Below are 60,948 nucleotides of genomic sequence, written 5' to 3' on the forward strand. Positions count from 1 at the left end.
CCCAGAGAGATAAGAAGCTTCAAAGTTATGTGAACACCAATTAATATTATGTAGTATTGGGCATTCATTAAAAAGTGGAAGGAAGACATTTCTAAATATGGTGTTTATTACTTTAAGTCTTTTTGTTGACTGAATATTATTGTAGAAAATATATGCATGTGAACATATTTCACAATTTTAAATTTGAGATAAACAGAATGACAGATTATAAATAAAAATAAAGTCATAAACTATTAAAAAGATGATTTTAAATGGTCAATCAATTAGGCTTACTTAAGTTCAATTTTTATTCCTTTCTTGCTCAAAGTTAGAAAGAATACCAATTTTCAACATTCTAGGAAGAGGAACAAGCTTTTTTTTTTTTTTAATCAAAAGTCCTCAGACCTGGGAGTTGGGAGAGAGGGTCAAAGCTACAGACCAGCATGGAAGGGCTGCTTACAGTCCAGAGCAGTGAGCAGCAAGAAGCCTCTGGGAGAGGAAACCGGATGCTGCCTGTCCTTTGGAGCTCTCTCCGCCCCTCTTTCTGTGAACTTGCTAAGTACATAGGGATTTATTCCCTCAGATGGTAAAAGGATTTCCTGAGAGGTGCAAATAGGGATGGGGTAGGAAGGTGACAGGTCAAAGCTGCATTAAAAGTACAAGTAGGTATAAGACATTGAGCATTGATTGGTTACCCTTCTTTTTAAAAATGTGGAAAATGTAATTAGGGACTGATTATAATAGAATAAAACTCTACTAGATTTCATTGTATACCCTGCTGTGTAGAGATTTATTTACTTGGAAATTGTTGGCCTCTGGTTCAGGATCAGCTTCTTTCTCCCTTTGCTCTTTTATTCTGTTCTACACTCTGTTCCTTAGGGCCAGCAATGCAGATTGTAGTGCAGGTTGCACTGACCCTGTTCACTGGTGTTCAGTGAAAGTGCTGGTCTTCCATCCTTTGAGGCTCCTTTTCTCCCCTTGATGTGTGGCTGATGTTAATAGTTGTAACAAGAGAGGGGTTCTTAAACCAGGCATCCAAGGGTCCTGTCCATGAGCCTTGTCCTGCTGCAGCCCCGGTGCCCCTGCTCCTGACCCCCCCCCCGCCCCGCCCCCCCCCCCCCCCCGGGGCACGTGCCCTGGTGGCCCCAAGGGAAGCAGATTCGCGGGAGGCAACGCCGGGCCCTCAGGGAAACCCTAGGCCTACGGCTTCAGGTTTGGGTAGCAAATCCAGTTTCTTTACTTGACATTGAGTGATTATTCAGCTTTCCTTTCTCTGTGTGCGTGCGTCAATTTTTATGTTGCATCTTTCATGAGAACTGTCCATTTCATGTAAGTTGTCACCTTTGTCAGCCCGAAGTTATTTACAGTATTCTCTTATTCTTTTAATGTGTACACTCTGAGGTGGCAAATCCTACACATTAAACGTTCATTACCGATGCTGTTGATATACGTTCTTTCTCTTTAACTCATGAAAATCTTGACAGAGGATCATCAGTTTTGTTGATTTTCCTCAAACAACCAGATTTTTACTTAGTTAATTCTCTTTATTATCTGTCTCTTTTCTATATAATTAATTTCTGCTTATATTTTGTCATGCACAATGCACACCCATGTTTTTGGCTGATTAATTAAAATATGAAAATTAAAATACAACATTTTAATATTTGTAGAATTCAGCTAAAGGGCTGGTAAGTGGAAATTTTTATATGCATACATTAGGAGAGAAGAACTACAATTCCATCCAAGGAAACTAGAAAAGCAAGAACAAAAGTGGAAGAAAGTTGTTGTATTTTGTGGTGTATAATGTATACTTTTTTGCCAAAATTTTTGAAGGAAAAATAAGGATGCCCATGATGCATGAGTGGTATGAATTCTGTATCTATATAAATGTTTTTAATTCTTTTATCTCCATCCTGGGATAAAGAAAATGAAAGCACTAGCAGAAAGGAGGAGAAGTGTCCCATCTCCTACCCAGGATAAAGCCCTAGAAAAACAGCCTTGTACCAAGGAAAGACTTCTGCAAGCGTGGACATGTGTGCATTTCTGTCACATCTGTGTGCTCCAATAGGACTCTGCTACTTGATGGCCCTTAGAACTCAAAAGGGGTCTGCAGAGGCGGGTGTGGCATCATTTCCTGTTCAACTACCTGTTGGCTCTGGACAAAGTCAAATAAAACAATAACTTAAAGATGAAAAATAAAATAAGTGACATGTGGACAGCAAGCTGTGTGGGTGACGTGGGAGAAGGCAATACCGATGCCATGAGATCGTAAGACCTGGGCTGGCCCACCGTAAACCTTGCAGCCACTTTCAGTTCCCTAGAGCAGAAGGACAAATGGTTCTCCCTCCTTCAGGGTCACATCAGTCTAGAGAAAGAAAAGGACTAACCAAAGAACATTCCCCTCAAAATCTTCACCAAGGTCATTGGAAATTGTGCCTGTTCTAAAATTACAGCAGTAAGGAATTCGGATACAGTGAATGAAGTTATCAACATGTCGCTACCGATGCTAGGGATAACTGGCTCTGAGAGAGATTACCAGTTGTGGGCCAGTCCTGGCAAACAAGAGACACCGTGTCCACTTACTGGATGGGAATATTCCTACAGAATTAAAATGAGCTACCTTGGGGACACTGCACTCCTGACACAGGGACCAAAGGACTCCACCAAAGAGCCCTTCCTCATGGAACAGCTGCCCCAGCAGATGCAGTGCCAGTTCACTCCAAAGCACAGCCACCTGCCCGCAGCCCAGCAGCTGGGTGCCTCCAGTCAGAAGACATGTAAAAGATGATCTATCATTACGTGGGCCTTTTGGTGGGGTTCCAGCACTCCCCTGGATAACTTGCCCATGTCACCAACCTCTCCTATGCCAGGACAACTCTTTGCAAAATATCTCTGCCAAATATTTGTGAGATTGGTAATCTGCCCAAACCCCTGTCTTGGATATGCTTTATTTTTTTTTTAATCAGAAAAGATCCATCACAAAGGCATCTTTGGACAGTCGGCAGTGTGGAATCTTGCAGAAAGCTGAAAGAGAAACTGAATTCTGGATTGTGAATCTATTTCTGTGGTAGCATCCATTTTAAGGATTTTCTACAAAATACTACTGGAAGTATTTTGCTATCTGATGTCTTTCATCTCTGGGTCTGTGTAATGGATCTAGGAAATGATGAAGAGAAAATAAATACAACTCAAAGGCTGTTAGACCAGATCCAAGAGCCAATGATATTCTCCGTAGGTACCTTTTTAGGGCATTATACAACATAACAGCAACATTCCTCATCCAATCAGATGACTACATTAAATTAGTGGTGTGTGTCACTCCATGCTTTGGCCTCTTACTTCACTGAGCCCAGAACTAGAAAATGAATTTATTTAAAAGTTATTCTTCTTTTTCAATTGCTAATTGAAAATTTCTGTGGAATATTTAGAAAAGTGTTGGGAAACAACCTGTCTAGTTTCAAGAACTATAACCCTACCAACAGGTGAGAGGGCCCTAAGGCTGGAAATAATCAAGGAGACCTTGGGAAAACAGGCCACTAAGGAGACAACACCTGTTTCCCTGACAGGGGCACAGTCCCTGCATCCCTCACATCATCCTGCTTGGCTCTGTGATGGTCGTTGGTCAATGATGGGTAAGATTTCTTATGGGGAGAAACAATCTAAGACAGATATCAGCCAGTATGGGCAGTGGGAGAAGGATTTGGGGGACACAGAGAAAGCGCAAAAAGGCCCACACCCCCCAGCTCGGCTTGGACATAGCCAGAGTTCTTATTCTACCTGAAAAAAGTCTCCTTGTCTCCTTGGCAGCTCCCTCCTCACACCTGGCTCGGGCTCAAAACAATACTGGAGACAGTCCTAAACTGGATCTGGCAGTTCCCATGGGAAATCAGGACTAAATGTAAATTCTTTAAAGTATGCTTTGTGTCTCCCTCAAGAGCTATGATAACCAGCTCACGCTGGGAAGGAAATTTACATTATTCACAGACCCTAACCTTAAACCCTTTGGCGCTCTTATGTTTACTATGCTCTCATGTTTAATCATCCTCTTGTTTACTAGTCTCCTCTTGGAGTCATGTAAATCGATGTGTTCCTGCCATTTGTTTTCTTCAAAACATCATCTATTCTCTGTAAATATTAACATGCTGATGTAATGAGATCAGACAATACAATACAATACAATACAACACATACAAACATACAATACAGGGTGAGGCAACAGCTCATCTAGAGCTGTGTGAATGTGACATGGAGTTTAGTCTTGTATTATTGTTTATTAATTATTGTATTATTTTTCCATGCAAACAACTGTAAACCTACTTTTGCCCAGCCCTGCATTATTATGGATACATTTTTATAAGGTTGTTTATATTTTTTCTAATCTTACCATTTAAAGCAAGTCATGCTTTAGACGCAGTCTTCATGTTTTTAGGCATTACGTCTACACTGTGCTCCTAGAATCAGATGTAGTCCATATTCTCATATCAAGACACCCATCAAATCAGTTTAATAAATTGTGTGAGATTTCCTTATCTGAATTTGAGCCGTTCTGACCAAATTGACCCAGTTGACCCCAGACACACATCCAGACATCAGTACTTCTCAGGTCATATAAACTTAACAAATATGACTGGTTTCTCATGAGTGCTGCATCTCACTTCTCAGAGGTCGTTGAGTTTTGTTCTGTGTAAGGTTAACCACCATTTCAAAGAGATTCAAGGAAACCTACTGCCTTTGTACAGAGCACTCACTTGCTCTAACAGCTGAGGAGACCACAACTGTGCTGTCGGAGATGGCACTGACTAGATTCCGGCAGTGCACACGTACACTGATGTTAATTCTCCCTACGTTTTACAGAAATACAAAGATTACTGTTAAAGAAAGAGTGTTAATCTACTAAGATCATTGGATTCAAGAAATTTTCTCACGTTGTGATTTTCTACTTTTCATGATATGACCTTGAATTGAAAAAGTCTAATATTTCCTGGAACCAATGGTATATTTTGTTTGTTGAAAAGAAACTCAGAATGTTATGTACCTTAATCCAAATTAGGGTGGCAAGTCTTTTCCTGGCTGGTCATATTCTGATGATGTGAGTGGAAGCCACTGCAGACTGCTTACTTTGATACAAAGAAAAAAGTAAATAATAAAAGTTGGGGAAAATGGTTTTTTAAAAAAATGAGTATCTGACTTAAATTATCCAGATAGAACTAGATCAGATATCTAATAAACATAACAAAGTTATTAATGATAAGTGAACAAGGCATTCTGAATATCTGGTTTAAACAGCAAAGGGAAAAATTGAGAACCTCTAAGCATGCCTTAAATAGTTAAGAATTCTTTGGGGACTTGGCATCAAATCCACAAATACTTCACAGAGGCAATGGTTTTTAAGTATTTTTAATGTTTTATTTTGGAACAATTTATATTTACAGACATGTTACAAAGATAGCACAGGGAGTTTCCACATCTCACACCCGGTTTCCCCTACTGTTAACCATCTATTACCATGGGGCATTTGTCAAAACCAAGAAACCAGCATTCCTAAGTACTATTAACCTAAACTCCAGGCTATATTTCACCAGTTTTTCTATCAATGTCTTTTTTCTGTTCCAAGGTCCAATCCAAGGCACCACATTACACTTAGAAGATGCCAGGTTTTAAGCTCATCTTCATCCTCTAGAAAGCTAACTACAAAGAATAACTTATTTGCCCACTTTGTTAGATGCAATTTACAGCAGTTTCTACACGTTGCCAGAATTTCTGTTTGTAAAGAGATACATTCATTTTGCAGATGGTCCATGTCTGAGGTTCCCCAAATAATCCTTTTCTGCAGGTGAACTGATGATTTTGGTAGTGGGAAGACAGACTAAGTGTCAGGAAATTTTCTGAGACAGCTCAGTATACAGTAGTAATATGGATGTAGGGCTTCCTATCTCCCAGGTTAGACTATGCTTCTCACTCGCTGACATTCTTCCTAAATCAACACTACCATTGGTGCAGAGTAACATATTTTAAGCCTCGTGTCAGTAAAAAAAAAAAAAAGCTGTGACTATAATTTTTGATATTTCTATGGTTATTTGTTATGATGTTTCCTTAGCGGTGAATAATGTTTTAAACAATCTAATCAGTCATATCATTCTCAATTAGATTCAGATTCTCCAAAAAGTAGTCCTTAAAAACTTTCCACTATAGACTCCTGATGAGAGAGAGAGAATCAAACTCAGATCTTTGAAATTTGGGAGCTTGTCATAGGAGCCTGTCAAAAGCAAACAAACAAATAAAAAACCCTTTAAAGTCTTCAGCTTTAACTTTAAAAAATCATGTAAGTTTTGCATTGCTTTCTACTGCACAATATATTTGCATTTGTTTTCGTGTAAAAGTAGCATTTTACCTTATTTACTAACAAGTCACAACTGAGCCCTGTCTCTCTGGTGCCTTCATAAACTCTTTCACACTGATGGTGGGGGGCATGGAGACCCTGTTTGGGGAGCGGGGCCCATTCAAGGAAGAGACTTGCTAGTCGAGACTTTTTTTTTATTGTGACCCCAATTAATCTCTTAACCAAATCTTATTGCTACAAATATCAGGATTTCCCCATAAGCAAGGTTTTCATAGACTAGTAAAGTGCCTTTTAAGAACTTTGTACCACAGAACTCAGCTGAAAAGTTACCAAATCATATGGTACCTTAGTGCAAAGCATTACAAAGTATTTCAAAAGAGATTAAACGCTCTCAGGCTTTAGGCATTACCTGTAACCACATTCATCGTGAGTGCTGTTCACTGTCATGCAGGCCCAGGGGCTAGGCCCACGGTCATTAAGTGGGGGCACCACAGCCTCATCTGGGAACATGAGGATCCCAAGGCCCTCATCCCAGACTTACTGAATGAAGCCCTAGAGTTGGAGCCCAGAAATTGGTGTTTCATCAAGCGCTTCAAGTGATTTCCATGCATGCTAAAGTTTGAGAACTACTTGGCTAGTGTGAAAATGCGATGTGGGAGTGGTAATCAAGGAGGTTACATATCTGGGCCCATGGACAAAATAATCTCTAGTGTGAAAAGGTTGCATCAGCTATATTAGTCTGATTCCGTTAAATTTTTGATTCACCTAACACTCCTTCTTTAAGCAACTTTGTTTGTAATTTGGAGTAATGTGTAGTCATATCCAAAAGAAAACATGGACCTAAGATGTATCCCTTCTCTGTGATGGTAATTTTCCATGGTAAATTACGAAAGCATCTTTGATGATAATTTAGCTCCCCATATGCCTTCACTAAGAAGAGACAAAGTATTCCGTAGTATTCTCTGTTAAATTAAAAATGTACTTTTGTGTGTCCACCTAGACCCCACATAAGTATATCAGAGTCTTCATTCCTGGACATTGACTTGGGCAATAGCTGGGCCTTCAAAACAATACCTGGGGCCTAATTAGTTCCCATCAACCCACCCTAATGTTTACACTGTTCTCCCTCTGCCTCCATCTCAGCCTCCTTGCTTCTAATTTTATGTGTAAGAGAATGAGAGGACCCAAAGTTTTCTTTGTACATTATTGCCTATTTCCCTACCTAGGATTTTCTTCACTATGTATGTATTTACATTTCTAGTTATAAAGGTAATTAATCTAGAAAATATTTGAAACATATAAAGGAAATAAAAATAATCTTTAATCTGACAAGTCTGAGAGAAAATGCTTCTTTATAAAAGGTTATATTTCCCTAACTATCCTCTTCTATCTCTCCCCATCCTCCCAAGCTGAGACTACAGATAAGTCCCCATGCTATATTTTTTCATGGTATCATGTTCATTTTCATTCTAGAATTCACCACAATTCCAGTTTAATTTTTTTTGTGTGATTATTGGTTTAAATATCTGTATCTTGTATTAGATGGTAGGTCTAGTTACTAGGTAGGTATCTTGTCTATTTTGTTCATCATTTATATTATCTCCAAAACCTGGTATTTAGTAGCTGCACCATAAGTAACTGATAAGTAAATATATTTAGCTCATTAATTAGAATATGGTTTGAAGACTATGATGGAGCTGAAATAAATGTAATCCTTCCTAATAAAGTTAAGAAGAAAGGTAAGTTGCAAGAAATACCACATATGAAATTGTTCTCAAATCTGTCATTGTGTTTGCCTAACTTTAGTATTTATTACTGATGCTTCATTTAGTTATCCATCAAATATGGATTCACTATACTGCAAATCAAGCAGGAGAGAGAGACAAAGCAAACTAGGTGACAAGTATGGTTAAAGAAATGTTATGATAAAAGCAAGGGAAATAACAGGAACTGCCTAAAAGGATATTACTGCTTTTTGTCCAGCAGAAGATGAATGGCAATGTTTTTTGCAATTGTCTGGGGTTTACTAGGTGAAACACAAATAGTAAAATTAGGTTTTTAATGACCTTTTTCATGTTCTCAAATTTGCTCTTGTTCTAGTTTTCTAGACATATTTATTTGATCCACTAGAGGGCAGTATATGCTTAAAGACAATGTAACCAACCTATCTTTAAAAAATACAGCAATTCATTCTTGTACAATTAATTTAGACATTAATCCCCAAATATTTCTTTTTTTTTTTCAAGAGAGATAGATATATATTTCTTCTGTTGCATATTTCAGACTTCACACTGAGCTTCAGACACAATGCTGCTCCAGGTTCTTCTGAGAGCCCTGCCAGACTCTTCTTCCCAGGCTGCTCATGAGGCCTTGCCCCTCCAGGGCAGAAGCCCAGGCTCTGCTTGCAGTTCTGGGTTCCTGGGAGCCTCTGCATCGGTCTCAGTAGGCCCTGGTGCCCTGCCTTTCCCATCAAGGAGCAGGGCATGCTGGAAAGCCCAGGCGCCAGCCCCACCCCCTCTTCTATGGTCCCCTGGCTATAAGGGGAGAGGCTGTCCCACTAGAGTCCAGCTCTGCAGTGCTTCTGCACATCACCTGTTCCCTGGACCTCCGAGCCTGGCATGGCACTTACAGAGCCTCAGCCATGAGCACCACAGCCTGGGCTCCAGGACGAGGCCCCAGACTGTGAGGCAGGCCCCCACCTCCAGAGCAGCAGCAGATGGGCTCATCAGGCCCCTGCACTTCAGAGCCCTGGCCCACTTCCTGGGGCTGCCCTGAGCCCTTTTGCACATCTTTTGTTTCCAGCTCCTCCCCCAACCACCCATTTTCCTTTAAAAAAAATTAGAGCAGGCTTAGAAGAGCAAGGTGTGGAAGCTGGAGCCCTTCTCCTCACGTCCCTGCCATCCTCTGGTCCAGCAGAGCCATTAGCAGTAGTAAGTCCTGCACCCACCTTCCTTGCCGTCTCTGCAGGTTCTGGATGGCTGACATGGGTGTGTTGCCTGGGCCTCCGGTGCTTGCCTCTTGGTGGCAGGGACATCCCTCCTTTGTAAGTGCAATTCCCCGGGTGTTCCGTAGGTGCTGGCTGGGGTCCTGCTACCTGAGTTGCCCGTCTGCTTTGACTGGCCCCAGCTCTGATTAATCCCCAAATATTTCTGCTTGGCTGTTTTTCATTTTTTAGTAAGTTGTCTTCCCAATTAGACAGTGAACATTTAAGGACAGGAAATGTCTTATTTTTAAAATTTTTCCACATTTGGCACAGTGTCCTTGTCATCATGCCAGTTTAATCCTTTCCCTAAAGTTTCAATTTGGTAACAGTTTTGTGAAGAATATGATGGGATGAATGCCAGTGTAGTTTGGTACAATATAAAATTTTATTTTAGAGCCCTAAATAGGATTACCTTTGCTCACATGACCACAATTAAGAAAATAAATTGGAAATGAGGATAAAATGTAAATAATAATTAAAATTAAAAAGTACCACATATAAAACTACTCCATGCACCCCAATGTATATACACATATAATATTTTGTGATTTGGTAAAATGGTGTTTTATATTTAATGGTATATGGAAGAACTGACAAAAAAGGAAACCTGAAAATCAGGAAGTTAATAGCTGAAGTTCAGAGTCACAAGTTTTCAGCTGGGTAATGGGAATACAAAAAGATGGTCATTCTAAGATCTTCCTCTGGTTCCCAGAGAACAGTTATTAAACACGTTAACTGCAATTTGGTAAGTGATAAACTAAAAAGTAGTGTCACTTAACCTGGGAAAGCTTCCTGGAGAAGACCTCTGAAAAGAATTTTAAAGAAGAATAAGCATTAGCCAGGAGACTGAGAGAACACTGTAGACAGAAGGAAGAGTGGAAAAAAGCACAGACACGTGAAACATTGTGGTAGGGGTGTGTTTGGGGATGGAGGAGGGAATAAGGAACACAATTCAGATTACTTTGGCGTGTTCTCTAATACAAATTACTAGCACATTAAGAACAAGGAGATGAGAATTAAGAGAAAAGGCATTAAGGAGAATAAAACCAAAGGGAATAGAAGAGATAAATAAAACATGGGAAGAGGATAGAAGTACAGCAGTATAGGATGTGGAGAAAAAGAAAAGCCATTCTTTTTGTTAATAGAGCAAGGCTTTTTGAAGGGGCTTTCAAAGAAAAGGAGGGAAATCCATTATATGTCATATACCTACTCTGTTATAAAAATTTTCTTAAATTGCATGATTCTGCTTATAGTTTTTCACTTATTCACTGAATATTCATAGAGTATTTACAACATGGCAAGCACTGGGGGGACATAGCAGAACACAGGACAGACCAGGTCCCTGTCTTGATGAAACTTCAGACTAGTATGGGAAGAACCACAAAAATAAGTAGCAAGTGCACATATAGGATGTATGCATTCTCACATTTGCTTATATCATGAGCATGGTTAGCACCATAAGGAAATAAAATGGGTGATATATATCATAGAAACTAAGAGGTCCACTTAAGATAGACCAGGGCTCTCTAAAGGGGGTAACATTAGAGTTAAAAATTGAAAGATGAGGATGAACCAGCTATTTGAAGAATGAAGGGAAGAACCTGTCAGGCACAGAGAAAAGAAGCACAAAAGCCTGAGAAGAGAAATCATTTGGTGTATTTGAGGCTTGAAGTACAGTGATCAAGGTAAGGTCAAGTAGGTCAAGCTAAATGACCTAGGGCCTCTCAGGCCATTGTTAGGAATTGAGGGTTTGTTGTAAATAGCAGGGTTTTAAGCAGGTGAGGGATGACATTTTCAGGAGGGAACTTTGCCCTGTTTTATCCGCCCTTGCTCACAGGTAGTGCCATCGCGTTACACCCGACCCAAAACTGGAGTTTAGAGGGGATGCAGCGGGCAGGCGCTTTTTCCCGCGACCCTTCTTTCCACCTTTGCCTTGATCCTGTGTCGCCTTTTCTACCTTGACCTTAGAGATTGCCATGTGGCCCAAGATGAAAACCAAATCTAGGATCACGTATCTGCTTTTGGTAGAACATTACTAGTCTTATATATTTAAGGATCTCAAAAGAAGGATAACAACAAAGAATTAGGCAATATTAGGTTTTTCCTATGCTCCCTTTAATAATGTAGTGCAGAGATTTATATAAATCTGTTTATCTTTCATCTTTGTAAGTTTCCATCTTACTGCTTAGGTGGCAAGATTTTATTGTCACAGAAATGTCATTTTGATTGATGGACAGGATTAGTATCACTTTAAGATTTCCCTTCCATCATCGCCACATTTCTGAATTTCTCATTATCCTTGAAGAGCTATGCCTGAAAGCTTCTCTTATGATTCTTAAGCTGCGACTTCCACTTTGTCAAAATTTGCGATGCCAGTCTCAGAAACAGTTCCACTCCAATTGGGAATTTGAAAACTTTTGCCATGTGTTTACAAATGGAAATTTATTGATATAATTTTAACCTGAACATGTACATTTACTTTATACTATACTTAAGCTAATCAACTTTTAAATGTTTGTAAACAGACCAACATTTAAAATTTTTATAAGAATAGAACATTGCTATTTTATTGTTTTACTTCTCTGACATGTTTTATACAAGTAGCTTAAAGCACTTTGAGCTCTCCTTTTATCATATAACATTTTGCTTTTTCTGTTTGCAAAATAAGAATTGTTTTAAAACTGTGTAAAAAACATGCACACAGATTAATTTTAAGAAAAATTAATAGTTAATTTTTCAGCTTCAAAGGACAATTTTCTACCAATTTAGTTTCTTTCAAAGAATCCTGCAAGCTAATTTTTTTTCCTATTAATGATAGAAACAGAGTCTGTGTAGCTTTTCTTATAAGATGTGGAAAAAAAGCTAAATGGCTATTTTCCTGGATTATTGAGAGAGTTATTCAGAAACAGAATGTTTGTTTGAACTATTTTGCTTTAAATCTTATTTTCATTCTATTAATACTTTTAATTAAGCATGAAAAGAAAATTAGTTTTCCGATACATGGGCATTTACTAGACAGTTCCTCTGTTTGCAGCGGAGGTTAAGAGGCTTTCCTCAGAAATGAGCTATGCAGCTACAGTTAAAGATTTGCCCTCACCCCAGTGACTGTTTTGTTTTGCAGGCCACAGTGTGAACGCATGAATAGAAAAAGAAAATTTCTTCTCGCTTCGGTTCTTGCTCTCCAAAATTCGAGTTTTATCTACCCTTCCTGTCAAAAGTGTTTCTCTCGGATAAACCTAGTCATCAAAAGGTACAAGCAAAGCCTGTGAGCGTGAGAGAGGAATCATGAGTGAGTTGCAAGCCTGCGCAGGAAGCAACAACTCCCCACTTAGGTTTCCCCGCTGCCACAGCACAGCAAGTTTCTGGCAGAGGAATCCCGGACTCCAGCCTTTGCCAAACGTTTTAGAGACACCAAAGAGCAAAAAGACTGCTGCCTAAAGATTTTCTTTGAATGCCAAATCCTTAGCGATAACAACCGTAATAGGTGTTTAGTTTCCTATTTGATGGACTTAACAATTTTCTTTTTTTCTCCTCCGGGACTTAGAGCAGTGGCGGTTTTCAAGTTACATTCTGGAGAGCCTTAGGGCTCCGTGCTTCTGGGGAGAGGCGGGGCTTAGAGAGGGACTGGTGGGCAGCGCGGACCAGTAGGATGGGCTCTGGGCCCCCACTTTAGTTTCAACAAGAGCTCCGTTCTCATGCTTGTATTCTGGTTCCAGGATTTCATTTGAAAGGTTCCATGAGGTATATAAAGATGCAGACACATAGACCTACAAATATAAAATATATGTATAGAAAATTTTTGATCATTCATATAAGTGTATCACATTCGCATACATAAGTATGTATTTACCTATATATGCACATGTACGTGACTATGATCATCTTTTCATATGAAGGACGAAATTAACATTATTTTTATGATGTGTGTATGTACTCTCCCAAAAATTATGAACAAGGGAGAATATATATTTATCCAGAGGAGTTATCGACCCAGTCCAAACAGATATGAATTGCCCTTCTAGGTTACTAAATGGAAGCCATTATTTCTTTAGTCTAGAAATTTGTCTTCGATACTAAGTACTTTCTTTTCCTGTCTTAAAATCATGTGAATCATAGCTCAGAGACTATCTACCAATCCTCTCTCCTATCCCCACTCCATACAAAGATCCAAAATGTTTGTCATTTACTTAAACAAGTCAAACTGAATTTTACATACCCCAATCATAGTATTCTCCTTTTGAGAGGAAGTGGTATGTAAAGCCTAAAGATTTCTTTTTAATTTATTGCTTTTAGAGAGAGGAAGGAGCAGGAAGAGCAGGAGAAGTGGGTGGAAAGGAGAGAGAGAGAGAGTATCAATTTTTGTTGTTTCAATTATTTATGCATTTGCTAATTGGGTCTTGCATGTGCCCTGACCAGAATCAAACCCACAACCTTTTGGTTTACAGGACGATGATCCAACTGAGTTACAGCAGCCAGAGCAAAAAACAGTTTTATTACATTATATACATTCAATTTAATATGGGACTATAAATTTAGAAGGGATATTATTTGATTATCAAGTCTAGGTATTCTTAACCTGGGGTCTACGGATAGGCCATACATGTATATGAATCCTCCAGTCCCCAAAATATATAAAGTATCAAGTGTTCTGGTTATGTGTGCATTTTTCTGGGAAAGAGTCCATTGCTTTCACCAGGTTTTCAAAGAGTTTCAAGACCAAGGCCACACTAAGAATCACTAATCTCACCACTGCACCTACTTCAGGAATATCTATAGCCACAGTAGAAAAATAAACAAATGAAACTTGCTATTTTAAGTGGTATCACAAAAAAAAAGCAGCCAATTTCAGGTATTATTTCAGACATATCTTTTCAGAGGCTTTTTGAGGTCAAAACCATTTTCATAATCCTAAGGCATTATTTCCCTTTTCACTCTCATTCTCTTACGAATGCATAGCAGAGTTTTCAAGAGACTACATGACATGTGATATCACAGCAGAATGAGCAGAAAAGGAAATATGAGAATTCAGCTGCCTTTAGTAAACCAAACATTAAAGAGATTTGCAAATGTAAAACAATGCTACTATTCTCACTGATTTTTTGGGTGGGACACATAGTTATTTTTTTATAAAACTATGTTCTTTTTGTTAACCATGAAATTGGTTGTTATTTTGAATGAATTAATAAATACTTTTTAAGATTAATTTTAAATTCTCTTTCATTTTATTTCTCATGATCATTTTAAAATATAAGTAGATATTACATAAACAAAAGCTCTATGGCTTTCTTAATAACTTTTAAGCACATAAAGTTTGAAAACGGCTATTCCGTAACAAAATAACCTTTTGGAAATAAGGGTGTTTCTAGAAGTTAAAGCAGGACATTATAATTGGAATGCGTTGTCCCTACCCTTGCTTCACAAAGTGTGGTCAGGGGAACAGCTGCATCCGTATCACCTGGGAGCTTGTTAGGAATGCAGGATCCTGGGCCTTGACCCAGACTAATTGAATCAGAATCTTCATTTTAACAAGATCCCAGGTGATTCATATGCATATTAAAGGTGAAGCTCTGATGTGCATTACTCCACACAAACATTTATTTACTTCAATCCAGACTTATTACCAAAGGATTAAAAATAACATACATAAATATTCTTATTATACATATATTATATAAAACTACATATAATTTAGTGTTTTTATGCATTCGTATTAGTAAGCCTAGTTTTTGTTAGACTATTATTGATACTGTATTTGCAGCATAGGTCATTATTAACCAGCTTGTTCTTATAGTTATTCATAAGAAATCATACAAGAAAAATCTGGCTAGAAATCCGAAGCCTTGGATTTCGGTCATAAAATTCACTAACTTAATCATCTTGAGCAAAAATTCACCCCAATTGCCCCATATGTAAATATAAATAAGAGGCTTTGTTTACCTATCAGAATGAAATAATGTTGCAAATATTTATAAACTGCAAAATGCTGATGCCTATTAACTATCCTAAGATTTGCTAAGAATTTTACAGTAGGCTGAATGCTTTATTAATATATAAGTTTTAAAGAAGTTATATTTATGGCCAAACTACAGCACAAACTCCAACAGATTTGGGTAAGGGTATGTGAATGGACTAGCACAGATCCATCCTTACTGTGGCAAAACATAATAATTAACACAAATCTAATGATGACTCAATAACCTTCTTTTAACTGAATTTATTTGGATGACATTGGTTCACAAAAGCATGCAGGTTCCCAGGGTACAACTCAACAAACATCATCTGCATACTGCATTCATGCATCCGTCGCCTCAGTGAGTCTCTTTCCATTCCCATCCTGCCCACATACTGACACTTTGCCCACCTCACCTAGCCCGCACCCCCTATTCCTCCGGCTATCACTGTTGTCTATGTCTTTTTTTTTATTTGATATTTATTGTATTTTTTACATCACCTTTTAGTCCCTTATAACGCCCGCTCTCCAGCAATCACCACACTGTTGTCCCTGTCCATGAGTACTCTTTCCTTTTTGCTCAATCCCTCCTTAAAAGATGAACCTTTGTTCAAAAAAGTCACCTTGGAAGCTATGGAGTTTAAGTTCCCCCTCGTGGCTATCTAGCAGCAATCAAACTTTTTACAATTACATTTATTTTCTGTTTGCATTTTGCCACTCTTTTTTAAGCTAGACCAACAATTTTCAACTGGTGTGCCACAAAAATTTTTAAAACATGCAATACCTGACTTTAGCCAGGAGCACTGATCTCTTTTCCCCTAGGTTTTCAAGTAAAAAAAGCCAATACAACAATGGACATTTGGTGTGAATGAATCAAAACCACACCTATTTTTTTGTCAGATTGCCAAAAAAATATAATTTTTGGTTTTTCGCAGGATTTTAGTAATTAGTTTATGCGTGCCATGAGAAAAAATCGGTTGAAAATTGCTAAGCTAGATCATTAGTGACAAAAAGAAAAAACAGAGTCCTAAGATTAACTATCACCATAAAATGTTTTAATTGGTCAGTTTGCTAAATTAAGAATATAAATTATAAGACGTTATTGCAATCAACTACAAATGAGAAAAGTTTCCAGAGAGATGTTTCAGCAGCAAGGAAGTTCCCTCTGGGAAGTGTGGGGTCTAAGCCTCAAGCTGGGCTCCCCTGCCTACAGCACCAGAGCCAGAAAGGAACCCAGATAACAAACACCCAGCTGTGAAAAGCAGCAGGGTTTCTGTCAGCCAGGGAGAGATGCTGGAGACACAGAGAGTCTCTTAAAGATCCACTGCACATAATTTCGTTTGCAGGCACTTACCCTGAGCTCAAGCAGAAAGAGGGCAGAGTAAACTACAGACACTTGAGAAGAGTCTGGAGTCAGGTGTTCTGAGCAGAGAACTGAACAGCTGACGGGAGCCCTGTGCTGAGTCATCCCCCATACTGCAGAAGCCATCTTTCTCAGGCAGAGCACTCCTCAAGTGGCATAGGTCTGAGAAGAAGCAATAGCACCACCTGCAGGAATTACTCTGCAATGCCCTGTGGTGCTTAGCTGGGCTGCTGATTATAGCTTAAAGCTACATCAATGATTAGCTTAACAACAAAGGCAGAGCTCTGACATTTCAGCTGACCTTCCCATTGGCCCAGCGCTAATAAAAGCTGACCTTGGGGTGCAGCCTGGGTCTTTCTGCACAAAACCAGGCCCAGCAAAGGGAACCACATGCTGTGGATCACTGATAACCTACAAAATGGTTGACCAGGGCCAGTCACAAGCAGTGTCTGACAAAGGTCTACACTAGTCTTTGCAGATCTACCTAATTTATACAAACAAATACAAAGCAGCAACCAAAATAGGAAGACAAAGAAACAGACCCCAAATGGAAGAACAAGAGTTATCCGGAAGAAATAGATGAAACAGAGGCAAACAATTTATCAGATAGAGTGTTTAGAGTAATGATTATAAGGACATTTAACAGTATGAGAGAAGACATAGAAACCATAAAAAAGGACCACTCCAAACTAAAGAATGCAGTATCTGAAATAAATAATACACTGGAAGGAATAAACAGTTGGTTATATGAAGCAGAGGATTGAATTAGTGCTTTGGAAGACAAACTAGAAAAAAACTCTCTGGGCAAAGCAGCCAAAAAGAAAAAAGATTTTAAAAAATGAGGAGAGCTTAAGAAACATTTTTTAAGTGTATTTTATTGATCATGCTATTAGAGTTGTCCCACTTTTTTCTCCCCTTTATTCCCCTCTGCCCTGCACCCTGCTTCTATCAGCATTCCCCACCCTTGAGTTCATGTCCATGGGTCATACATATAAGTTCCTTGGCTTCTCCATTTCCTATACTTTTCTTAACCTCCCTCTACCTTTTTTTGTGTCTACTAGTTATGCTTCTTATTCCCTGTACCTTTTCCCCCATTCTCCTTTGTAGGTAACTGTCTCCTTTTCTTTTGCTCCTTTTAAGAGTCTCTCTTTAGCTTTAATCTTGGGTAATGTAATTATGATGTGTCTTGGTGTGTGCTTCCTTGGATCTAATTTCTTTGGGACTCTCTGAGCTTCCTGGACTTCCTAGAGGAGAGGAAGAAGGGAGATAATGGCAGAAAAGAAGGGGAAGGATCTTCAAGGTACATGTATAAAGAACCTATGGACTAAGTCAAAGGGGGGAAGGATTGAGGGTGGGAAGTGAGGGTGGGTGGGGCAGGAGAAAGTGGTGGCAGAAAAATGAAGAGAAGTGTACTTGAACAACAATAAAAATAAATAAATTTAAAAAATAAAAAATAAAATAAAATAAAGAAAACTAAGACTTAGTAAGGTTAAATAAGTTGTCCAAAGTCACAACACTAGTAAATGTTTGAACCAGGGTTTGAATACAAATCTCTTTCCTCTAAGGTTTACTTCTCTTACTTATACTACTGTGCCTATGACACTAGAGGAATTGAAATTATTTTAAAGATTTTATTATTTATTTTTTAGGGAGAGGGGGAGGGAGAGGGAAAGACAGGGACAGAAATATCGATGAGAGAGAGACAAATATTGACTGGTTGTCTATCCCACACACCCTGTTTGGGAACCAAACCCCCAAATCAGACATGTGTCCTCACCAGGAATTGAACCCTGGCAACCCTTTCTTTGTGAGATGACTCACAACCAACTGAGCCACACTGATAAGGGCCGAAACTATTTTAATCTCTCCTTCATAGTCTAGTCAAAGAAATAAAATTTTATTCTCATTAAAGTTTATTTACTTCTTTCAAATAATTTTGAAAACATGGGCGAGGTTCAGATTCCAGTAACTTGTTAGAACAGCTCCCTGAGGGCACAAGAGAAATTAAAGAGCTGGTAGCTTGCCAGATGATCCTACCAGACCCGGGTGTTGCAGGCTTCACAGTCATTGACTATTTCTGGCAGCTATTGCCACTTTCTGATTTTAGGAAACTTCATGGTGGCCCCCAGACACCCAATGACCATTCAAGTAGAGGTCTCAGCAGCATATGTGGCCCTGACAGCAGTTCTTGTTCTTCTGAGTCCCATGGCAGAGATAATTTTTTAATACTCTGGCAGCCATCACTTGAACTCACTTTCATTGTTTCACAGCAACAGGTGATGATAATTTTTCAGCTTTAGATGAAAGCAAGGCCATTGATAGTTTTCACCAGAACAGAAAGTGCATTTCCTTGGCAGAGGCCACTGGTTCCAGGGGTTGCTCTGAAGCCATTCAGTGTTCATGGAGCCTTGTTTCATATATGGATAAAGGGAGCACAGCACAAAGGCTGGGTGAAGGACTTGGCCTGCAAGCTGATCAGTCAAGTGCAGTTCACAGCAACCATCACGATATTGGAGTTCTTGGCTCTAATTTATTCCCTTTGAAAATGCAAGAGTCTCATGAGCTAAGTAATTCAAAATCCTTCCACAGTGCATTGGAAATGAAAAACAGGTATTCCCAGTGTGAGCTGACATGTCGCCAGCATCGTGATGTCAACATCCTGCTGAACCTTCGGAAAGATTGGTGTTGTCCACCTTTATCACTCAGACCTGAGGAGATAGCTGGTGGTTCCCAGGATTATGACCTCAAGATTTGGCGTGATCTGCCATTCTCTGAAAGCTTAAACAAGCTTCTGGCCCTTATCAAAAGTGAGATTGCTATAACCCAGACAGATGCCAGCAGTAGGAAGCGTCATCTTGATAATGGCATTAATAAATTGCATGCAGCCCATAGCAGTTTATTTGTGACTCCCCAGAAAACTATGGGACCCTTGCATCCACCACCCATAGCTTTAAGATCATCACAAGCAACCGTCAAAACAAACTCTGGCAAAGAGAACTTCCTTCCCAGCTGTGAAGCATATCCAACTCCTAGTGTTCTAAAAGAGTCAACCACATAACACAGCAGAGGCTATCTCGGTAAGTAGACGTGGAAGAGATATTTCTGAATATTTTTTTTCCAAATGCTTGTCTGTCAGCTCTGTTTCCATCTTCAAAAGGTTTAGGAATCATCTTCTCTTAGGGAGTCTACCAGGATTCAACCACATAGGGCTGCAATGTCAGTTACCTGCAGTACTTCAGAGACCAACCATTCTTGTCTCAATATCAAATATTTTAATGGATTTTAATTCTCCATTCTCCTCTTCCAATGTGGACCGCCTGTCACTGGGCCTACAATATGCTATTGTTATGATACTTCTCATGGTCATTATCCAGGGAATTCTCTTTGCTTCTCTTCCATGGCACATCATGCCCTGTTACTTGGATTCTCCCCTCCTTTTTTTCCAATTTTCTCCATTATTCTGTGGGTCTGGAAGCACATCTAGATTAAAAGAACCCATAAATGCTTGGCAAAAAATGAAAAAAAAGACTCACACCAAAGCATATTATTATGAATTCTCTGAATATCAAGGAATAAATACAAGATTCCAGGGAGAAATAAATGTCATATAAAAAAAATCAGAATAACATCAGACCTCTCAATAACAACACTGGACCTTCAAAAACAATGGAGTAATGTCCTTTAAAATCTGAAAGAAAATTATTCCCTACTTAGAATTCTATATCGAATCTAGTATCAGTCAAACTTGAGGGTAGAATACTAATATTTTTAGACATGTGACATCTTAAAAATTGCCTCTCAAGAACTTTTCTCAGTGAACCACTGAACAGTATAACTACATTGGGAAGACTCAGTAAGGGAAGAAGGCAGCATCCCACAGGTGGAAAAGGTATATGTTATGTAAGTAATAGAGTGTTCAGGGCAAGCAGTTTTCTGAGGGGTAGCAATTGTGAAAGATAACAGGGAGAGAAAGCAGAAGTGGACAAGGGAAGCCTTCGAAGTACAATGCAAACTTAAGACTATTGAAAGGAAAGAGGATGCCAAATACGGCAGGGAAGGCCTCAGTTTTTTAGATCAGACAAAAGTCTCTGCAAGCCTGTAAGGGACATCTCGAGCAAAGGTGACTCAATAAAGGAATCCTACATGTACACAGAAGTGCTAGGCCTTTGCACCACCACCTTGCCCTGTCGCAGATGGCGTCGCTTCAAGAAGAGTGTGGCCTCAGCTTAGAGGAGGAAGGAAACCTGAACAAGTTGACGCCTGAAGGCTGCCAGCTCACCACACTCGGAGCTGCTGGGTAAAGAGTTTTTTTTTGAAGAGGAATCAGAGCATTGCATCTGCTTGTCTGCCACATAAGATTTTCTTTGAAAAATGAGGGTAAAAATAGATAGAAGAAATAGTTTTTAAATGTTAAAAGTGAGAGTCAGAAATAGAGATAATGAGAAAGAAAATTGTAATACAGCACTATTTTCCTTTCTAAATTATGTATGTATGCTAATAACAAAAATTTAATTTAAAAAGTCATTCTATAGGAACTTTTCCACTTCACAATTACTCTATTTCTAACAGAAATAATGACACTGTAATGCTAATAAGGACATGGTAACCATGTCAATGGTACTTCTCAACTGCCTTATCTTAGCAACATGTTCAGTACCCTGAATAACGAGGGCTGATCTCTTTAGAGATGAAGTATCAAGATTGTGTTATGTTGAGAATAAGGTAACAGAATTTTTAGGAATAGAACTGTGGTATAAGCAATTTGATTACCTAATTTGATTTTTTTTTTCTTTCTGGTAATGATTCACACGTATCCAAAAAAGAAATTAAAGTAACATCATTGAAAATTATTTTAAAACTATATCAACATGCTGCAATGAAGCATTGAAAAGTACTTCCTAGAAGTAAATGCAGCCAATAGCAGACTTAGAAATGGATTCATCACCATCTCACAAATTACAATATTCAAGCATGTTATACTTGTAAAATTAACATCTGATAGGATGACTTAGAAACCTTTACAATTGGGCTATTGGTCATAGAAAACCAGATGGATGGATGGATAGATAGATAGATAGAAAGACAGAGGGATACAGAGAGAGATCCTAACATGAGTGATTTCTGGCATTGTTTCAGCTACTAATCGTTACCACAATGAGCCCAACTCTATTTGTATTTCCTTCATATGTTAGTTATCCTTATCTGGGTGCCTCTTGGTTGCAAGATGGCTGATTCAGTTCCAGACATCTCACCCCTATTCCAAAAGGGCAAAGGACCTTTTCCTCAGGATGCTTTGATTTTATACAGAGAAAAAGGTCCTCCCCAGAAGAAAGAAATCTCATAACCAAAACTAGATTATATGCATATGCTAGCCCCACTTAATAACCAGGAGGAAGTATATCACTATGATTTCCTTAAACCAATCATGATTTACCTCCTGGAGCTAAGTAGGTATCTGCACTTACTGAGATGGAGGAATCTCTGCCCAAAACCTAAACAGATACATATTCAATCTTCAGGAAGAAGAGGGAGGGGTGGCTATTGGGCATATAAAGAACAAGAGATTTTGTTTGATTCAAATATCCAGAACTATCTAACAGAACTGCCAAACATTTGCTGCCATTCCCAACAACCTATAATTGTAAATGAGAACTTCTAATGTAGTATGAATAGACAGTAAGAAAAATTGCCAATTATATAATAGAATTTGACCTACAGATGAAGCAATCTGATACTGATCTGGATATCTGCAAGTAATCTAAAAAATTGTATATTATTTTATCAGTCTGACTATCTGAAATATTTCTATTACTATTTAAAGCTGTATTTTCATGCTATAATTTATAGTTAATTTTTAAAGCTTATTTCATTTGCCTAAAATTTGGGATCTGTAATAATGGGTGTGGAATTTATTTTTGAGGTAATAAAAATGTTCTGGAATTAGAAGGTGGTGATGCTAATACAACTTTATGAATATATTAAAAACCACTGAATCACACACTTTAAAAGGTGAATTTTTATGGTATGTAAATTATATCTCCTAAAAAAAAATAGGTGGTATGCACGTATGCTGAGTTCCTTTTAGGAGGTTCTCAGATGTCAAAGTTTGAGAAAGAACCTTCTAGGCAATCTACAGATGAGCACTAGATCTCTGGAGAGATGGAGACAGCAAGGAGGTCATAGGTCCCAATTGCCTGCTTCCTTCCAGGCAATTTTCAGACAGTGAAGAGACAGACCCTGATTCATGTGGGCTGTTAAAGCTGGTCTACATAACGCTGAACAACCAGGTTCATTAAGTGAACCAATGAAACCATCAATTTGCTATCTAAAAATCCTCTCCCCACAAAGCACAACACTGTTCTGATCCTAGAAATTCCAACAGGGTTTGGAATGGGTGCATTATCCGATTTTCAAGGACTTAAACATCCAACATATAATTGAGGAACATGTAGGGGTTGTGGCAACATAGAGGACACAGAAGCTAAGAGGTGAGACAAAGCTTCACACAGTCTTGAAGGCTGGGGAGGAATGTGCCATGGAGGAAAAGGGGCCACTAACATTTCAGGCAAGGGCACAGACAGGTAGGAATGCACTGAAGTAGGAGACAGAATGTATTACAAGAACAGCGAGATGGTCACGTGGAAAATGCTTAGCATGGATGGGAGAGGCTGGAGATGAGGCCGCAGCCAGAGGAGAAGGTACTTGAATGCCGTATCAAAAATTTGGCATTATCCACAGGCAATGGGGAACTACGCAGGCTTCTAAGCAGAGAATGGTCAGTTCTTTATTTTAGAAATATTCTGTGATATTAGGGGATGGTATATGTTTGGTAATTAAAAATGAGCAAACAACTATGCAACAACATGGATGAACCTCAAAAACATTAGGCTGAGCCGAATAAGCCAGATGTAATGGAGTGCATACCATATAATTCTGTCTATATGAAATCCTAGAACAGGAAAACTAGTTTATGGTGCCTGAAATTAGAATAGTACTTTCCTGTAGGGAAAAGGATTGTCAGAATGGGGCACATATTGGTTACATGACTATATGCTGTTTGTCAGAACACAAGGAACTCTACACTTAAGATCTGTCATCTCTGTGTTTCTACATTATACATAAAACACAAAAAGAACGAAATCTCCCTCTGGCATTCACAGGAAGCATGGATCGGCAGAGAGCAAGGCTGAAGAAGGCGAACCTCCCTTTCAATTATTTTCTCTTCTACTTCAGTCAGGCCCTGCTCGGTCGTGCGGTCAGTCTGCTGGAGGCCTAAGCAGATGGGCCCAGAGGGAGCTGAGAGGTGATTTCCAAATAGTGAAGACACCCCTTCCTTTTCCTAAAAGTGGAAACAATCGCACAAAACCCACTAGGTGGAATCTTTTCTCTTCAGACTTCATTCAAATACCTGGTATCTTTCACGTCTTAGAAACACTAGACTTAAGTTGAATCAATGTAGAACAATTCCATCAGAACACAGTGTGAACTCCAGAGAGACCCAGGGCCTCAGCAAGGAAGGGTAACTTGAGCAGCCTTCAGCCCAATATCCGGTGTGGCTGACAGAAATGCTTAAAGTCCTAGATCCTATTATATGAGGTTGAATTCATTCAATTAAACAGCTAAGTAGCTCACACAGCCACTGGAACACTTCTCTGCAGAGTGCTAAAACAATGGCCCCAGGGGCAGCTGAAGTTTGCTTTCTCTTGTGTGAGGCCAGCTGCAGTTGCCTAGCACATGGCCAAGCTGAGGAGGGCCCCCAGCACATAATTGCATTAAACCTGCCTCTTCTTTCCGGAACGCACTTCCTGACCACATCAAGGAGGAAATGAGTTAAGGGGGAGCTTTCAGATCTTAAGATACCACACCTATCTTTCACTCCTCCCTGCCTCAACCCTTCAAAAACACTTTAATGAAAAGAGAATCTGAATTTAGACTCCCATGGCTAGGGATAGTTCTGTTATATTTTACTAGGTCTTTCCTTATTACTATTAAAATGACTTTGTTGGACATAGCATCTGGGGCAGCAGGAAATGGGTTAAACCTCTCTAAGGTAGAATCAGAGTATCTCCAATTCCATTGGACTTTCTGGGGATCCTGTTCTGCTTTCAAAATCCACTTTAAATAGTTGTGTCTCTCAAAACCCTCCCAAATCTTTGTTGCCACCGACCCAGGCTGTCATGTCTCCATCCCTCATGCTGCCTGATACTTAACCTTTTTTATGGAGCTTCTTCATTTACCTGTCCATGCACTCAACAAGCATTTATTGAGTTCCCACCTTATATTTGAAGCTGTATTGGGCACTTTCACATAGTATTCATTTAACCCTCACAATAACCCTTTCAGGGAGTTAATATCATCCCCATTTTACTGAAGACACCTAAACTCACAGAGCCCAGGCAGCTTGATGAAGATCAAACAGCTGGTGCTGACAGTGCTTAGCTTCAAATCTAAATCCTATGCCCCGTCTGCTTTCCATCAGCTAGTGCTTGTCTATCACCATCACATAATACATGTCTATTGGGGCCTACTACCTGTTAGGCACCATCCTCAGCACCAAGGATACACATATGATTAAGTCCTGGTCCTAAGACAAGAGACATATTCCTAATGATCTGAGTCTAATAGTCATGTCATTTATTCACTCACTCAGTAAACATTTACTGAGCACTTGCTATATCCGGTGTATACCATGCTCTAGGCATGGAGAAATGGCATAGACATGCTTCCTGCCCTCAGGACAGTGTTTTAATAGAGGCACAAGCGGATAATGAGATGCCACTGAGTTGGGCCATAAAGGATAAGGAGAGTTTCTGATAAGTTAAAAAAAGAGGCAGATGTTGGGGAGGGAGTTCTAAAACATCCTTATGAGCCAGCACAGGGAGGTATAAAGCTACAGGGTAGTGTCAGGGTAATTTAAATAGTACTATGCAGCTGGAATGCAGAGTGTGAGGCAGAGAATGGAGGAAGATAAGAGTGGAAAGGATACCTGACACACTATACAAAAGAGCTTAGACTTGGTCTCATGAAAGTGGAAAGAGCCATGAGAAATTCCTGAAGCGAGAAGCTGATTTACCTTTGTGTTCCATGGCATGTGGCACACTGCCTTATTCTTGGTAGCAGTTTTTAGTATTTGTCACTTTCCTGGCACCAGAAAAGACTCTGGCCCCCAACCTGATGCCATGCTCTGTTTACACAGGCAAAGTAATGCCATGCCCTTGCATAGAGCAGTTTTTTGCCAGCCCCTCTGCCAAGGCCTCCCAGATCTGAGAGCAACCTTTCGCTTTTACCCAAGGCCAAAGTGGTGCCTTCATGTTATTTTCACTGCTCAAGACTCTGCTCATTTCTTCTTGGCTCACTGGAAGGTAAGCTAGACTGGGAGGCTCAAGGAACCAGGGTCCTGCTCCCTGCTCTACAAGAACATAGAATATAACCTTAGTCTATCTCTCATCTATAAAATGGATAAATAACCTTTAAATTTTCATTCAAAGTTAAGAGTCTCTGATTTTAATTTCAGAGTCAACATGATTTTAATTAGGTAAGTCAGTGTCTGTATCTGCAAAGTTCTGCTTTAAGATGTCATAAAATAATTTTCTATGGTTATAATCTAATTTATTCTCCCTGTACTTTGTTTCACACCTTCACACTCTACTTCCTTCTTTCCTGTTCTAGGAAGGATGCCAAGCATGTTTGCATAGATACCTCAGGAGAGTTTTGTGTTGCTAAGCAGGAACAGAACTTGGTAAAGAAAACCCTCTCTGCCTAGGAGGGTCTTCTTTGAAATTCTAAATGCAGCGAGGATACCAGGCCTCTTGTCCCAAACAGGGTCCAGAGAGAAGAGAGTACCTTCCAAATAAGAGGATATTTATGATAGCTAAGATATAGAAGCAACCTAAGTGTCCATCAGTAAAGGAATGGATAAAGATGGTGTGCTCCTTATATTAATTGGAATACCAAAGTTATAAAGAAAGAATAAAATCTTGCCATTTGTGATAACATGGATGGACCTACAGGGCATTATACTAAGTGAAATAAATCAGAGAGAGAAAAACAAATACCATATGATTTTACTTATATTGAAATCTAACAAAATAAACGAACAAAAAAAAAAAAAAAAAAACCAGAAACAAACTCATAGATAAAGAGAACAAATTGATGGTTGCCAGATAAGAAGGGGTTGCTAGAGATATATGAAAAAAAGGAATGGACTAAGAAGTATAAATTGCCACCATAACTGGTCTAGCTCAGTTGATTGGGCATCATTTTGAAAACCAAAAGATCGCCATTTCTATTCCTGGTCAGATGGAGCACATGCGTGGCTTGAAGGCCCAGTCCCAAATCAGGGTGCGTGCAAAAGGCAACTGATCGATGTTTCTCTCACACATCGATGTTTCTCTCCCTCTCCTTCCCCTACCCTTCCCCTCTCTCTAAGAATAAATAAATAAAATCTTTAAAAAATTATTAATTGACAGTTCTAAAAATAGTCACAGGGATATAAAGTATAGCATAAGGAATATACCATAGTCACTAATATTTTAATAACTATGCATGTTATCAGATGGGAACTAGATTTATCGGGATGATTATGTTGTAAGTTATATGTCTAATCACTATGTTATATAGCTGAAACAAATATAATATTGTATGTCAACTGTTACTCAAAAAAATTTTTTTAAGTAAACCCCAAGGGTAACTTCCTAATTTGTATCTTAATACAATGGGTAATTAGCATATTTTCTTGTTCTCACATTTAACTGATCTTCATATAAAAGCTGCCCTAGGAAATACCAGTTTCTTCAGTCTTTACAATCAGAAAAAGCAAGTTGACTCCTTCTCTGGTCTCTAGTGGAAAAAACACAACCGCTGTTTGGTTCCACAGCAATAAAATGGAGCATTTTTAGGGAGACAGCATTGCTGGGTTTTGGTTCTGGCTCTGCCAACAACTCACTCGCTATGATGTGGCCAAATCAGTTACTTTCTCTAGGTAGATCCAAATTTGCTTGCCTATAAAATACAGGACTTACCAGAACAATTATCCAAAACTGGAAAACAAGGCAGAAAGTTGCATCCCACATTTTTTCACTATTATACAGAACAAATACCAGAGATTTTCCAGAGAAATGTATTTAATTTCTCTCACCAACTGCTATTGATTAAAGGTGCCAGATTTAGCAAAGATGCTTATGCCCTGGTAGAGTTTTGTCCAGCAAATATGAAAATAATTTCTGTTTATGAAACAGATAATGACAAATATTTATACCCTAGTTTTTAAATGTAATCCAGTAAATTTATCCTTTCAGTGCTGAATATATGTAATCAGCTTATTAATTGCTCCCTGAACCAATCATCATCTTAGTGATTCCTCAGTAATTCGTGGGTTATTTTACATTCATCTGAGAGTCAATCTTTTACATTTTTTTAAAAATTATACCTCATCAGGCTTGATCTGTTGCATTATACTGAAAGAAAACTAATCCACGCACCCACCTTCAGAACTCAGGGATCTTAAGTTTTAACGTAACACAGAGGCATCTAGTACTTCTTCCTGAGGAAATCCTTGGACTATGTTTCCCTCTAGAGTAGTCAGCAATACCAGAGTTACCAGACCTACCTTCCCTGATCACTGTGTGTCTGGGGTAGAGCTAGGAAAAGAGCAGCACCGTCAAGGCTTAGTGAGAGAGTCTTTCCCAAGCTTTCCCAAGGTCTCAAAGATATGACGTTCACATATTGTCAGAGCTGGGACTCACAGAAGGCTTGTCTCACACAAAAGGCAGGCCCACAGCTACACTCCTCACACATTCATGCCATGTCTCAACTGCCTACAGATCACTTATGCCTAGTACAGAGTAGGCACGAAAATTTATACTTCATGCAATTAAAGTGTTTTAAGTATTCCTAGTGACTAGAGCTTGGATGTTTCCAAAGGACAAAATCGATCAATTAGCCCCCCTTCAGAGCACTAGTAAAGTCAGACACCAGGAGCCAGAATGGCATATGTTCTGTCCCATCATTGCCGTTTCATGCCCAATTAACAGTGTAACCTTGAACCTAAAATGAAAGCCTATGAACCTCGGTTTCCTCTCCTGTCACATGTGAATAATCCTCATATTATTGATCATATCCTTGTTATGAGGATTGAAGTAGAAAGAAAATGTGAGAGCGCTCAGCACCACACCTAAGCCAAAGGTGCCCCCGACCACAATGGTCTTTGGTCTTTCCTTCCCCTCCCAGGAGACCCTGGGAGGCCTTGAGGTCTTGGCCGCGTTGCTGCTTCTGCCAGCCACACAGGGATCAAGGGATGGGAAAATCGCTCTGTTCAAACAGGTGTCACTGTTCTTAACCCACAGTCTCATTTCCTGATCGTGTCTTAATCTGCTTGTCAGTGGTGAAAGTTGATTTCTTGCACATTCTTGCATCAGTGGGAATTTCTGCCCTTGGTTGACAGGCATTATGGGCTGGCTTTGACATACAGCCCGACAGGGCCTGAACAGCCCCTATTCTTTCCCAGTCCTGAAAGGGAGCTTTGTGCCAGGGATTCATTAAGCTGCACTGCACAGCCCCTTCAGAAACGGGGCTCAATAATGAACAGTCGGTTTAACTGGAAAAGCTGCTGGAGCTGTTAAATTAAAGGGAAATAAAGTGCACTTTGGACTCAGTCTGCCAGAAGAAATGATGACCTAAAAGGAAAATCTTCATTTTTATTGAATTAAAGTTTTTATAAAGTTTAATGCATCCAGGAAACTTCCTCATGACAGGCAATGAGAGGGATGGACTCAGAACCCAGGCTTGTGAGAGTGTGCTTTTTATTCACCATCATTGTCCCAAAGTGAGTCTCGGGCTCTTACAGGATGCAAAGGAGTAATCTGACTTTGAGAAAGAAATATCAGGGGACTCTGCAATGTGCCACACAAAAAGTGGGTTTTCTAATTTTTTTGAAGTATTTTAAGACCAGGTTTCTCTTTCATTCTTTGAACATTTGAAGGACCAAGAGTATTCTTTCCTATTCTTCTGCTCTCTTTCAGGGAGGAGCCCCAGCTGTTTCTCCTCATACTACAGCTCTGATATATTTGATCTGAGTACCATGCTCTGACATCTGACTCAGTAGCCTCTCCTTTAGGTCTGAGATTTTCAGAAGTATGCATAGGTGCTCCAAAGAGCACTTTGTCTTCTTTGTCTTCTAAGTTATAGAACTTCTTAGCATGGTAAGATAGAACTTCTTCTCACATATGCTGAAATGTTATAATTTACAATAACTCTTGTGCAAAAATCAAAAACCACTGTCCTTTGGCAGGTAAAATAACAATATGGTCATCTTACCTTTTCTCTGCTAAGCTGCTGAAAGATAAAAATTCTTAACTTGTCCCCCATTCTTCTTGTTTTCAGATCTTTATATAGAATCTGCTCCCAGGTATGTTACAGATATCAAAATCCTAGTCAAGGCCTTTACGGGTTTTCATCTGAAGAGTCATTTTACCATCAAAAATGATGAAGTCACTATCTCAGAATTTAAAAAGAAATCTGAAAGGCAATGTGAAATAAATAAAGACCCACTTCCACCCTCATTGTTCAGTGTCACTGGAATCCAAACAGAGATTTTCAGTTACAAAGCTGTATAGAAAAGGCAAATCTTCCTAAGAAGTTTTATGTTCCTTCCTGAAACCTTTTTTATATTGAATTCTAAGCCATCAATTTAATTTTTTAGGATTCCGCATTAAGAAATTCAAAATATTGAAAATATCCTGAAGTTGAAAAATATAAATCTGCATGTACTGATTTTTATTAATAACTATGGTATCCTGCTAATTAGTATTGTTTTATTCTTTGTCCATCTACCACTAATGAGTGACAGTCAAACAAAATAAGTCATGGGTTCTCCACACCATACAATCCTGGGTTCATAATAAAACTGCAGCCTGCAACCACGCCTGGGATGGACTTTGCCCACTGTGAGCCCTGGTATTAATTAGGGTCTACACCTGCACCGGAGCAAAGTTCCATTCATCTAACCATTAAGAATTGCCAGAGTGTAAATTGGCCGTGCTAGTCTGTGTGGATTGTGTGGATCGTTTGGCAGCAGGGTAAATATTCATTCAGAAATACATATTAGACCAGTCCGACTTTCACACATGGCATCAGCCATTCAAATGCACTCCTACTCTTGAGTTATCGCAACACAAACAATTACAACCTATTCAAAAAATATTTAGCCCTAAAGATGGGAGATAAGAGGACTTTGTGGACCTACATAGATTCGACCACAGGGAGATTGGTAGTGAAGGAGAATGTTAGTTTATTATAGCTTATCTAAAGGAAAATGATCAGGAAAGCAATGGTGATCAAAATCAAAGTACAGGAGGAAGCATGTTTCTATAGAATTCAGAACATTCCTTAATTCTTTTGTTAGTTTTCATGACTAAAATGTTATGGGTCTTTTTTCCTACCAGTGAGTAATCTTTCTGAGGAAAAGAAAGACATTAACTTCAGTGCCTGTGGGACATTTCTAAAAGGTATAAACATATGCATAATAGGAAATACTAGAAGGTAAAGAAAGGGAGAAATGAATAAATATTTGAAACAATAATGTCTGAGAATTTGTTCCAAATTAATTTCAACTTCAAATCACAGATCCAGAAAGATCAAAGAACCAAGCAAGATAAATGTCAAAATAACAACAACAAAATACTGAACTTAGGACTTTCATTTTGAAATTACAGAAAATTGAAGATAAATCTAAATTCCTGAAAGAGAATAAAAATTCTCCTTACTCTGGTAACACTAACCAACAGAAAGTGGAAGTAGTTATATTAATTTCACACAGAGCAGACAGGAAGATTATCAGGGGTAAATTGCAGTATTGCATAATAATAAAGGGGTCAATTCTCTAAGAAGTCCTAACTGTCCTCAACATCTATGCATCTAATAACAGAGAGTCAAAATACATGACGCAAAACTGAAAGTGTTGCAAGGAGAAATGAATAAAGCCATTGTTATACTTTGAAAGTTCAACATCCCTCTATCAGTAGTAGACAGATCTAGTAGGAAGTCATAGTTGAACTCAACACCACCATCAGTCAGTTGCCTATAATGAACATCTATAGACTACTCCATCCAATACAGCAAAATGCATATTTTTCTCGATTACATGTAGCATTCACCAAGATAGACCATATTACGGGCCATAAAATACACCTTAACAAATTTAAAAGAATAAAACTCATATAATGTCTGTTCTTTGGCTTAATGGAATTAAACTAAAAATCAATAGTAGAGAGATAGTTGAGAAATCCCAAAATACTTGGAGATTAAACAATGCATTTTTAAATAAGATATGGACCAAAGAAGAAAGCTCAAGAGAACTGAAAGAATATTTTGAACTGAAAATTAAAACATAGTCTATCAAAATTTGTAGTACACAACAGAAGCACTGAATAGAAGGAAATGTATAGCATTGAACGCATTGATTAGAAAACAGGAAAGATCTAAAATGAATCACCCAAGGTTCCACCTTAGGAAACTAAAAAAAGAAGAGGAAACTAAATCCAAAGCAAGTAGAAGAAAAAAAGTAATAAAAATTAGATACATCCAAAGAAACCCAAAACACTGATTTGAAAGAATATATGCAACCTCTATGTTCATTGCAGTGCTATTTACAATAGCAAAGACTTGGAAGCAGTCCAACTCTTTAAACAGTAGAAGAGTGTATAAAAAAGCTGTGGTACATTCACACAATGGAATACCACAGCCATAAAAAAGAAGTAATAATTACTTTCAATGATTGCGTCGATAGACCTAGATGGTATTATACTAAGTTAAATAAGCCAGTCAGAGAAAGATAAATATCATATTATTTCACTTATATGTGGAATATAATGAACAAAATAAACAAAAAATAGAAATGGACTCATAGATACAGAGAACAGACTGACAGCTGTTGAGCTTGGGGTGTGGAGACTGGGTGAAATAGGTGAAGGGATTAAGCAAAAATAATAAAAAAAAAACCTCATACACACAGACATCCATATGGTGATTGCCAGAGGGAAGGGGTGTGGTTTCAGGTAAGAGATAAAAGGGGGAAAAATGGTGATAAACGGTGATAAACGGAGACCATACTGCGGGTGGTGAACACACAATACAATATATAGAAGATCTATTATAGAATTATACACTTGAAATCTATTTAATTAACAAATGTAACCATAACAAATTCAATAAAAATATTTTAAAATATTAGAGCAGTAATCAACAGAATTGAAACAGGAAATCAATGGAGAAATACAATTAAACCTCTAAAGTGGTTTCTTTGGAAAGATATATAAAATCGGTAAGCCTCTAGCCAGGTTAACTAAGAAAAAAAGAGGGAGGACATACATTACTAATGTCAGAAATGAAACAGGGGACATCACTGCAGATTTCATGGGTATTAAAAAGTAAATGAAGAAAGACTATGAACAACTCTATGCCCACACTTTGATAACCTAGATAAAAATGGATCAATTCCTTAAATGATACAATCAGCCAAAAGACATATAGGAAGAAATAACAACCTGAATAAGGTTATATCTATTAAAGAAATTAAATCAATTATTAATAATCTTCTTAAACAAGAACCCCCAGTCTGATATAATAAAGTATTGTCCCTGCATGATGGCGAATATGCAGGCAGGTGCAAGCAGAATGCAAGAAAGAGGCAAAAAGCTTCTATCTGGAAAAGCTGTTGTCCATGGTTTTGACAAAGATGAAGAAAATCACAGAAGCCTACCTTGGGAAGTCTGTGACCAGGGCTGCTGTCACAGTAACACCTTACTTTCATGACTCTCTGCATCTCTGGAATCGTTGCTGGCATCAATGAACTTAGACTCATCAAGGATCCAACTGCCATTGCTATTGCTTATAGCTTAAACAACAAGGTTAGAGCTGAAACACATGAGCTGAGCTTTGACTTTGGAGGTGGTAGTATTGATTTGTCAAACCTCACTATTATAAATGGAGCCTTTGAAGTTAAATCTATAGCTGGAGAGAGCTACCTACATGGAAAAAAAGTTGACAACAGAATGTCAAACATTTTATTGCAGAGTTCAAGTGCAAGCATAAGAAGGACATCAGTGAGAACAAGAGAGCAGTCCGTCACCTCTTTACTGCTAGTGAACATGCTGAGTGTACTCTTTTCCAGCACCCAGGTCAGTATTGAGATTCATTTGTTGTATGAAGGAATCAACTTTTATACCTCCATTATCCAGATCGGATTTAAAGAACTGAATGTTCAGTATCCTGTGGCACACTGGACACTGTACAGAAAGCCCTTCAGGATGCCAAGCTAGACAAGTCCCAGATCCATGATATTGTCTGGTGGGTATTCTACTCATATTCTCACAATTCAGAAACCTCCACAGGTCTTCTTCAATGGAAAGGCGACAAGTGACAGTATTAAACCTGCTGAGGCTGGTGCTTACTGTGCAGCTGTGCAGGCAGCCATCCTATCTGGAGACAAATTAGAAAACATTGGAGATTTGCTGCTCTTCGGTGTTATTCCTTTTTTCCTTAGCTTTGAAACTGCTGGCAGAGTCATGAGTGTCCTCATGAGGCACAACACTGCCAATCCTGCCAAGCAGATGCAGACCTTCACTGCCTTCTCTGACCCCCAGGCAGGTGTGCTCATTCAGGTTCATGAAGACAAGTGCACCATAAGCTAGGATGACAACCTACTTGGCAAGTTTGAGTTCACAGACATACCTCTTGCACTCTGTGGTATTCCTCACATTAAAGTCACTTTTGACATTGATGTCAAAGGCATCTTCAATGTCTTTGCTGTGGATAAGAGTACGGGAAAAGAGAACAAGATTACCATCAATATCCAGAGAACCATCTGAGCAAAGAAGACAGGGAACATAGTCCAAGAAGTTGAAAACTGTACACCTGAATATGAGAAGCAAAGCAACTGCCAAAAATGAGAAAACTTCAAGTTAAGCTGGATGATGAAGATACACAGAAGATTCTGGACAAATGTAATGAAATCATCAACTGGCTTGATGAAAATCAGATTGCAGGGAAGGAAGAATTTAAACATCAGCAGAAAGACCTGCAGAATATCTGCAACCCTATCATTCCCACGCTGTACTAGAGCTTAGGAGGTAAGCTAGAGGAAGGGCTGGGGGCTCCCCGAGAGAGGGCACCCCTCTACCTGGCAATGCCTCTGCTGGGCCCGCCAGTGAAGAAGTTGATCAAGGCAACCTGGACATACATTTAGTTTTTGTTCCAGACAATCCCTGAAAGACCCACATTTGTAGCCAATTCCATGGCAGTTTTACAGCTGAGCTGGTATAATGAGCCACTGGGTATTCTCGGCACTTGAGCAGGGAATATGTGCACAGGAAAGGAAATGACCTTGCGCTTTCTAAGTACTGTATCGTAAGTGAAAATGCAATGTCTTAAATCAAACTGTATTTGAAATTGGTAACAAAAAAATAAAATAAAGTTCCACAATACAACCCACAAACTTTTACTGCATTCAGATAGAGTTTTGTTTTAAGGATATAGGACAAAAATACAGAGGTACATTTCCCTGGGGCCTCAATGGTGCTAATTGTGAGGGGAGATACGTGAGGGTACACATCATACTGAGCACCGACTACCGAATGACAGTGCTGTCTGCATTTTCTTTAGTAAATGCACTTTGTATGTAATTATGATATATGAGGACTCTAAAGTGTGGGACCCAAAAAGGACCCATTTTCCCAGATGTTGTAGGTATTATTATTAAATCCACTTAATGGGTGAGAAAAATGGGACTTAATTTATCAGGCAGCATAACAGGTAGGAAATAGAAGCATCTCTAGAGAGGTCGAGCAGAATAGAATTTAGTACACAAAGTGTAAGTTAGCAAAATGACAGCAAGGCCTAGAACATGGAGATAGGAAGCTACGTTCTCCACTACAACAGTAAAGGAGAAATTACATACAGATGAAGTTGGGTGTTTGGGGGAGACGGGGTACCTGTATGTAGAGTTGATATACAGGAGGTGAAAATTTCTGTCCAATGGGTTCTATTGGTCAATAAAATGAGGCAGTTGAGAAGACTGGCAGTGAGGTTTGAAAAGAAAAAAAAAGAATAGAGTGGGTATGGAGCTCATTCAAGGAAAGTGCTGTGATTTTCCAGTGTCTCAGATTCAGTTGATGATATCAATCATTAATTTATAGGCATTTAATCTGTCTAGTTATATGTGCTCTTTATTGACCTGACTTTTACCAAGTTACATATCTGGTTTTCACTTTCACACTTACAGTATATATGGTAAATTTGCACAAAAATATTGCTTTGGAAACAGTATTTGTGTCCACCTAGTCCCAGCCCAAGTCCAAAGTCTATCAGCGAATATATCCCAATCTCAAAGTTCTTCTTCTTTCAGAACCTCTAGATGTGCTTCCTATAAGCCAGACCACCTCCAGCTCCCAGCTCTCAGCTCCTGAAAGAAAAATCTCTAACCAGAGCTATGACAGATCATTAGAGACCCACCCCACAGCAGAGGTGAAGGCAAGCTTGGATGGAGCTCTAGCATAAGAAGGGAGTCAGGCCCAAAACTGGAGAAGGCAATTTGAGTAAAAGACCAAGTTAGTGTTCTGTGGAAGGTTCTACTGCACAGAGGAGGAGTGGATGGAGAGCTGTGCTTCTTGACAGGAAAGTGGGATGAAAGAGAACAGAAGGAGGGAAGGTGGGGGTAGAACTGCAGAGGTTAGGGTACAATAGTTACGGTAATTAAAAGGTTTGGGGGTCTGTTTGCCAGGAATCTGAGGTGGGAAATCTCTTTCTAGGTGTTTGCATTCTACTATTTAATCTGTGGTGCCCAGATCAGTGGTCTTCTAAATACAGTGTGCATACACCTCAGGGTGTGAACAGACTCTTCAACAGTACTAGGTAGTGTGAACAAGATGAATGTTCCTACCTTCAAACCCTATATGTCCTCTTTCTTAAATTGGTTGGAGAAGCTTATTTCCCTTTCCATCTTTCACAATTTTCTTTCTTTTATTTTAAAAAACAAGGGATAGTTTTCTCTCCTCTCCCATTCTTTTTTTTTTAGCTTTTTCTTTTGTCCCTTTCTCTTCCTGAACAACTCAGCCTTACGGTCTTGAGGTAAGGTAGAGCAAAGTCTGTGCTGGCAGTGCAGTGGGACAAGGAGTAGAAGGGGAACTGAGGTGGCCCACAGCAAGGGGTCAGAGTTGAAGCCCAAGCAGTGAAGGGATACCAACCAACCCATGGAGGCAGCCGGGCATGGGGGAGGTGAATGTCCCTGGGGGGAAGGAGCTGTCTGACGAGTGTCACAGCCAGAGCACAGTGAGGAATGGCATAGGACCTGCCAGAGCTCAAACAGGGTAAGGAGGCTTCCTGTGGAAGGAATGCCCAGCATGGTGTTGGAGAGGAATGAGGAGGGCATTCATGTAGGGGAAGAGATAGAAACAGAGGTGAGAAGTTGGCCTTATACATGGAGGTTAATAAAAAAAAATAACTATATTAAGATATCAAGAGCCATGATTCTTACTTTCAGAAAAGAGAGTTGCAAACACTGAAGAAGAAGAGACTAAAATGAAATTACTGCCTGATGAATTCAATGTAGCCTGAGGAAGTAGCCATGGTGGACAAGGGGAAATTCTCTGAAAGGATTTACCAAGAACATCAGACTGATCCTGCAAAGTACGATTGACAGTTGGCACAGTGGTCTAAATCACTGCTCCTAGAAACTAAGTCCCCTAACTAGAGGAGGTGTGCTGCTAATTGAGAGTTGCCTGAGAGCACTCCAACCTACCACATCATCTTCCAGCTCCTCTTGAGACTTTATTGGTGAAATTGTATTGGATATTTTAATTTCACAGTGAGTTCCTATAAAGAGATTTTGGTCAACACTTAGCTATTTGAAAAGCTCAGCACTAATAGCCTCTAACTCTTTGCTAATATCCTCCACATATTTTCTACCAGCCCTCTTAACAGCTTCTTTGTTTTCTGTGCTATTTCCACAGTGTCCCCTCTCTGCCATTTGTAGGGACCTGGCTCTGTTCTGTGGGGGGAGGAGGGGACCAGCTAAGTTTCTCTCATCTAAGTAAGATGGTTGCTGTAAAATTTTATCCCCAAACTGTCATGTCCTACACTTTCAACAGATTTGGAACCAGGCCCCCATTTAGTTGAAGGTACGATGTACTATTACAGATACCAGTAGCACTTTATGTTCCATCCTTAAGCACATCTTATACTTGTTTTCCTACCAGTTGGGTGTTGGGAACTTTCCCGCCTAGTTTCAGGGACTGTAGCCTCACCAACAGGTGAGAGGGCCCCAAAGCTGGAGCTGAGCAAGGAGGCCTTGGGAAAATAGGCCAGGGAGGAGATAAAACCTGTTGACTCAGCAGGGGCACAGCCCCTGCCTCCCTCACATCACCCTGCTTGGCCCCAGAGGATGGCTGGTTAGTCAATGATGGGCAAGACCCCTCAATGGCAGGGGCAACCTAAGACAGGCACAGTCACACAGGGGCCATCAGAGAGGGACTTGGGAGACATGGAGAAGGGGCAAAAAACCCTCCCCCTCAGCTTTGTCCTGGCAGAAGTCCTCTTTCTATCTGAAAGAAGTCCCCTTATCTATTGGCTGTTCTGCCTGCCCCCTGACCAAGTCAGTGAAACAATACTAAAGGCAGGTACAGCCCTAAACTGGATTGGGCTGTTCCCAGGGACAATTAGGCTTGGAAAAGGAATGCACTATTTCCTATGAAACTTACTTTGCTAAGAATGCCCTCAAGTTAATGAGTACTGATGTTTGGGGTTGAGCATAGAATGTGATCAGTTTCCCAGGTTCCAGGGCTGAATGGGCAAAGCCCTGTCTATCAGACTCTGACCTGAGGAAAATCTCTTGTGTTCCTTCAATTGTTATCTATGATCTCTGTCTGTTCTCTGTAAACATAGCCTTTTGACATTGATTGATGAGCTTTGCATCCATGCTGTACACCCCTTTGCATTTGGTTCTCAATGAAAGCCACCTCAAGGGAAGGGCTCGGGGCCTTCTCCACTAGAGAGAATCTCCACCCCTTCTCCTGGCAGACAGAGAAATGTCTGGAATGGCTTATTTTTATTTCCCCCATCCATGACGACCGAGATCATACTCTGAGGGACAGAGTCTGACCTCCGCCTCAGCTGGCGCCTGAACAGGCACCTTCAGGACCCGCACCGCCTCAGTTTGGTCCTTCAGATGGCTTTGAAAAATGAACAGCAAATGGGAACAGCAGTTTCTGACAACAACCTCTTTTTGTTGACAACGACTACACTCTGCTTGATCTACTACCAGGATTTAGTCTTCAGCCGACTGCACTGGATGCCACTGCTCTTCAGAAAAAGGTTACCATAGAGCAGCAGAAACAGTTCAATGTGCAAGTGCTCAAGGAACCTGAGTGTGGCCTTGCCTAGGGGTGGATTGGAGGAACCGAGAGCCCAGGCTGAGATGCCTGGTGGAGTGCAAAGCAGCAGCACCCAAACTCTCTCCTCACTTACATCAGATAGTTTTTGTCAATTTACAGTTGATTTATGCAAACTAACTGCAAAGTGATTATCTTAATATTGCATGTACATTCTGAAAAGTAAAACTCCTTATTTTTAAACATTAGATGAATAAATTCAATTAGATATTAAACCCATTCACATTTTTACAAGAAGTTTCAACATTACATTTTGTAAATGAAAGAAAAGGAAGAGCTGCTAGTTTCTTTACATACAATTTTTTAAAACGGGAATGAAAAATATTTTAAAATTTCTATCTCCTACTTATGTAACTAAAATATCTCATCAATGGTAACTATCAAGAAATTGAAGAGATCAATTATCTGTAGTCATTTCAGGTACACAATCAGAAATCAAAGGCTATGTTTATTGAAGCAACTTCAAAAATTATAAAAATTGAAGATTTTTAGGTTTATTCCTTCTAAATTTATTGGGTTGGCCAAAAAGTTCATTTGCTTTTTGGGTTTGTTTGGTTTTTGTTTTTTCATTCTTTTTTTGGTAAGATGGCTCTAGTAGCACTTCATTTGAAACAATCTTGTTAGATTGTATTGTGACAGCTGCCACATCAGCATACATTTTTTTAAAAACTTATAAAATTTGGTGAATTTTTGTGTAGCCATTTTAATATTGAAGGTGGGAGAAAATATGTAACATTTTCATGTATTATGCTTTATTATTTCAAGAAAGGTAAAAATGCAACTGAAACGCAAAAAAAAAAAAAAAGATTTGTGCAGTATTTGAAGAAGGTGCTATGACTGATGAAATGTGTTAAAAGTGGTTTGCTGTTTCATGCTGGAGATTTCATGCTGGATGATATTCCAGGTTGGGCAGACCAGTTGAAGTTGATAGTGATCAAATTGAGACATTAACTGAGAACAATCTACAAGATTCCACATGGGAGATAGCTGACATACTCAAAATATCCAAATCAATAAAGTTATTGGTGAAAATGAAAAATGTGTATTTTATTTTACAGGAAAAGAAACGATATGGACTTTTTGGAAAATCCAATATATTTAACATTTTTCTTTATAATTTCTATTTCACTTTTCTTATAATTATGTAATATAAAGAAAATGTCATTTTTTTTTCATGAAGCCCATATAGCCTAACTCCCTTCCAGTTTACTACAGTGTGCCCAACAAAAAACATTCTCCTCTCTCTATGCCATTTTATTAAAAAGGCTGAGAAGTGCTGCCTAATTTATGGAGAAGTAATATATGCTCCATCTCTGCAGGTGCTTTCATGGCACTTGAGACCCTGCACAATTATATACCACATATCTCTACCTGGATCCATTCACTGCATATAAAGTGTATTTCCCTTCCCCCTAAAGAGACCAGGCCTTTGGAAATCTTCCTTGCCATGCTTCGGGACAATACTCCCAAGACACTCTCTGAGCAGCAAGACCTCTAGGCCCTGGGTAGCAAACTTCACAGCCATGGCCACCAAATTCCAAGTTGTAGTGGTTGTTGAGAGGTTACAGCTCCTTCCTCACCACTGCTACTGATTTACATGTTCTAAAAGGGGTCAGGTTGTCTACGCCATACCACCCTGAACGCGCCCGATCTCGTCTAAAAGGGGTCAGGTTGAGGGAGAGAGTGAGGAAGGAAATGATAGGAGCTGCCTGCTTTTTCTGTTGATCCAAGACAGAGCCCTCTAGAAGCAGGCTCCTGCCACAGCATCACCAGATAATATGTACAGAAGATGTACATTTGGGAGGGAGTCATCAGAAGGTGGCTGGACTCATGAGTGCCCTGAGTAGTCCTGAAAATCAAGGGTCCCACAACCTGTAGTAAAGGAAGCAAGAATCTTAACTCTGCCCCTTACCTTTATCCCATAGGTAAGATATGCCCAGGAGTGAGATTCCTGCATTCCTTTCTTTCTCTGCCCTTTGACTTAAGTGTCAGATTTCCCTTTTTATCTCTCTCCTCCTTACAATGTTTTCCTTCTTTCCAATCTGTCAGCAGTACAAAGCCTTGGGGTCACTGTGCTTCAGTCACCTGAGAAGACAGCAAGTCTCTACAGGAAGAAAAAATCTGACAAAATACAAATGTTACAAAATTCTGGGGAAAACAAAGAAGTTAACTTTATTCCACTTCCTAAGTACCAGGCTGTGACTGTACTAGGCATTTTTATTCATATCCCCTTGACCAGCCTGCTGGTGTGTGCATGTATGTGTGCATGTGTGTGCACCTGAGTACAAATGTGCCTGAGGTAGAAGACAGATTGACAGAAAGTGAAAGAACCTAGATGATAGTAAAGAAGCATACTTTCTCAGACCCTCAAGATAATGTAAAATACAATAGGCAGAAAAAAAATAGCTTGTATGCCCCCATTTCACATCCCATCTTCATGGCAAACACTATTTATGATTCTCAAACATCTTTACCAATGAGCTGCTTCAGCTTCTTTTTCAACACAGTTATCCAACTGTCCACTCCAGAGCCACCTGAGTTCCTGTGCGACACCTCCCTCCTAAGGAGAGGGACAGAACCTGACCTGAAAAGTCAACAGGTCTATCTTTTTTATCTTCTGCAGTCAAGCTTCTCAGGTCCCTCCTGACAGGGTGAGTTAAGTGAGGAGCCCAGGGCCTGAATTTTAAAGAGGCACTGGCTCTTGCCAACCCTGCACCTGTATCACAAAAGTGAGTGCCTCCTTAAAATTTGTCCCCCAAGGTCCTTGCTTGCCTCACCTTAGTGGGGCCTACACTTTCTACTTCCACCATCTCCAACTTCCTCTCAGTTCTGTGTGTACATTCAGGTCAGAAAAAAAGACCCGCCCCCACCATCCCAAAGATCCAGCAACTATTTCCAGACCTCGTCCCATAACTTTGTTAGGATGGAACGCCAATCCTGTATATAATCAACCCTTCTTCATCTGCCCAAATCCTGCCCCCAGCCCACCCTGACTCCATCTCTGTTCTCTTTTCAGGAGCATTCCAAGTCCAGGGGCTTCACAAACCCTTGGTGGTTGTGCTGGGTGGTGAAGCTGAGCTGCCCTGCTCCCTCTTGCCTTCTCAAAATGTTGTAAATATGCAAATAAGCTAGTCTCGATCCCTACCCTCCCAGGTGGTGCGCCTGTACGAGGATGGGTGGGACAAGCCTGAGAAAGCCACGGGGGAGTATTTAGGGAGGACAGAGCTTGTGAGAAATGTCATGCCTAAAGGGATTGTGACCCTGAGAATCTTCAATGTCCGACCCTCTGACAATGGGCAGTATCGCTGTGCATTCCAACACGGCTCCTTCTACAGTGATACAGTGATTGAGCTGAGAGTGGCAGGTAATGACCCACATTTATCCCCTTGACTCCCTACAGGCATGAGTTTATTCTGGGACAGGCTCCTTTTTCTGATCCAGTTTTCTCAGGAAATACAAAGAAACCATAGGAGAAAGGAAGATGAGAAGATGGCCATTACTTCTACTCACGCCATTATTCCATACATCACTGCTGGGGGCTACATAAAAGATTGTAAATAGACTCATGGTGGGAGTCAAGAAATAGGCAGGGGCCACTTGTTTTAGATTGTGTTGGACTCCTCTATAGCTCAGGAGTCTAGGTCCCAGTCCTTTGTGCCAAGACTTCTTCAGAGCCTCAGCTTCCTCTTCTGTACTTTGAGGCCTAGTCAGCAGGAAAAACTTCACAAGTTGGGGAGGGATATGTGAGAAGGAAAATGAGCTTAAGGCCTGACTTCTCTCTTCCTCTTCCCAGTTCTCGGCTCACACCCTCAATTGCACATGGAAGTCACTGAGTCCAGACAAATCCAATTAGTATGCAAGTCAGAGGGCCGGTTCCCTCAGCCAAAGGTCCAGCGGATAGACTCTGAGGGAGGAGAAATTCCAGCTGAGTCTGAGACTCACACCCAGGACAAGCGTGGCTTGTTCCATGTAATAACATCACTGTTACTCAGAGAACCTTCACAGAAGAATCTGACGTGTTCTGCCTGGAACCCAGTACTGAATTAGAAAAAGGAATAACAGTTGTCCATAGCAGGTCAGTTTTCTCTCTCCCCTCACTGTGCCTCACAAAATGGGCTTTGATGCTCACACGCCATGGCAATGGCAGCTCTAACCACATATGTTTGGTTCTGTTCTCTTCATCGCCCCCTCACCGGTCTTGCTGCCAGGACACAGCTTCTTTTTTTTCTACCTTCTCCCATCCATTCCCGACCAAATTTTCCAGTTTTCATCTACTTAACCTCTCCATAGAATTGCACCATCTTGTCTTAGTCTATTCAGGCTGGTATGACAAAATATCACAGATTAGATGGCTTATAAGGAACAGACATTTACTTCTCACATTTCTGAAGGCTGGAAGTTCAAGATCAGGGTATCAGCACAGTCAGTTTCTGGTAAAAACCCTCTTCCAGGTTGCAGACGGGGAACGTCTCCTTGTGTCCTCACATGCATGGCAGAAGGGGCTAGGGAGCTGGAGGGGGTGGCAGTCTCTTTTATAACTACACTAATCTTATTTATGCACTCAGGACCCCATGGTGGGCTTTGGGATTTCAACATATGAATTTTGAGGGGACACAAACGTTCAAACCATAGCACTCTTCACCAAGCACCACTTTCAGACTTGCTCCCTACAAGCTCTCCAACAGACAAATCTCTCCTGCTTCTCATTTTACAATGTTTCTCCTCAGCCTTTTTTTGCTAGATTTTCCCTCTTAACTAGACAACCTGTTGCAAAAATACTATGAGCTTAAATATAGATCAACTTCCTGTTGACATGCAGTTATGATTTTGGTATATAATTTTATACATTTTTCCTGATTTCTGCCATGTCCTGTTGTCTTGCAACATTTTTCTTAAATTTTTGCATTTCAGCTTTGTGGTATTCCATCATAGAAGTTATTATTCATTAATGGTTTTTAAATTCATGGCTCAATGTTTGACTACAGTATTTATCTATTTTTATGGCAGCATTTTTATAGTAAGTATGGTTTTTCTTCTTTTTCCATGTATAATCTTTGTAGACTTGCTATGCCCATCATATCATCTTAGTCATTATTAATTACACGCATTGAACTTTCCTGGGCCGGCTATTTCCACAAGTTCCTTGTGAGGCTGTGAGCCTAGCATAGTCTTCCAGAATAGCTGATCCTCGCACTGCAGCTGCTGCCACAGAGACAGGCTTCTTCCTATAAATATGCTCATATGTGTGCATGTGTGCATATCCCACGCTCTCCGTGTCTCTAAACAAAAGTAGGTCTAGGGTACACACCTCAGTTCCTGAAGAATTTTTTACAAACAAGTTATGGTTTTTGACCTTAGTGGTATACACTCATCTTCAGTAAGTATATTTTTGCTAGTGCTTTCTGATATTTCCCATTGTACGGTCTTCTCACCATTCTCCACACCTCCTCACTTTCTCCCACGTGGCTTCTCTCACATGGCTGATTTTAGCAGCCTTTACACTCATTTTAAAGTCTGCTGTTTCCTGTTTTTTTTTTAAACTTGTTTATTTTTTCTGGTCTTTTACTTCCAAGGAAGGAAGAGGAATACAGCCTTATTCATATTGGAAACCTAAAAGTTTTAATTTAAGTCAGATGTGGGGCAATTATAGGTGATGACAAGTCTAGAAGGAGCCAAGAAAGCAAGTGGGGAAGAGTGGAGGCTAATTGAAGACCTACGTAACTGGCCCTCTGCCTAGGCCTCTCCCTCCTTCTTTCACTGAGCTCTGGGCACATGGGCCTTCAGCAGTTCTTCAAAAGCACCAACGTTTTCTTACATTGGGCCTTTGCATCTGCTGTCCCCTCTGACTGGAACTTTCTGTTCTGGCTTTCTCCGGAGTATAATTTATTACAATTTGAGAGGGGGACATGTTGGGGTCACACTAAAATCCTGTCGTGTCCTTCGCTCCAGTTTCCCTTTTCTCCTTCCATACTCTCTCTTCATTGCTCCATCTCTTCCTTCCTGAACTGTGTCTCACACACACCCTACACACACACTGAATTATTTACTTCTATTATAAAGGAAAACTCAACTTTCTTTAACTCCTACCTCTAAATTTGCCTTTTCAGACCCATCAAACCTTCAGCTGTGCTAAGGGCCTTTCCTCTAGTAACCGTAGTCCTTAGACAAAATTTAAAATAAAATAACTTTTTATTTTATTAAATAAAATAAAATAAGTAAGAGAAAATAATGTGTATCTGCCAGGACAATATCCTCACACATTCCAAAGAGAAAGTCAGTGGAAACTGACATGTAGAAAGGGAGTCAGACTTGTTTAAGGCAATTCATCAGTCCAAACCAGGTGCAGCTAAGCACCAAACTCTCACCAAACTCAAGTTCTCAATCTGTAAGTCCAGAACTATTTTCAGAGAAAAAGAGATTAACTGGGGTAAAGTTTGAGAGCTAGAGGGCAAATTCCATAGGTCTTCACTTTGACTCCACTTTTCTCCGTTTCTGGACTTATAATTACCTAGAATTACCCCACAAGTGACTTAAATTCAAGCTTTCAGATTTTCAGTATGAATATGGCTGCATAAGACAGTGTGTTCCCATGAACACTGTACTCCATTTCTACTTGGTAGCCTTGCAATTATTCTCTCTATTCTTCATCTAGATAACTACTATTGTACTTATTCTCTAGTCTTGGATGACATATTACTTCTTCAGAGAATCTTTCTTTTCCTAATCCCCCCCGCCTGCAAGATGAATTAGGTTCCAGCATTATACTCTTTTTCATTATCCTGTTGTTTTCATAACATTGGTACTAAAACAAATGCAATTATATACATATTCCCTTGTGCATTTGTATTTATTGTCAATTTCACTCAGTAGGCAGTAAGTTTCTTGAGATGGGAGGCATAATTTTTTTAGTAATCTAAACCCACTGCCTAATAGAATACAGGGAACAAAGAAAGCATCCAATAAACAATGCTTGTCAAAGAGTTCAACAAAGAGAAAGACAGACATTTTGAATGGTTTATCCGAGTGGACACCGAAGTCACTAAGGATAACGACAGACCTTACCCTGGAGAGTGGCATGGAAGACAGAGCCTGGTGCCATCGATGAATGAGGAGAACAACATGAGACTGGGCAGGGGAGGATAAAGCGTAGTGCTATGAGGCAACACTCAAAAGATAATATTTTTATATCATCAAGTTTTCAGTTGCAACACAGCTACTCGCCCCCCCCATTCATCTCCTAATCTGAGTCAATCTCCCACTGTTCCCAACATCCTTGGGTTCTCTAGAAATGCAATCCATTGAAATGACTCCCAAGACATTTTCCATCTGTTCCCTTACATTCCATCTGTTTTCTTGCCTTAATTTTCTTGCTTAAATTTCCCCTAAAGATCCTTTTTTTTTTTTTTTTTTTGGCATTGCATCCAATTCCCAGGGCCAATTCCAGCCCTTTTCTTTCCAATTATGTAAATACCTCCTGTTGGTTAATGTTTTGTCACTAGCCATTCACTCTGCTTCATTTACTTATGACTGAGTTGCAGTCTGCCGCTCCACCCTAATACCTGCCATCACCTTAGATTATTTCCAGCCTGAGCACACAGTTATCTAACATACTAGCATCTCAGTTCTGTGAATGCCACATTTGCCACTATTGTACTTTCATCCACATAATTATCCAACAAAAAATTTGCTCAATAGCGACTTTTGTGAGCTGGCAGAAAGTATGACACTGAAAATGTCATCATGGCTAAGACATAGTCTATACTCATGAAACTTACATTCTAGCAAGTGGGAAAGGCTGTTTGCACAAAAAAGAAAATCTTCGATGGGTAGACAGACCACGTTTGTTTGTTCAGCACAGTATCACTAACACCTATCACTGTATATGGCTCAAAGAGGAATTCATTCAATTCATACTCTTTGAATGAATTAAACTCAGTCATAATACCATGTATGGAGCAAGCACAGGGTGCCATGAAAACAAAACCAAAAAAAAAAAAAAAGACATAGATTTTGGAAAGGAGAAGTTAAAGTGTAACTTTCAAAATGTCAAAAACATAATTCTCATAAAAATACATAAAAACCATAATTTTAATTAACTCTCCAGTGAAAGACCAGATAGATAACAAGTCTGGTTCAAAATCAATAAGAAAAATAAATAAATCTTAAAATAAGACTGCTAAGTTAATGTTCTATAGGTCAATAAAACTGTAATAAAGTTTAATTTCCCAAGTCAGGTACTCCTTAGTTAAATTTATTAGATAAGTTTTAACATGACGTTGAAAAGACATGAAATTTGTTCTTGCCTTACTTCTGTATTTTAGGTTTTTTTTCCTCAACAAAGCATTCTTTAACATAATATGGCACCTGGTGACGGAAGACTGAGTAGAAGTCGCCCACTAAGAATGGCACAGGGAAAGGCAATCAATGCTCCAGGGACAGGGAAGTGCAGAGCCCACTTCACTTCAGACACCCACTGCTGTTGTCAGACCTTGGGCTTGATCCAAAAGTGAGAATGTTTACATTCAAAAACATTAAGTCTGATTATCCTCTCCAATTCCTCCAATTTTATACTTTATCTCTTTTTATACAGGCTTTTCAGCTTCCGAGAGACCTCCGATCCCTTTATTTTTTTCATGCCATCCCAGGCTACCACCTGCCGCCCTGTCCAAAATTCCCTGAACTTTTCTTTTGTCAGTACTCTCAATTCTGTTACATACTGTTACGTTGCTATTCTCCCATGAAAGAAATGAATTGATTAGCTTAAATTTATTTCCTGAGCAAGTAAATTAAGGTAATTGAATGGAGGCTTGAACTTACTAATTAAGCAGAGTTTGAAAAGGATGGAGATAAAGGGAGGATCCACAATGCATTACTCTTAGAGGGACTATGATTGAGGGTTCACTGAATAAGAAGTGAATGTGGGAACAACTCTCTCCAGGGGAACTGACTGGGGCACATCTGTATTTCAGTTGCTAAGTCCATCATTACACTACTCATCCTAACGGTTTCAGCTTTGGCAGCACTTTTGATACTGATTCTCACTGGACTTTGTTTAAGCAGAAAAAGGCTCAGAAGCTGGCACAAAAACAGGTAAAGATATTCTTTTTTTCAATATACAAATATCCCTTCTCAGAGGTGTCAGTCCTTCACCTTTCTGCTTAGGAACAAGATCAAAATCAACAAAGGGTCTGGTCTGCTCAGAGTCACATCAGTGAGACTCAAATACCTCAACCATATACTATGGAAAATAATTATTTATATAGAACTGTGTGGATTAAAAGAAATAATTTACATAAAGAATCCTTGATTTACACCAACCCAAAGGCATTCAATGAAAGGCTAGTATTCTTCTTATTATTATCATTATTAATGTTGTGGGAGAAGGAGGAGAATAAAAAGGATGGAAAAATGTTGGGAGGACCAAATATTCATGATACATAAAATATGCATGAGGTGTATGAAGCACTCATTTATGAAGTCTTAAACTGAGCATCTATGGGTTATACTCATTTCTTGGGCATCCTATATCTTTGCCCAAGAAATAAGAATAAAATTTATAGCTGCTCATTAGGCTAACAAAGATCTACAACCACACTAGCTATGTCTGCCCCACAAATACGCCTGTTGGCCCAGGTCACCCATTGCTGAGCCCCCCTGCTCAAGACCACTTTAGTCTTTAAAACCACACAGTCAGCAAAGAGCACTGATAACACAGAGACAAATAGGACATATGAACATTGCTTAATGCAGGATTTACATAGTGTGCTTGCAAACTCTCCTAAATGTGTTCATCTAAATTATCTCTTGCCCTTTGCTTCTTGTTATACCTTAAATTGATTCCATAAACTCTGTATTTGGTCTTCTTAATTTGACATAAAGTTGTTTAATACATTTTCTTATTTCTCTTTTAATGTCTGCACAATCTGTAGTAATGTCTTCTCACTCCTAACACTGGAATTTTGTGTGTTTTATCTTTCTTCCATTAATCTTTTCAAGAACTATCTTTTTTTAAAGATGTTATTTATTTTTTTAAACCAAATATTTAATATTTTCATTAAACTGCATCAATACAATTTCAAGTAAATGCAAACTGGAAGACCAGGCCCAGGAATTCATAGAGGAAACGATATTTGAAACAAGTAACATCAGTAACCTTCCTTCCCTTCCAGCTACATTATTCCTGGCCATGATGTTGCCAGTCCAGCAGCATTATCCAGATTACCCAGTGTTTACCACATCATCAATTTTAAGGATGCTCCAGACAGTTTCAATTGCTAGAGTCAGTGCACTAACAGAAACCAACAGAGGTTGGACAACCAGTTCCTCCAAAATGTTGGAAATACCACCCTTTCGGACATTAATGCCTGTAGTTTTTCCTCCCTGGGCATTCCAGTTTCTTAACTCTGTTACTGTAGAAATGCGATTCAGCCCAGCATTTTCAGCTAGTGTAGATGGAATAACTTCCATAGCATCTGCAAAAGCACGACCGCAGTAGGATTCCATACCACTCAATGTTCGTGAGTATTCAGTTAACCATAGGGCCAACTCTATTTCTGGAGCACCACCTCCTGCAATAAGAGCTCTCTTCTCACTAAACAGCGAATGACACACAGGGCATCATGAATGGAGTGCTCAGCTTCTTCATTAGCCAATTTGTTAGATCCACAAACAACAATTGTAACTGTTTTTCCAGGGTTTGTGCAGCCTGTAATCTTAAGCAGTTTGCCAGAACCATCTAAATTGACCTCCTCAGCTAAGTCAGCTGATCCTTGCATGTCAGCAGTGAACTGGTCAATATGAGCAACTGGCTTGGTTCCAATTGTCTTACAAATGAAATCAGTATCTTCTCTTTCAATATCCTTAACCACCATAATCTTCATTTTGTTCAGGAAATATAATGCAAGATCACGAAAAACATCTCTGAAAATAGACTTCTGTATGAGAAGGACATTACAACCCGTTTTTTTAATTTGCTTCACCAAGTTTAGAATATAGGCTCTCTCCTCTCGTAGCACTCGGTCCATCTGGACATAGTCAGAAACTACTATCTGATTATCTATATCTGTTTTGGGAGCAGATAAGCAAACTGAATAACCCAAAATCTTCGCCTTTTCAACTCTTGTTATACCAGAATTTACCACCTTTTGCATGAGAACCAGCTCTTCCACCAACTCATAATCATCAATTGTCCCACCAAGTTTCTTAACTATTTTAATATCTCTAAGATCTACACTGGTAGCTGGGTCAATCACTTTCATCACTGCATTTACACTCATTGGAGAAAGCAGACTTGAATATTGAGAGACAACCTTTGAGTTCAATGAAGTGGTTGCACTATTTAACAAAGTTTCTCTGTCACTCAGTTCCACAGGTCGAGACATGTCAGTCAAGATTTCAATACCCTTTTCCAAAGCCTTCTGGAATGACTCGGAAATGATAGTTGGGTGAATCCCTTTCTGAAGAAGCTTGGTACAGGAATCTAAGAGACAGCCAGCAATGATGACCACTGATGTGGTTGCCATCTCCTGCTTCTATATCTTGTGCCTTAGACAACTCCACCAGCATTCTAGCTGCTGGATGCAACGCTTGCATTTATTTCAGAATGGTGGCACCATCATTTGTAATGGGCACATCGCCTTTCCCCTCTTGAATCATTTTATCCATTCCTTTTGGTCCAAGGCTTGCTCTAATAGCATCAGCAACAGCTTTGGCCGCGGAGATGTTGCTGAAGTGGATCTGGGCCGGCTTATCGCGGTCCTTATAGGCGCTTTTGTTGCAGCCACCGGCAGCCCCAGCAGGCACCCTGCTCCAGGGTGCCACGTTCTCGGGCATGGCTAGCAGGGCTGGCTCAGGCTGGGCTCAGGAAGAACCGATGGATGTGGATTCCAGCCAGCTGCAGGGTAAAATATTTTATTTATTTTATTCTTAGAGAAAGGGAGGGAGAAAGAGAGGGAAGGAAACATCAATGAGTGGTTGCCCCTCATGTGCCCCCAACTGGGGACCTGGCCCACCACCCAGGCATGTGTCCTGACTGGGAATCAAACCAGTGACCCTTTGGTTCACAGGCCGGTGCTCAATCCACTGAGCCACACTAGCCAGGGCCGAGAACTATCTTTTTAACTCATTGAATTTTTTATTGTTTGCTAATCATATTTCATTGACTTCTGCTCTTAATTTAGTAATATCCTTTCTCCTTTGTGTTTAATTGCTCTTCTTTCAATAGTTTCTTTAGGTAGAAACTTCTCAAGTGATTGGGGTTTTTTTACTTTCCTTCTTTCCTAATATAAGCATTTAAAATTTAATGCTCTAAATTTCTCTCTAAAAGGGTATTATGATAAGTAAAATAAGTTAGGCAGAGAAAGATAAATACCATAAGATTTCACTTATATGTGTAATCTAAAGGACAAACTAAAGAAGCAAAACAGAAACAGACTCATAGAAAAAGAGAACAAATTACGGTTGCCAGATGGGAAGGGGGTTGGATAGATGGGTGAAAAAGATTAAGGAATTAAGAAGTAAAAACTGGTAGTTACAAAATAGTCACAGGAATGTAAAGTACAGCATAGGGAATTGAGGCGGTGCAGGTCCTGAAGTTCCCTGTTCAGGCGCCAGCTGAGGCGGAAGGCAGACTCTGTCCTGCAGAGGCTGCTCCGGGTCGTCACGGATGAGGAAATAAAATAAGCCGTCCCAGGCATTTCTCTGTCTGCCAGGAGAAGGGGGTGGCGATTCCCTCTAGTGGAGAAGGCCCCGAGCCCCTGTGCTCAATGGCTTTTATTGAACGGGTTATCAGTGAGGACTAGATAGTGGGAATGTACAGGTGATCTCATTACATCAGTATTTAATGTTTACAGAGAATAGATCATGCTTTGAAGAAAACAAAAGGCAGGAACACACCCTTCTACATGGGTCCAAGATGAGAGGAGTAAACATAAAAGCACCAAATACTTTAGGGTCAGGGTCTGTGAATAATGTAAATTTCCTTCCCAGTATGAGCCAGTTATCAGAGCTTTTGAGGGGAAAACAAAGTATGCTTCAAAGAGTGTAATTTACTTCTCAATCTGATTTCCCCCAGGAACCACCTAATCCAGTTTAGGGCTATACCTGCCTCCAGTATTGTTTCAAGCCTGAGGCAGGCAGGGGAGCAGAGCCACCAAGAGATAAGGAGACGTTTTCCAGATAGAATGAGGACTCTGGCCATGACAAAGCTGAGGGGTGAGGGTCTTTTGCCCTTTCTCCTTTTCCTCCAAAGTCTTTCCCCTGATGGCCCCTTGCAGCCATGCCTGTCTTAGGTTGCCCCTGCCATCGAGGGGCCTTACCCTCCATTGACTAACCAGCCATCCTTCGGGGCCAAGCAGGGTGATGTGAGGGAGCCCCTGCCAGGTGGACAGGTTTTGTCTCCTCAGTCGCCTATTTTCCCAAGGCCTCCTTGCTCAGCTCCAGCCTTGGGGCCCTCTTGCCAGCCGGCAAGGCTACAGTTCCTGAAGTCAGATGGGACGGTTCTCAGTAGGGAATATAATCAATAATGTTATAATAACTACGTATGGTATCAGATGGGTACTAGAATTAGGGTGATCATTTTGTAGGTTATATAACCATCTAACCATTATGCTATACATACACCTGAAAATAACATAAAGTAATATTGAATATCAAAAAATACTATAACATTGGGACCATCAAGACCTTCCATATTAGATGAGTTTGTGAAAAAGTAAGACTATTCCACAGTGGTTGACCAATTCTTCTCTCCAATATCCACAACTATCATCTAAAAATCTATCATTAAAAAAATCTTTAAATCCAATTCAAAAATAAAATGTATCATCTGTATTTTTTACTCTATCATTAAAAAATCTTTGAACCATTCCAAAATAAGATGAATAAAATGTAAAAATAAAATTTCCCCTCGAGACTGCTTTTGTTGTATCTCATAAATTTTAATATATTGTGTTTTTATTACTCAGTCAAAATATTTTCTAATCTTCCTTGTTATTTCTTCTTTGATTCATGGATTATTTATAAATATATTATTTACTTTCCAGATATTTGGGAATTTTCAAGATATTTTTAGTTTAATTCCATCATGGTCAAAGAACATGATTTTCTATTATTTTGTAATCCTTTTAAGTCTATTGAGACTTGTTTTCATGGCTAGCATATGTCCTATCTCAGTAAATGTATTGTGTACTTATAAAGAATTTGTGTTCTACTATTTTGGGGTGGAATATTCTGTAATATCTGTTAGGCCAAATTGGTTGATGGTATTATTGAAGCCTTCAAAATCCTTTCTGATTTTCTGTCTACTTGTTTCAGCAATTACTAATAAAGGAGTGTTGAAATTTTAACATTGTGTTTAGGTATAATTGTACATTTGTCTATTTCTCCTTTTCAGTTTTGTCAGTATACTCTATTTTGTTTTCTGCTATAAGGTATATACATATTTAGGAATTCAATGTCTTCTTGATGAACTGAACCTTTTTCTTGCTATAAAATGTCCCTCTATATCCCTGATAATATTTCTTGTACTCAGTTCTATTTATCTAATAGCAATAGAGCCACTTTGGCTTTTTTTATAACTAATGTTTACATAGTATATCTTCCCCTTGTCTTTTATTTTACTTTTAATCGATATATAAAGTAGATTACTTAAAGAAAGTTTATATGGGTCTTATTTTTATCTAGTTGAATGATTTCCATCTTTTAATTAGATTGTTAGGTCAGCACTTTCCAATTGAAATAAAATGTAAGGCACATATGTAATTTTAAACTATATAGTACCTACATTTAAAAATAAAAATAGCCCTGGCTGGCGTGGCTCAGTGGATTGAGCATCGGCCTGCCAACAAAAGGGTCGCTGGTTTGGTTCCCAGTCTGGTCACATTCCTAGGTTGCAGGCCAGGTCTCTGGTGGGGGGCATGTGAGAGGCAACCATACACTGATGTTTCTCTCCCTCTCTTTCTCCCTCCCTTCCCCTCTCTCTGAAAATGAATAAAACCTTTAAAAAATTAAAAAAGTAAAAAATAAACATTATAAATTAATATTAACAATGTGTTTTTACAATATATCAAAAATATTATTTTAAAATTTATTAACAATATAATTTACGTAACTTTTGTATCAAGTTTTCAAAATTCAGTATGCATTTATACTTACAGCACATCTCAATTTAGACACTAAATATTTTTCAGAAATAATTGATTTGTATTTAGAGTTCAAAAATGTACAGTTGAAAAAATAGATTCACATACCAAAGGTGTTCTAAGCATACTTGAAAAATTTCCAACAATTGGAGTATCAGTTTTTAAATTTAAATTAATTAAAAATAAATAAAATTTTAAAATTTAGTCTTCAATTGCTTTAACCATAATTCAGATTCTCAATAGCCACAGGAGTCTAGAAGCTTACTGTATTGGACACCACAGCTTTAGGTCACTGATGTAGTTAGGTTTAAATTTACCATTGTGTTATTAATAGCAATTAGTTATTTTTTCCTTGTATTCTTCTTTCCTGCCTTCTTTTGGCTTCATTGTTTTTATTATTTTATTTATAATATTGACCTATTAATTATACTTTTTTGTTTCCCGTCTTTAATGGTTGCTCTGGGGTTTGCAATATGCATCTCTAACTTGTCCCATTCTACCTGTAACCAACCAATATTACAAATACTTTATGACTAGCATGAGAATGTTACAATGAGATGCTTTAATTCCCATTTTTTGTGTCATTTTTGTCATGTATTTTAATTCTATATGTTATGTATAGTAATTATTTTTCTTTTAAACAATCAATTATCTTTTAAAGACATTTAAAAATTTTTAAAAAATAGCTTTTTCAAATGCACCCACTCAGCCATTTCCAGTATCCCTTATTTATTCCTTTGTGTAGACTCCCATTTCCATCAAGTATCATTGCCCTTCTACCTGAAGAAACTTTAACATTCCCTGCTGTGCACCTCTGCTAGTAACAAATTCTCTTGGCTTTTGTTTGTGAAAGAAGTCTTTTTTTTTTTTTCTTTACTTTTTTTTTTAAGGCTATTTCCACTGGATCCAGGGCAGGTCTAGAGTAGCCTTTACTATTAAAGCTAGTCTAGTCCTATATCTGTTACAATCTTTCTGGGCTCTCTACTAAGAAAAACAAGGTGTCTCTACCATCAGTGAGTGGAACTCTAGCGCTTTTCAGTTCTGTGTGAGCTATAAGAATTGTCCAGCTTATAGCTCCCACCAGTACTTTGCCTGACCTCATATACAGCATGGTATTCAGCAACCAGTTCAAGAGGATCCCTGCGTCGATTTCTGGAGCTCCTCTTTGCCTGGCCTCCTTTTCTCTGTCGCTCTGAAGAGACAGACGTCAGAGTTCAACCTCCCTGAACTCTGATTGCTGCCTCCTCATGTTAATAATGCACCTCTGTCCATGGGATTCTCCTCTCAGCTATGCAATCTAGAAATAGTGTCAACACAGTATTTGGGAAAAACTATGTTGTTTCTCTTTGCTGCAGGATCACAACTCTGTGCTGGCTATTATTTAATGCTTAAAACATTTTTTAAAAATATAGTTTGTCTGATTTTATTATTGTTTATTCCAGGAGGGCATGTCTAGTCCCAGTTACTTCATTATAGCTGGGAGTATGTCTATTATTCTTTTTCTACAGATGAAAATTTTCCTTTAACTTCTATGGCCTTATTAAAGATCACCCCTGCCCTTAGATGTGCTTTGAGAAGCAGTCTGTATTCTGGGTATCCAGGCAGTAGTCCCAGAACTAGGGTAAAGTGACGCATCTAAAACACAAAATTAAGGGAGGTGCTAACTCTCACATTTATAAAAATGCTGCCCCTGTTCTTGTGTAACACAGAGAGTACGTGCCTTCTTAAATTTTGTGTCCTATCGCTTCACATCCCTACACTAGAGCCAACTGTGCCCTGCAAGTTCTTGCTAAGTATGCCAAAAATGCAATGCGCTGAATTTTCTCCACTTGAATCAGTTTTCAAGGTGTGTTTACAGTAAGCAACCTTGAGAAATAAAATAATTTCATTTCTGGACAAAGTGCAAACCTATATTCTCTTGTTATAAAAGCAGCAAATCCCAGTGCATCCCTGGCCATTGTACCTGCCCGGCCGCCCAAACAGCATATGCCACAGCCCCCGACGATGTCGCCACCTTGGCTTCGGCAGCCGAGGACAAGAACAGGGTCCAGTCCAAATATGACCTCGAGAAGGAGGCAAACTCTGCAGCAGGATCAAGGAACACATGGACATGTCTATCGGTCCCAACCTCCAGGAGGGTCAGAAGGCCAGAGTTATCCTGCGCACTCTCATGAATGAGCTGTAGCCGGACTCAGTCCCCAAGATCTACAACTACATGGAGATAGAAAACCTCTCCAACTTCATCAAGGCCATGCACAACTACAGCGTAAAATCTGAGGACCTGTCTGGGGAGCGGGGCCTGTATGAGAACAAGAACGTGGGGCAAGTGCAGATGTCTCTTCTGGCTTTGAAAAGGAAGGCCAAGACATGGGGCGGTAGTTTGGCATAAACAACAGCATCCAGTACTTGGAGAAGGAGGAGGGGAACTTCAATGACACCATCATGAAGGCAGGCCAGTGCTCCAGATGGACACCAATCAGTGTGCCAGGCATCAGGCATGATGGCTCTTGTCCCTGGTCGGTACATCTATGACACCAAGCTGCAGACCCACAAGTGTGGCAACTCTTCTATCTCTTGCTAGATGGGCCACACACAGGGCACAAACCAGAGTGGCCAGGTCTTTGCCCTGAACAGGCAGATATATGACCCCAAGTACTGCCCACAAGGCCCAATGGCCAGGATTGGCTGAGGACTGCCCAAGCCCAGAAAAGGCCCAAGAGTACCCCCGCCCCCACTATCGGGAGGAAGCAGGCTACTGAGCCCCTCTTGCAGGGGAGTTTTTTGTCTCCTCTGAACTTTCCTTAAGTTTTCACAATCCGGTTTCTTGCCCCCTGACAAATATTCAGGCAAGAGGAGGTCCTAGAATTTATCCTTCATGATCTGGCAAAAATGGGGGTTTAGGCAGAGAAACAGTTTTGTGTCCAGTACAATTTATATATTGGGAGAGAATACACACACACATATATAATATATGTATATAAAATGTTGATACATGAGAGAAAAATAAGTCCAAAATAGTATGCCAAGCAAAGAGAACCAAGTGATCGAAAAGAGCCAAAGAGGGCACTAGGAAGCAAGGAATGGTGGATTGCAGCAAGCCCATGCTGATGCCCAAATTCACTGTGGAGACCAGGAGCCAACCCTTCTGTGTCCTCCGACCATGTATTTGAGTTAAGTGGGCCCAGGTTAGTTAAAGGAAGAGAACGATGGGAGCACTGTTACCTACCCCAGGGACCAAACAAAGTTTGGACCAAAACTAAGTAAACATGAGAGTGGCCACCTTTTCCCTGACAGAAATATAAGCTCTGAGTGTATTTCGCTTGATTAAGAAAATGAATTCAATCAGTTGTTGGACACCTGAACAAACAGAATGTGCCAGGTTTTCTTCACCTTCCTTCTAGTGTCACAGTTGGGGGAAGGAAGGTAAGAAAGACTAACAATAATTTGTACTTACAATGGGTGGAGAACAGGAAGCTCGGATGCAACTGCCTCACCCCTGTCAGGGCTCGAAGCTGGAGATCAGGGACACCTGAGAGCATGAAGATTTCAACTGTTACTACCAGGAACCCTTCAGAGTAAATGGTGCTTATAGGTAGTTTCATAAAGCAGGTGGTAGCAGAATTCTTATAGCTGGAGTGAGGACTTGAGGTCTGGAAGGCAACCTGTTCAGGCCTCTCCTGCCTCTTGCAGTTGGTAGGGTTGGGGGCAGGGAGCAGGCAGGGAGAGAGAACTAGGGGGGAAAATGAGGAGGTGTGGTTCATAAAAAGAAACCACAATACTGCAGAGCACTGGGGATTTGATATTCTTTCAGGGTTTTATATGTGAAAACAATGGTGAACAAGAATGATCAGGAACAAATAATATCTGGCTGCCAGGATCCTCGTTAACCATGGTGATTATCTCCCAGCCAAAGTCAACAGGCAGCAGACCGATAAGAGACACATCAGTCCTCCTGTTCACAATTCATTTAGAGCTTTTTTTTTTTTCATGTGGGAGACAATTTATTCAGACTTTCAGGTCTCCAGTCAGCAGGGGGGCATTTGTCCCTTATCCTTCACCCCCTTATGATCTTCAATACCAGAGAGAAAAAGCTGCCAAACCAGCTGGTCAGATAGGCCTGACTTCATGCAGAAACTTCTTCCCAAAGCTCTGGAAACCGAAGCCTGTGTAACTGCATCTGCCTGTGGACAAGCATCATCAGAGGCCCCTCTGCCACCACACCCCAGCTGTGGGCAGCTGCTTCCCAGCTACAGAGGGTACCAACTATCAGACTGAAAAAAGGGAAAGAAACTGTTGCCATGTATCTTCTGTCAAAAATTCAGCCTCCACTTGTCCTGAACAGCACAGCCAGACACAAAAAGGCCACCAGTCGAAGAATAAGAGAACGTGAGGGAGAGCCAAGGTGCCTGTATCCCACTTGCAGGGAAAAAGATAGAAACATAACAGAATCTTTTCTCACTATCTTCCTGTCCTTGAACTTTATAGGAAGGTAGAGTCTTCCGATGTGTGTCTCTCTGAGAATTAAAAGATCTGGCTAAGTGTCTCCATTCCACCCCACAATGGTATGCCTTCCTGAAACTTCCTTGATTCTTCTAAAACCTGGTTGCTTTACCGGTAGAAGGAGGACAATATGAACACCTGCTTCTAGGTCTTTGTGAAGGTCAACCTAGAAACCATATGGGAAAATATATTTACCAATGATACCTCAGAAAAGGGTTTGAGCTCCAAGATATATAAAAAACTCACACAACTCGACACCAAGAAGACAAACAATCCAATTAAAAAATGGGCAAAAGACCTGAACAGGCACTTCTTCAAGGAGGAGATACAGAGGGCACAGAGACATATTAAAGGATGCTCAGCATCACTAGCCATCAGAGAGGTGCAAGTTAAAACCACAATGAAATACCACTTCACACTGGTCAGGATGACCATCATAAACAAATCAACAAAGAAAAAGTGCTGGCAAGATTGTGGAGCAAAGGGAACCCTAGTCCACTGTTGGGGGGAATAAAGACTGGTGCAGTCACTGTGGAAAACAGTATGGAATTTCCCCAGAAAACTAAAAATGGAACTGCCTTTTGGCCCAGCAGTTCCACTGCTGGGATTATACCCTAAGAATCCTGAAACACCAATTCAAAAGAATCTACACATCCCTATGCTCTTAGCAGCACTATTTACAATAACCAAGTGCTAAAAACAGCATAAGTGCCCACCAGTAAATGAGTGGATCAAAAAACTATGGTACATTTACACAATGGAATACCACACAGCAGAAAGAAAGAAGGAGCTCCTACCCTTCACAACAGCATGGATGGAACTGGAGAGCATTATGTTACATGAAATAAGCCAGGCAGTGAAAGACAAATACCGTATGATCTCACCGATAAGTGGAACCTAATCAACAAAACAAACGAGCAAGCAAAATAGGACCAGAGACATGGAAATAAAGAACAAACTGACAGTGACCAGAGGGCAGGGGTGAGAGGAATAATGGGGGAAAGAAGGGGAAGGGTCATCAAGGAACATGTATAAAGGACCCACCAACAAAGACAACAGGGGGTGGGGAGGATTGAATGTGCGAGGTCTGGGTGGGTAGGATGGAGGAGAGTAATGGGGAAAAAATGAGGACAACTGTAACCGAACAACAATAAAAAAAATTTTTAAAGAAAAAAGGAATATAATGTGCTTTATGAACAATAAAGCACTATATAAGTGACTATTAAGAGTAAAGTCTTTCTGAAGACGACCAGGTTCTGAGGTTCTGAGTGTGTTTATCATTTTTCTATCCCTTTGTTTCTGTTCCATCCAGTGTATGACCATGTTCACCCAGTGTGATGGAAGGAATCAGAGATTCAGCACTGCCTGGGTCAACAGTGTATTTGGATCACCACAGAAGGTTGCAAGGCATAACACGAGGCCTCGCAGCTCCCTAGGCTTGGGGTCCAGTGCTACCTGCCTCTTACCAGCTATGTGATCTGTGACACAATATTTATCTCAAAGTTTCTGTGTCCTAAATTTCTGTATGACATAGGGCTAATGGCACATACCTTTGAGGTAGCTTAAGTGTCTCACTGTCTAAAGGGCCCACCTTGTCATAGCCTTAGGTCTTTACCTAAGATAAGTATAATCTTGCTTTCCCATGTATCTAAACAAAACATCTAGAAATTAGTACACCTGTAACAAGACTGAGGATTTAACAAACTATCATTCTATTTTTTTTTAATTGCTCCAATCTTCCTCAATATCTGCAGGACCAAGAGAACTTATATGTTCCAATTAAATATCTCTTTCTCTTCGGGATTAACAGTCTCTTTTGAGTAAATTCTCAGGCTTTTCGCTGTCTCCCCTTCCTCTGACCCACCCCAGGTATGGCACGTGGGTCTGTGAGAAGGGGGTTACACAGGCCTGTGGCAGCTGGGGAGGAAGAGGCCCTCATATCTCTTCGTTAAGTTCCTTATGCTTCCACCTCATATCTGGTCCCTAGACTGGTACACATGGAGGTATTGCTGACCCATAAGATCTGTGGGGATATCACACCAGTATCTACTGCCCTTAAAGTTCACACTGTTGGTTATTTCTTTGTCGCTGCAAAATTCTTATTCATATCTGGCTTTCTCTTTCTCTTTATATCAACCCTAACTCTCTGCTACTGCACCAATATTCTCAGCACATTTGAGCCCCATCACCAAGCCCAGCAGAAACTTCTGAATTCCCTGTGAGCTCTTCACAGGTCAGGAGAACCAGCAGTGCT

The 60,948-nt window shown here is 39.8% G+C and overlaps 1 protein-coding gene and 3 pseudogenes across 1 annotated transcript; 3 read left to right on the forward strand and 1 right to left on the reverse strand.

Annotated features, from left to right (window-relative positions):
- The window catches only part of LOC129072699 (rho GTPase-activating protein 20-like), a 7,390-nt pseudogene extending 471 nt beyond the window's left edge, over positions 1–6,919 (forward strand).
- Positions 6,920–20,808: 13,889 nt separating this feature from the next.
- Positions 20,809–45,218, forward strand: LOC129072700 (heat shock cognate 71 kDa protein-like; annotated as a pseudogene).
- A 4,023-nt stretch (positions 45,219–49,241) lies between these two features.
- LOC129072788 (T-complex protein 1 subunit delta-like) lies at positions 49,242–50,886 on the reverse strand. Its single transcript, XM_054576341.1, is given in 3 exon segments — positions 49,242–49,643; positions 49,646–50,570; positions 50,572–50,886. Coding segments are annotated over 3 exon segments (1,611 nt in total). The 3' UTR covers positions 49,242–49,272.
- Positions 50,885–56,953, forward strand: LOC129072701 (calponin-2-like; annotated as a pseudogene).
- The last annotated feature ends 3,995 nt before the right edge of the window (positions 56,954–60,948 follow it).

This window comes from Pteronotus mesoamericanus, unplaced genomic scaffold (genome assembly GCF_021234165.1).
Source record: "Pteronotus mesoamericanus isolate MK-2021 breed Mesoamerican mustached bat unplaced genomic scaffold, CSHL_Meso_final contig_33, whole genome shotgun sequence".
NCBI lineage: Eukaryota > Metazoa > Chordata > Mammalia > Chiroptera > Mormoopidae > Pteronotus > Pteronotus mesoamericanus.